Here is a 62511-nt window from a genome sequence, read left to right on the forward strand (position 1 = left end):
ACATCTCGGAGACGTCTATTTGATGTCTGCGTTTACATCTGCAAGATGTCTTATTTAAATTGTTTTCTCATCTGCAATACGTCTGTGAGACGTCTCCTAAAATATGTCATATAGACATATTGAAGATGTCTGCAAGACGTTTTTGATTTAGAATGTATGTAAAGCAGCTCTTTTCCTTTATAAGATGTTTTTACACACCAGATGTATTCCAGATCTCCAGATCTTTACCAGACATCTCACAGACGTACCTGTGCTATCTGGGTAAAACCCAGTCAATGTTGCTGTTAGTTAGTTGTTAACTAACCACATAGTGTATTATCTTATAGCTGTATAATATTCCCATATGCACATTACTTTGAAACCCTGACTGATAAACTTGCTGATTATAACATGAAACATGTATTTGCTGATAAGTTGTTTTGATTTAAAATGTGTTGTGAGAAGCACTAAAAAATTAACCTGATCTAAATGAATGTAATGAATCAAATTAAATTACATATAAATACATACTGTTAATACACAGGGGTTAAATTGGGATTAGTTATGTGGGGGGGGGCTCTGTGGGGAGGGGTACTTCGAGGGGTAACATGTTTAATACTGATGACAGCAAAGCCACTGGTGTGTTTCAATGACATTCTGGACCTCTGATAGGATTTGATAAGTTTCAGCTTTAAAAGAGCATTTCACCCGTAGAAACATTAATCTTTATTGAAAGTGTTATATTTGTAGTCGAAATGTAACATACATTTAGAATTTGGTGCCTATTTTACAGAGAAAAGGGGTGTTTGTAGTCTCATTCCCTCAACAAAGACATTGCACTTCCTTCTTTCAATGATGCAAAATGATGATTTTTACATCATTGAAAGAAGGATGTGCAACACTGAAATCTGTATTTCTCCAGTCTCAGCGGCAACTGAGGAAATGATGCATGACCATTCAAAAACATGACTGGAGTTCTAACTATACAAAGCTTAATGCAAATGGGTGAAGTGTCCCTTTAAAGCTGTCACAGAGGTTGACCCCAAATATTTTAAAAATAGTGTCTGATTTTAGTTACAGAAACATCTTCTGATGCACAACCTTGGACACATCATCAGTGTTGTTTCCTGGACTCACAGGGTGTTTCGGGTCTTGCAACAGACACCCTCCTCCAGGCGACCCGACCGAGGCTGATCAAACCCCGGTCTGTGTCCAAGGGGCATGCTACCGCCCCCACCGTTCTCCCCTCTTCAACCAGAGCCATCTGGATGCTTTCTCTGCTGCCTCGACATTATTACTTATGGCTCTTCTTCGGTTGGCGCCTGTTATGCCCAGTGTACCATATGCCTTATTCAGGGTGTGGCTGGCAAATCCCCTACTGCCTACTTCCACTGGCATACACCTGGTCCTCCACCCATTCGTCCGACACTGCTCCATCAGCTCCTGATATTTTTCCCTCTTTCTCTCCTGAGCCTCCTCCATCCTCTCCTCCCAGGGGACTGTTAGCTCTAGCAAGATTAGTTGTCTGGTGGCCTCAGAGACCAAGATGATGTCAGGTCTCAGTGTGGACTGAGTGATGTGTGCTGGGATCCTCAGTTGCCTCTCTAGGTCAACTGTCATTGCCCAGTCTCGGGCTGTTGAGAGCAACCCAGCAGAGCAGCTCTTAGATGTTCCCTTTGGCCTTTCTCCTTCCTTGATGAAGTGGATAGCCTTGGCTGTGGCTTGACGGTATCGGCTGTCTTTGATCCCTTTGCTGATTGCCTCAGCAATGGTTTTAAGGACCTGATCGTGTCTCCATCGATACCGGCCTTCGCCTAGTGCCTTGGAGCAGCTGCTCAAGATGTGTTCTAGTGTCCCTGGCTTGGAACACAGCGTGCATGCAGGTGTCTCTACTCTGCCCCATGTGTACAAGTTAGATGGGCTGGGAAGAACGTCGTAAACCCCTTGGATCAAGAACCTGATTCTCTGGGGATTCCACGTCCAGATGTCCTTCCAAGTGACATTCCGCTCCATCGCCTGCTCCCACTTCATCCAGGCACCTTGCTGCCGCATGGCCACTGCTTTGCTGGTTCTCTCCTCCTCCACTGAAGCACGCACCTCCTCCTGCACCAGCCTCTGCCTCTCCCTCCCGCTGGCCAAGTCGTACCGGGTTGCTGTTAGGCTTCCAAGTCCGGCTCTGCCTTGCACTACTGTCCCAAGGATGGCCTTGTGCTTCAGCCGAGTTTCAGCTTGTTGGACTGCCTCTGCTGCCCTCCACTTTCTCCCTGTCCTGACGACAATCCCTGCTCCGGACACTTTCGCATCTCTGGATCCAGAGTACTGCAGATGTTCCCGTGCCCGTGTCACAATGAACTCCTCCCTCACTGAGCTTAAAGGCAGTCTGAGCTTGTTGGTGTTCCCATACAGAGCGATGTTGCTTAGGCTGCGTGGCAGTCCCAGCCATCTGCGTAGATAGCTGCTCACCTTTCGCTCTAAACCTTCAACCACAGTCATGGGGACCTCATAGATGAGCAGGGGCCAGAGGAGTCTTGGGAGGATTCCATGCTGATAAACCCAAGCCTTGAATCTTCCAGGGAGCCCTGATCTGTCCACGGCTTTCAACCAGTCCTCCATGGAAGTGCTGGTTTCCCTGATGGAGTCTCTATCGTTGAGGCTGCAGTTAAAGGCCTTCCCGAGGCTCTTCACTGGTTTCTCAGTGACTGACGGGATTTGATGTTCTCCCAACCTGAAGCGGAACTTATCAGTGACTCTCCCCTTCTTTAGCACCAAGGACCTGGATTTTGCTGGTTTGAAGCTCATGCGTGCCCATACCATGAGCCTCTCCAACCCTCTGAGAATCCATCTTGCTCCTGGCACCGCTGTTGTTGTCACTGTGAGGTCGTCCATGAAGGCTCTAATGGGAGGTTGCCTTACTCCGGACTTGCTGAGGGGACCTCTGCACTCTGTCTCGGCTGCCTTGACCATCATGTTCATTGCCAGCGCAAAGAGAGTCACTGAGATGGTACAACCAGTGATTATCCCTACCTCAAGCTGGTGCCAATTTGATGTTAACTGGCCAGAGGAGACCCTCAAGCTGAACTTGCTGTAATAGTCCAGGATGAGGCCTTTAACCTTCTGAGGGACGTGGTGTTTCTCCAGTGCGACCTCCACCAGCTTGTGGGGTATTGAGCCATATGCATTGGTGAGATCTAGCCACAGCACAGCCAGGTCCCCCTTGCCTTCTCTTGCTTCCCTGATGAGCTGGGTTACCACCCCTGTGTGTTCCAGGCAACCTGGGACTCCCGGAATACCTCCTTTCTGCACAGACGTGTCGATGTATTTATTGCTCAACAGGAAGTTGGAGAGTCTCTTGGCCACAATGCTGAAGAATATTTTACTCTCCACGCTGAGCAAGGAGATGACACGATACTGGTCGATATTCTCAGACTTCTCCTCTTTTGGAACCTTCAGGGCCTTCCAGAGTCTGTGTAGAAGCTTTGGGCAGTTCTTGTATACCTTGTAAGGCACTCCGCTTGGGCCTGGTGCTGAGCTTGACCTTGCTCTCCTCACCACTTCCTCCACTTCACTCTGGCAGGGCTCCTTCAGGTTGAACTCTACTGTGGGCTCTGGTGGTGTCAGCAGTGCATCGCATGGCCCTAATGGTCGTTCTCTGTTCGGGTCCGAGTAGGTGGCCTTGAGGTGGTTGTTGATCGCGTCCTTGGAGCAGGTGAGTTGGCCAGTCCTCTTTTGGCCAAGAAGCTGCTTGGTCAACTTGAAAGGGTTGGCCAAAAATGCTGCCCTCTTCTTTGCTCTCTCTTTCCGCCTCCTCCTGTGGTACTCTGCCCTACAAAGGGTCAAAAGTTGTTTCCTCAGGATTCCTCTCAGATCTGCTAGGCCAGCTCTCTCTACTTCCCCTGCTGCCTTGTACTGCCTCTTTAGTAGCTTAAGTTCTTCCCTGAGACATTTGATTTTCCTCACTCTGTGGCTTGGAGTGTATGCCGATGGAGTGGGTTTGGGTATCACAGATCCAAATCGCTCAGCTGCAATGTTCACTATGAGAGTGGTCATCGTTAGCAATCGATGGTCCACATCCCCCTTAGCTGTCACTTCCAGGATCTGGTTCACGTCTTCATCGAACTGGTGCCACTCAGCTCTCTTTGAGGATTGGGGCCACTGGATCCTTGGTTGAGCCAAAGGGGCACAGCCAGTTCTTGTTGCTGCCACTTGCCGGCTTTGGGGGCTCTGTGGGCTGTCAGGAGGTGCTGTCACTTGAGGGCAGCTTTGGGTGACAGGCGAACGGCTGGCAGCAGGTCTTGGCGATACTAGGAGGCTCCGGGCACTGTGGGTTGCCTCCGGGCCTGGCTCCTCCTGCGTCTTACCAGAAGTTGTGACTTCTGTGCGATGTGTCGTCGTCGCTGCTGCTTTCAGACATCCCATCCTGCCTTGATGGATTCGTAAGCCCCTCTCGTTCTTGCAGCTCTTGCCGCAGATGCACTGTACTGTCGTTGTCGTTATTTCGTTGTCCTGTGTCGTCGTTCTTAGGTCCGTCCTATTGGGGTGCTCATCCTCCCCCCCTCTCGGGCACCCCTGGGGGTATCTTTTCTTTGAAGGTTTTGTAGCTTGCTTTGGGTTCTTCCTCTCGGAAGAAGTGGTTTGGGCTGCCAACCCTCTCCACCCCGGGTTGCCGTCTTTCCGGCTGTCATCTGTCTCTCCAGCTGTCACCACACTCTTCATGGTTGTCACCCAGTCTGTTCCTGGTTGTCACTGGTGCTCCCAGAAATTCTCAGTTACAGAAACATCTTCTGATGCACAACCTTGGACACATCATCAGTGTTGTTTCCTGGACTCACAGGGTGTTTCGGGTCTTGCAACAGACACCCTCCTCCAGGCGACCCGACCGAGGCTGATCAAACCCCGGTCTGTGTCCAAGGGGCATGCTACCGCCCCCACCGTTCTCCCCTCTTCAACCAGAGCCATCTGGATGCTTTCTCTGCTGCCTCGACATTATTACTTATGGCTCTTCTTCGGTTGGCGCCTGTTATGCCCAGTGTACCATATGCCTTATTCAGGGTGTGGCTGGCAAATCCCCTACTGCCTACTTCCACTGGCATACACCTGGTCCTCCACCCATTCGTCCGACACTGCTCCATCAGCTCCTGATATTTTTCCCTTTTTCTCTCCTGAGCCTCCTCCATCCTCTCCTCCCAGGGGACTGTTAGCTCTAGCAAGATTAGTTGTCTGGTGGCCTCAGAGACCAAGATGATGTCAGGTCTCAGTGTGGACTGAGTGATGTGTGCTGGGATCCTCAGTTGCCTCTCTAGGTCAACTGTCATTGCCCAGTCTCGGGCTGTTGAGAGCAACCCAGCAGAGCAGCTCTTAGATGTTCCCTTTGGCCTTTCTCCTTCCTTGATGAAGTGGATAGCCTTGGCTGTGGCTTGACGGTATCGGCTGTCTTTGATCCCTTTGCTGATTGCCTCAGCAATGGTTTTAAGGACCTGATCGTGTCTCCATCGATACCGGCCTTCGCCTAGTGCCTTGGAGCAGCTGCTCAAGATGTGTTCTAGTGTCCCTGGCTTGGAACACAGCGTGCATGCAGGTGTCTCTACTCTGCCCCATGTGTACATTTTAAATATTGCAAATCTATGAGTTTGACACCCTATATCCATTTGTTGCACATGTCATTATGCACAACTGATCAAACTTTAAAGGAAGTTAAAAGAATCAATCTCCTTGAATAATTCTAGGCATAAGATGCCCAAAAAGACTCAAGATAAGGTACAACACACAGTACTGTATCAGCAACATGTCTTAGAAATTAGCCATAGAGATTCCCTATGCTGGTCAGCAGCTACAATCATATAGTTAGGTTTGATTTGTGTAATCAAAATACATTATTTTATTATCTATACAAGGAGTTATATCCAGTGTTATCCAGTTAACATACTGTAATTAAACGAGTGACATATACTTTAATCCTTTACAAATTTCAAGTCTTCTATTAAGTTTTCTCGACGTGGGCACCATTCTTACCTCTCTCTCTCTCTCTCTCTCTCTCTCTCTCTCTCTCGTCAAATTATCCTGCACGAGAGCGCGTTCTTGAAGTTCAAAGGAAAAAGCGCGTGTTTTCGCGGCAATTGCGTCACCCAATTCGCGTCATTTGAATCGCCCCATGCTAGGACGCGTGTCTTTACATTGACTTAATCTGCTCGCGCAAATCCTTTATCTTGTTCCCTTGCTTCACGTTTTTTTCCCTTTATTCTGCTCCAGACGGATAGCTTTGTCTTTGTTTTAAATCAATGGTGGGCATATAATATGCGCATCGTTACCAAATCACTCTTCTGCGTCATGCACGCGGCCGTTTCTAAATTTGAAGGCTGCAACCTCCAGATCATGTCGCATATGCGCGCTGCATACGTCATCAAGCCTGATTTATTTAAGTTAAATAAGCATTTCATTTGCAAGTCATAAGCATAATATAACAATTAACCATTAACTAAGAATAATAGTCAACATTATAATTGTTAATATTCTAAAATACGTTTTTATGACGCATATGCAGCCTACAAATGTGACCTCTGAAGGCTGCAGCCTTCGGATTGAGAAACTGCCTGCATGTTGTCCGAGTACATATCAGTGATTTAAGAAATCATTAAGTATTTTTAAAAACCCGCACAAATTCGGAAGTTTGCAAATTATTTAAATTATAGCGTCTTGTTTTCATTAAACATAATAATAATTTTTCTTTGATATAATGGTTTTAAATAATTCTGAGATCAAGGGGGCCCTCTAGTGGTGCGGGGCCCTATGCAAATTGCGTACTTTGCGTATAGGAAAGACCGGCACTGTTCGGGAGAGTCCAGGGAAAGTTCTGGCCGAGATCGGCAAAACCTGGCTGGGGTGGCGCTGGCTGCGCCCACGGCTGGGGTGGCGCTGGCTGCGCCCACGGCTGGGGTTGCGCTGGCTGCGCCCACGGCTGGGGTTGCGCTGGCTGCGCCCACGGCTGGGGTTGCGCTGGCTGCGCCCACGGCTGGGGTTGCGCTGGCTGCGCCCACGGCTGGGGTTGCGCCGACGTCTGAGTACACGCCTCTGGGCGCTCTGGCGGTTTGGTCGACGGCTCTGGGCGTTCTGGCGGCTGGGTCGACGGCTCTGGGCGCTCTGGCGGTCGCGTCGACTTCTCTGGGCGCTCTGGCGGTCGCGTCGACTTCTCTGGGCGCTCTGGCGGTCGCGTCGACTTCTCTGGGCGCTCTGGCGGTCGCGTCGACTTCTCTGGGCGCTCTGGCGGTCGCGTCGGCGGCTCTGTGCGCTCTGGCGGTCGCGTCGGCGGCTCTGTGCGCTCTGGCGGTCGCGTCGGCGGCTCTGTGCGCTCTGGCGGTCGCGTCGGCAGCTCTGGCGGCTGCGGCGACGGCTCTGGGCGTTCTGGTGGCTGAACAATCTCCCCCTTCCTCCTGTTCTTCCTTCGGGGTCGCGGAGCAGATAGAGGGTGTGGTGGAACTCTTAAGTCGGAGGAGGACCCCCCAGATGAAGACTCCCAGGAGACCCTCCTCTCACGCTTCCCTCGAAGGGACAGAGGCGGGGAGCAGCTCTCTGGAGCCGGAGGAGAGAGTTCAGGGTCGCCGAACCCCCACATCCCAACGGTCCTTCCCTCTCGGATGGACGAGAGTCGATGGGGTTCGGCGGTTCGGGTCGGGTTCCGCCTGGTGTTGACCTTGGGTCCGCATACGAGCGGGTCAAAAAACTCATAACCCGACTCGTATGCGGGGCGGCAACCCTTTCCCCGTCTCGCCAGGCGAGTACCGGTGAACATGTCCGCTGGGTTCTTTTATGGCACGTTCGTTCTGTCAGGAATTTGAGAGGACACAAGACACGAACCCAAATGCGGACGTAAACAACAAAGGGATTTATTTTAACTGGGGAAAAAACAGGAAAACAAAACCCACGAGGGGGCAAAACAAGACAAGGGGGAAAACAACACTAAACTAACACTAAACTTTAACCAAACTAACAATAAACTTTCAACACAATGAACAGATCAAGACTAAGATATATACAAAACTTACTGGAACCGACAGGGCATGAGACAAGCATGGAACAAGACGAACGTGCACTGGACAACAAACACAAGGACTCTTAAATAGGGAGAAAGTAAATTACATACACCTGAAAATAATCACGAGTAAGGGATCGGGGAAAAAGTGACGAGACCCGGGAAATGCGTGGTCGGAATAAACCAATACTACAACCACACATTTCCCACATAGAACATATGTACTGTCAGAACCCTGCCATGCTAAACTAGATCTACATACCAACAGGATCCGGCAGGATTCTGACATATCCCACATGACTCCACTAGGGGCCATCACTTTCATAAAAGCTTACATTGCAGTCTATGTAATACGACTAAATATTTGTAAAAAAAAAAAATTGTTTAATTAGGCAAATATTTTTACATTTAAAGAATTAAACATTTACATAATTAGACATCATTACATTGATGGTTGTTAGATTTTTAATTATGTTTTCCAAAGGGACATCAGCTGCGAACTATTAAATGCTACAGGATTAAGAAACTATTTAAAATATATATTTTGGGTGATGGAGTTGGTGATACTGGCAGCTCTACAGCGAATCCTACTATTTCATTTGTGCATTTCATATCCGTTAAATCTTAGTCTACCGGCTAGTATTTTAGCTGCATAAATAAATCGGGAAAAATTACAAAAAAAACTAATTATGATTATTAATGTTAATTCGACTTTGCATCAAAGTTTTTTAATGTTTTATAACTTTGAGGCAACTGCATGCCATATTCTTTATAAACATTCAAAATAAATTGCGCACTTGATTACTGCTTGTATAGTCTCCTAAGGTCAACAAAATGTCCACATTAAAACTAATCAAAGCTAAAATCTACAGCAATCATACTATATATTTATAAAGGCTATTATATAATATTTTATATGTTATATTTAGACAGACAGGCTCCAGAAATGCGTCCATTAAGCTTTATCCGCATTGTAACCACGCTGCTTGCGCATCCAGTGTCCAAGCACAATAAACGCGTGAACTAATGAACAACAGCAATTTGTACTTTATATTTTAAGTGTAATGCACAGCCAAGTACTTGCATGACCCACCTTATTCCCCTGTGCAACGCACTTATTGGGAACCCCTAAAATAAATGATCCTTTCAGGCATAGCGGATGAAATAAAATATTTGATATAAAATATAGGTTTGATATAAAATATAGAAGGTTGAATTTAGTTGTTTGCAATTTGAAATATTTTTTACCAGATATTCCTAATAAATTTAACTTGAAATATTTCTAAAATGTTTCTTTAATAAATAACACCTCTATCTCACATCGCAGCGAAACCTATTACATGAAGTGATTAATTGATTGTCGAGCGATCGATATCAACCTATTCAGCACCTCCACCATGTACAGCACCCGCTAAGGTCGAACTTAAGAAGGTTTACCTTAAGCAACATCCTAAGGTATAGTTCGGAGAACACACGTAGGAAAGGTATACCTGTAGTTAAGGTTTACCTTAAGAGTCTTCGTAGTGCGCTAAGAGACAACGTTATTGGAGAACGCAGCCCTGAAAAATCAAACAATACCTGTGTGACTTACACTGCAAAAATGACTTTCTTATTTAGTATTCTTAAATTAAGATGCTTTTTCTTGATGAGCAAAATGACCTAAGAAAATAAGTCTAGTTTTTAGACAAAATAATATACAATTTAAGTGAATTTGTGCTTAAAACAAGCAAAAATATCGGCCAATGGGGTGAGAAAAAAATCTAAAAATAAGATTTTTTTTTTCTTAAACACTTTATTTAAGCAAAATTTTCTATATTTTTGCTTGTTTTAAGCACAAATTCACTCAAATTGTATATTTTTGTCTAAAAACTAGACTTATTTTCTTACGTCATTTTGCTCATCAAGAAAATACATCTTGATTTAAGAATTTTTAGATATTTCTACTAAAAACAAGACAAAAATACTAAGAAAGTCAGATTTTCAAGAAAAAAATTCTTAGTTAAATATCTAAAAATTCTTAAATTAAGATGTTTTTTTTTGATGTGCAAAAATCTATTTTTTAGACAAAAAATATCAAATTTAAGTGATTTTGTTCATAAAACAAGCAAAAAAAATCTGCCAATGGGGTAAGCAATTTTTTCTTGAATTTTTCTTGAATTTAGTGTTTAAGAAAAATTTTCAAGATTTTTTTGCTTACCCCATTGGCAGATTTTTTTGTTGCTTGTTTTATGCACAAAATCACTTACATTTGGCATTTTCTTAGGTCATTTTGCTCATCAAGAAAACGCATCTTAATTTAAGAATTTTTTGACATTTTTACTGAAAACAAGGCAAAAATATAAAGAGCATTTTTTCTTGAAAATAATTTTTGCAGTGTACGACTGGTTTTGTGGTCTAGGGTCACATATGTTGCGTTGTGTGCTTATAGTGTGTTTTCTTTTACATAATGTAATGAATTTCATTGTAATCATTGCCTTAACACGCTGCTGTTTTCTGATGCTTTGGTACTGAGCTGGTTTTGCAGGGACTGTTATATGTGCAGTCGACATTGTTAGGGTTTTATGCTGAGTATTTTTGTGCAACATTTTTGATGCGCCATTATTCAATATTTTTCCCGTCCTGCTGTAATCTTTTTTCATCTGATTTTTTGTCCCCACCACTTTTCAACACAAACTGACGCCCCTGAGAGTTGCAGTCAGGACTATTTTGGAGCGAGGCATGATATCATTGCGCCTGTTATACCCAGGGCCGGCCTGTCCAACATATTAAGACATAAAACATTACAAAATAAGAACAGAGTGGGCTAATTTGCATAATGTTAATGACGCAATGGCAAAGGCTTGCGAAGGTGTGTCTAATTGCGCATCCTTGGAAATGAAACACTTTGTATTATGGTTAATGTAGTATCGTATAACAACGCAATGTTTATGTTACATCTTTCAATAAAGATAAAAACAAGACTTATTTAGTGAGGTTGCGGTGGTAGGCTTTGGCAAACTATGACATTTAAACGATACCTTTTAGGAGCTGAAGAGAAAAAGAGAAAAGCAGAGAAAGAAAAGCAATCACAAGGTAAAGGTATTTTCTGCTTTACATTGTTAATAATGCCTATGCTAATTTCAAAACATTAGAAAAATGTCCATCAACCTTTCTAAATTAACCCACATGAAAAAGACTATTATACTATATAATTTACTGCAGTAAGCTGTATAGAAAAAATCTTAGATACTAAAAATATACTATAGTAGGGTTCAAAAACAGTATACAGAATACTGTATCGCCCAATAATAATTATTCTGTTTTAATATCCATGAAATTTATATTGATACATACAGTACTGTAGTTCTGTTGCACTACAGTGGTTGCACTTACAACATTGCTTAATATGTTGCACTTTATAAAACTTCTACACTTAAATATACATTTTCATTTTTGTCTGTTTTAATTTCACTTGCCAAATTGCATTGCTATGAAATTTTTTACACCAGTGGGGGCCCATTTTCAAGGTCTCGCCTAGGGCCCCATAACCCCAAGGGCCGGCCCTAAAAGATATTGAAACTCGTCTGTCATTTTTGGGCGCGATGCTAATGGTCTAATCAGATTCAGTGAATTATGCTAAGCTATGCTAAAAGTGGTACCACCAGACCCCAGAGATCGGCTGAATGGAAAACTCCCAAAAAAATCCAAAACAGTAAGACAAACCAACGGTATAATTTGGTCCCCAGTGCTTCTATCAACCTAGAAAATGTAAAAAGATAAAACCAGTAACTTAGTTTTGGTAAACCAAGCATGTGAAAAAATAGGTCATTAAAATTTGGCTCCCCTTGTGATGTCAGAAGGGGATAATACCGCCCTTTATTCTGCACTATCCAACCACGACATTAAGTGCAGAGAACATGCGGAGAACAAGATTTGCTTTTTTAAAGGACACACCCAAAAATGGCACATTTTTGCTCACACATACAAAGTAGCAATACTAACATGCTATAATAAATTATCTATATGATATTTTGAGCTGAAACTTCACATACGTACTCTGGAAATACCAAAGATTTATTTGACATCTTAAACAAGTCTTGTGAAATGTCACCTTTAATAGTGTTTTATAATGGTAGGCCTCAAGCCTGGGCCTCCAGATTTCTTAAAGGGATAGTTCACCCAAAACATTTAATTCTGTCATAATTTACTCACTCTCATGTTGTTCTAAACATGTATGATTTTTTATAAGCCCACAGCTGTTGTAACCATGGACTTACATGATAGGAAAACAAATGTTTTGGTATAAGTATTGTGATAAATGATGAAGAAGATATTTTGTGTATGAAGAACACAGTTGACAGTACCCATTGAAGAAACAGCATGTGTTATGTGATCTTTCAAATAGTTGTAGCCTTCTAGATGCTGTGCTTCTGTTACTTTCATGTTTTAATGTATTTATATTTTTGTAACAATTTACAAAAACAAAAGTGTTTTTGTCATTTTATTACTTTTTAATGAGCCTACAATACTTGCCTTTATTTGATATATTAATATTAATTATGTTTCCATTTTTAGTTTAAGCTTTGTTTTTTTCTAGTTATTAATTCAGTGCTTCAACTTATTTCAGTCACTTTGTTTTTACAGGCATTGGCCTAATGACATCCGATTTATCTTCGCAGTTCGCTTTTGTGTCTTCTTTCCCATGATGATATTAGTGACAGTTACTTTATTTGCTTGTGTGAGCTGCATTTAAGGAACAAACATTTGAAAATTCATAGGCTGAAATATGAAACAGTAAACGCCACCTGTGCCGCTGAATCCCAATGTGTTTGATGTTTTTTATTTACGCGCTGAAGCCATTCAGATTCTGTAAGACATAATAGAATTAATTCATGATTATTAGGCTTATTAAGATTATATTAGTCAACGTAATAGTGAAAGTCGAATGTGTAATACATGCAATAATATATAGGTAATAAATGAGTAAATAAAAAATGAAAAGGAGCAGGGAATCAGTCACAATAAGGTCAAAGGTACAGTGTCGAGCCCCTCCAAGGGATTAAAATTCCCCCATAAATGTAACAGAACTTAAATATCCTTACAATCTCATTTAATTTATCTGTCTTTCCAATACAGCTATCAGGTTTAGGTAAAGTCGTTAACACATTAGTCTTTATTTAGTTATGCTTAATTTAATGTGCCCAGTGTCCAAATATGTGTATAATTTCTTGAATCCACAAAAACCATGCAAGGAAGCTCACCAGTGTTGCCAACCCTCATGATTCTCATTCCACCCCCTTGCCACGCCACCCCCTAAGGATAGGCTAGTGCTGAGATGACATTTGGGGTGCCAAAGCTTTTTCAGATCCGCCAGGCATTACATGGCTATTGCCATGAATGAACTATAAAGAAGAGAAAAATGTAATATCTGCTGCAAGTGGCGATCCGGTTTCAGCACCACCTTTGCACTTTGGTCTGTCTATTATGAGGGAATGGGGAGGGAGAGTGTGCGGCCGCCACTGCATACTATTTATGTTTATTCATAAATTATGCTTCCAAAAATGAATTAAATATCACAATTTAACCAAGGCCTAGTCTTGGCTTAAGATAATCCCTGTCCGGGAAACCGCCGCTATATGTAGAGACAGAGTGCAGTTATTCTAATTTGAAAACCACGCCCACCGGGGGGAAACAATCCAACCGTCTCCATAGACCATTTACGCAAAAACCGGAAATACGTAAACAACGCGTAAACGCAATTCCGGTATAAGCTTTGTTGTTGGTGGAGAAATGGCAGCTAGAGTGTTTCCGACTTTCCTAACTTGTCTACCGAAGTTCACCAGCGCCGATGTGGTGAAGAGTGTGGGTATACACTCGTCCACTAAAGGGAACAAACTGGATAAGGGATATAAATTCTTCCGCGCGGAGTTTATCCACAATTATCAAGGTAAGCTTTAGCTACAAAACCGGCTATAACTCCGTTTACGTTAATTGTAAATCTAGGGGTTGTGAATTTGTAATATAAGATTTAACACATCGCAGTGAATATGTCGTGTGTAAGTTATGTTTAAGTGAGATGACATGAGGTTAACATAACAACCAGTAATTTGGTGTAGCTGCTGTACTAGGTAAATGTTACTAGCAGTCTGCTGAAAAGTTGTGTATTTCTACATGAGATAACATGCAATGTTTCCTTGCTACATGCGGTTTAAGTAACAAATATACTACAGGGACAGGTAGTAGTGAGAGGTAGATGCTTCAGGTCAATGAGAGAGAGTGAGGAGCCTCACAAACTGAGGTTTTAATATAGACAGAATGCCGGTTGGCAAAAGTTTCCCGTTCTTGCGTGTTCACTCTTCTTGCTGCGGAACTTTTTTTCACTTACTGTTACTATTATATACTATTATAAACTATTATAAAGGTAGGGCTGTTTCTGGTTGGAAGACGAACAGCCTTGAACACTACAGAAACGGCGACTCGTTGACTCTGCTATTTTTCGTATCTGCCGCTACGATAACAGGAAGTTGCCATACACTTTGTTGACGTATTTCCAGTCGAAAAATGCGGAAGTGCGTAAAAGGTCTATCGACTTTGTATAGCGAGCGGCCGCCTCCTTGTCATTTCTGGCTTATAACAAAAAACAGAATAAAAGCTGCTGTGTGACAAGATGTACAGCTAACAAGCAAAAGAAAAACAGAAATAAGTTTTTATAAGCTGTTTTTATAAGCTTGTATACGTTTTTATAAGTGTTTTCTCTTTCCCGTACAGCAGGAGGCGCTGTAGCACTTTAGCCGCCGACAAACCCACTAAAGAAAGAAAGAAAGAAAAAGTTCGCGTGTGATGTGTTTGTATCCTCAGTGTTTTTCTCTCTTAGGTGTTTTATTGAGTGCAAACAGAGTTTTGTCTCTGTTTATTTTAGTGTAGAGATGTTGATGATGACAGATGAGATGTGCTGTAAATCAGTAGGAACTGATCTGTCCATGCTGGATATTGATGATTACATCACAGAAATCTCTCAGCTGAAGAAAGAGGTGGCGTTACTGGAGGCAAAACTGAGTTCAAGAGGAGATTTAAGACTGAAACGAGAGGTTTGTACAGCTTAAACATCCTTTACCTGAATCACTGTCTGTTTGACGAAATGAAATCATTATAATCTGGCTGTGTGTTGTGTTGTCAGGATGTGGATTGTTGTGAATCTTCATGGTATGTGACTGATGTTGTGAGTCTGGATCCAGTGTGGATGAGCAGAGATCAGAGCCGCACACCACAGCCACTGCTGGACTCTAAACTCTCTGAAGAGAAATCCAGACACACACAGAACTCAGATCTCAGTCTGACTTTACTCTGTTATACTGAGTCAAAGCCCACAGACACTCAGGACACTACAGTGTGTGACAGTAAACAGAGCTTACAGGAGGATCAAACCTCTACAGAGTCTCTGGATTCTGTCTGTAACGCTGGAGAACAGCAGCAGATCCTGAAGATGTGTTCAGTTAAACTCATCGACTGCAGGGACATCATGATGAAGATTGAAACTGAACCTACAGAAATCAAAACTGAACCCACAGAAGAGGAAGATCACACTGAGGAAGATCACACTGAGGAAGATCACACTGAGGAAGATCACACTGAGGAAGATCACACTGAGGAAGATGATGATTTTATTCTGTCAGGTATGTGTCTCCTCAATTAAGAAATCATTAGTTGGATAAATCCTATTAATAATTTTAAACTGCATTTCTTTCATCTTTGGCGGGACAAGGAATTTTAAGTAACATCTACTTTTTCTTATTTTCTCCTTACCAAAATCTTTGAGAATAAAATCTCTTTTGAGCAAGCTTGTTTGGCAGTTTCTTATAAACTTGTTGCAAAGTTGTCTTAAGGCAGTGGTTTTCAAACTGGGGGCCGTGAGATGGTGCCAGGGGGGCCCCAGTTTTATTACATTTTATGAAATGTATTAATATATCATGAATTCTGTTTAATTAAACCTAAAAAAAATAAGGCTACTAACCAAAAGCACTACTTTTTTCTATAATTTAATGGTTTTTTTATTAAAATGTTGAGTTTTAGAACAGTTTTTTGTCACAAATTTTCTTTGGGGGGCCGCAAAGGAATGCACTGTACACAAGGGGGCCACACGCTGAAAAAGTTTGGGAACCACTGTCTTAAGGTAGGAATGATTTTTGAGTGTATTATATCCTGCTTAACCATAGTGGTACTGGTAGAGCTTTCTGATTAATTTGACCATTTGATTAAGTACTCCTTTGGTGACTGTAAGAAATTGATCCATTTACATCGGTATTCATATGTTTTGGCATTTTTTTTCAATGAAATGAGAAATTATTAACTGGAGGGACTGTTATGTTTCCAAATTTTGGTTTATTGGATGTCCAATGACCCAGTTGTAATAACAGGGCTGACAGCTGTCTTCTGTCTCTGTGTCAATATAGAAAAAGAAACAGAATCTCAATTCATTCTTCTTTGTGTAAATAAGAGCGAAAAGATCATTTAATTGTTTCATGTTTCTTTCAGATGTGAAGAGTGAAGAAATAACGTCCTCAACATCAAAAGAGCGACTGACAGCACAAACTCTGCACAAACAGACATTCAGCTCTGTGACGGAGGAGAACTAGCCCTCCCCGCTGGGTAATCATTACTGGCAACCACACACACACACACATACACACATCGCATTCACTTACCTCTCATAATCCATCCCGTTTCCCCGGCTGTCGAAGCTGTGAGTGCACGCACACTCTGATGGCACATGGACATGTTTTCACACCACTCTTCCCCTCTGTTAGCATCCAAAACTTGGACCCTTCATACACATACATTGTCTTTGCACCCACGCTGTTTTGTTTGTTTGTTTTGGTTAGCTGCCTTCGGACTGACACGCTGTGCCGGTGTCGTGAGCAATCCAGTCCCCCCGAGCAATTCTGCCCCCCTAGGACCCCAATTGGTACCTAGCAGTAATGCCTGGTCAAAAACTTGTCATCGCGATATCTTGATGCTAATGGCTAATCGAAGCTGCGTTAGTGGTGTAGCAAGCTAGGTACTTTTTACAAAATAGAAGCATACAAAATATTTTTAAAATAAAAGCTTACAAAAATAATATAATTAATGAACTAATATTCATGTTGCAAACACGTGAGCAGCACGTAATGACACACGTAATCGCCTAAAAACCCAATTAATTGCCTTACACAACAAAAACACATTTCAATTTTATGTTATTGATTACTAAGTTATCTGAACGTGAAACATGTTTTTTTAAACCTCAGGATTAAAAAAAATGACATTACGTTATTACGGTGAGTGCAACTGGTGTTTGTGTTAAGCTATTTTACCCGATAGCTGTATGCTAAGCTGGTACGTCACGTTAAGCTAATTAAAAAAAATCTAAGAACGAGATTTGGTAGATCTCACCACCTAGAGCATCAGTTATATACTACTATATTAAACGGATAATTTAAAATAGACCAATTGTAATTTTAACAACATTCTAACGATATAAATCCTCACGAAATTTTGAAGGAATTGTAATAAGGCGCTACAAAGGCTACCCATGAGGAGTTTTTTCAGCCAATGGAATTACGCGGGGTCCTAGGGGGGCAGAATTGCTCGGGGGGACTGGATTGCTCATGACAGCGGCAAACCTGAGCGATCGAGCGGCGCGCGCTTATGACGTCATCAAAGTGCGCCGCGCCGGCGCAGTACACCCGAAGGTTGGCGAGTCCATTTATTTTTGTTAAAGGGGTATTGTTATTTTGTGTATGTTAATGTTAAGTGTTTATTGCGTTTGATTTATGTATTAATATGTGTATTTATCTTTTAAAAGATAAATGTTATTTTTATGTTTAAATGAATATGTGTATTTAAAATCCTTGAAGATGAAGGAGGGTTTTAATTAATTTATACTTACCTGTGAATTAAGCTCCCGATTTAGGGGAGGAGTCTGGCCTATAAAGAGAGAGGCCAGACTCATCCAAAGCACTTGTTTACCAAGTCGACCAAAGTGAGTGGAAGTGGAGAAAAGTTGTTTGATATATTGTTGATATTTGCTTGTGTATACGTTTTCATCATTATTTTGCCTTTTTGTTTATTTATTTGGTATTTTGTTTTTTTTGTCTGCACTTGTAAATATAAATATATCACTTTTGGTTATCTTCTCATACACTGTAAATAAACTTCACCTTGTACTCTTACGGTTTGGGCCATCGTTATTGTGGTATTTTGGGACATACCCACGTCTCAAAGCGAACTGGTGGTGTTCGCTTTATCACAGTTGGTGGCAGCGGTGGGATGGCTCCCCGTAAGCATAAAGGCCGAGCACGGTCTAAGGTGAAGGCAGTGGAGGAGGATGTGACCTGGAACGCTGCGGAGTCAGTGGAGGACGAGGGGTCGCCTACTGAACGTTCCGGTACATCACCAAAGCGCAACTTACCACAACCTAAGCCCGTCTCACCAGGGTCTAAGGCTAATGATGGGATGGTGACTCTGATGCGCCAGTTCTTGGAGGCACAAGAGCGGAGGGAAGAGCGGCACATGCTGGAGCTTCGAGGTCTGCGGGAGACCATAATGCAGTCTGCACTTCCTGCTCAGTCATCGATGGACATGGGAAGTCTGCGTATGAATCTACCAACCCCGGCAGCACGGAGAGTTACGGGTCATTATGATGCAGATCCTGACGTAGGCTCTCCGAGATTCCCTGCTCCCAATCAGCCGTTACAACGGGCAGAGCCGAAGATACCTGTCTTTCAACAAGGGGAGGACATCGAGAGCTATCTTCGACGTTTCGAGCGTCTTGCTAAGACATGGAGGTGGCCTCAGGAGGAGTGGAGTTGTCGTCTGGTACCGCTGCTGACAGGGCAGGCGTTGGAGGCGTATCTGGCCATGGACGAGGACCAGGCGGAGCAGTACTCTGAGCTGAGGGAGGCACTTCTTGCAAAGTTTGACGTCTCGGCTGAGACATATCGTCAACGGTTCCGGGCGGCTACAGTTCCTGCTGGTGAGTCGCCCACAGAGTCATATAACCGGCTGAAGAATCTCTTCAATCGTTGGGTGCGGCCGAAGGATCACACAAAGGAGGAGATCGGCGAGATCGTCATCCTCGAGCAGCTGCTCAGGGTTCTGCCCTATGATGCACGCACGTGGGTGAAGGAGCACGAGCCAAGATCAGGCCTGGAGGCGGCGAAGCTGGCACAAAGGTACCTCAATGCTCACCGTGGTGGTCCTCGCACTCAAAACCCCAAAGGTACTGTACGCACTTTCACACAGAGTAATACTGATGCTGTGGCTCAGAGAAGTGGTGTGGAGCATACGAGCACCCAGGGACAACACCCATCATTGGGGAAGGGGTTGATTTGTTTCTATTGCCAGCAGTCAGGTCACAAAGCATCTGTGTGCCCTGCACGAAAGGCAAAATTGACTGGTTATTGTTACGTTCCAAGGGAAGAGGACAATGTACGAGACTCTGTTGGGAACCTGAGAAATTGTTGTGATGTGACTATTAATGGACAAACCTTACAGGCACTTGTGGACACTGGGAGTTCTATATCCCTTATTAAACCATGTTATGTTCATAATGTTGATTATCTGATGACAACATCTGTTCAATGTGTTCATGGGGATATTAAGCAGTATCCTCAAGCTGAAGTTACTGTGGGTATTTGTGATCAAATGTTTCTATTGACTGTTGCAATAGTTGACAATTTACCTGCTGACATGATTCTTGGTAGAGATATACCTGTCATATATGATCTGTTACCAACCAAGAATGTGAATGTTTATGAGGATGCCATTGCTAACCTGTCATGTCCTGTGTTGACTAGAGCCCAAGCTAAGGCAGGTCTCCAACCACTGCCAGACTTTGATGATAGTCTGCTGCAGGGTGGAACCAAGGGCCCCAGGAAGTCACGCCAACAACGGCGGTTTGAAAAGTACCTGGGTACACCAGTCGCTGAATCTTCAGTGGAAGGTCTCAGTGTTGATGGCTGGGAGATCCCAGAGAATATTGTTGCTTTGCAAAGGGGTGATGTAACATTAAAGCCATTGTTTGAAAAAGTTGAATGTGGGAAAAATGATAATGTGTGCAATGAGAGATATGTGGTGTTGAATGATGTGTTATATTTACAAACTAATGATGTTACACGTTTGATTGTCCCCACATGTTGTCGCCCTATGGTATTACATCTTGCACACACAGTCCCCTGGTCCGGTCACCTCGGCCAACAGAAAACACATGCACGCATCTGTTCACGTTTTCACTGGCCCACATTATACACTGATGTACAAACATACTGCAATACATGTGCCATCTGTCAGAAGACCAGTATTGTATCCCAGCGGGGTCGAGCACCCCTGCAACCTCTCCCTGTGATCTCTGGTCCTTTCAGGCGAATAGCGATGGACATCGTAGGCCCCTTGGAGAAGAGCAGCAGTGGAAATCAGTACATCTTGGTGGTCAGCGATTACGCTACAAGGTACCCAGAAGCATTCCCTCTTCGGTCTATTACCACACCGAAGGTCATCCAGGCTCTGGTACAGTTGTTTTCCAGGGTTGGTATTCCAGAGGAGATTCTCACCGACCAAGGGACGAACTTCACATCGAAGCTGATGGGTCAACTGAATCGCCAGCTAGGCATCAAAGCAATCAGAACAACCCCATATCATCCACAAACCGACAGACTGGTCGAAAGATTCAACCAGACTCTGAAGAACATGCTGAAGAAGTTTGTTAACGACACAGGTAAAGACTGGGACAAGTGGCTACCGTTTGTTCTGTTTGCTTACAGAGAGGTTCCCCAAGCGTCAACAGGATTCTCGCCCTTTGAACTCCTATACGGCTGGCAGGAGCAAGGACCCTTAGACCTTCTGAGGAAAGGATGGGAAGGCACTACAAGTGGAGCTGAGGAGAAAGGGAAGGAGAACCTACAAGAGGCACAGAAGAAGCAGAAATTATGGTACGACAAATATGCACGGAAGCGCAAGTTCCTACCTGGACAGAAGGTTCTACTCCTGTTGCCGACATCGGCCAATAAGTTGTTGACCAAGTGGCAAGGACCATACAGTGTGATCCGGAAAATGGGACCGGTGACCTATGAGATACACCATCCAGATAAGGGTAAGACCAAGCAGACATATCACGTCAACCTGCTAAAAGAGTGGAGAGAGCCAGCCGGTAAGGAAGCAGCAGAAACATCATTGATGGTACAAGAGGTGGACTGTGTGGAGGAAGAACCTGCGGAGTCGATAGCCAAGAGAGGAGCGTCTGTGGTGGATCTGAGTCACCTAGAGGACCTCCAGCGTAAAGACCTGCAGTACCTCCTAGATCAGTTCCCTGCTCTCTTCCGCCAGAGGCCTGGGGCGGACTGAGTTGGCTCAACATTACATCCATCTGAGCAACCCAACACCATCAAGACAACGGCCTTACCGGGTACCTGAACGGCTTGTGGACCCACTGAAGAAGGAGGTGGAGCTGATGATGGAGCTTGGTGTGATTGAGCCCTCGACCAGTGAATGGTGCAGTCCAGTGGTCATCGTCCCGAAGAAGGATGGAACACTGAGAATCTGTATAGACTTTAGGAGGCTGAATGCACAGTCTCAATTTGATGCTTACCCGATGCCTCGGATTGATGATCTGCTGGAGAGGATCGGGAAGGCGAAATACATTACAACCTTGGATCTCTGCAAGGGATACTGGCAGGTACCCCTAGACCCAGCATCACGACCGTACACAGCTTTTAGGACACCACTTGGGCTGCACCAATTCACGGTTTTACCATTTGGCCTTCATGGGGCACCAGCGACCTTTCAGAGGCTGATGGACCGAGTGCTACAAGGCTGTGAAGGTTGGTCTGCTGCTTATTTGGATGATGTGGTCATCTACAGCAACTCCTGGGGTGAGCATCTGCAACATTTAAAGAGCACCCTACAGAAGATCCAGAATGCAGGATTGACCCTAAATGTGGACAAGTGTGAGTGGGCAAGGCAGGAAGCAAGATACTTGGGATACCACCTGGGAAATGGACAGCTGCGTCCTCAGGTGGACAAAGTGGAAGCCATAAGGAGGAGCCCCAGACCCACGACGAAGAAGGAGGTGAGGTCTTTCTTGGGACTGATCGGCTGGTACCGAAGATTTGTATCAGACTTCGCCACTCTAGCAGTGCCACTCACAAACCTGCTTGCAAAAGGGATCAAGAATCCAATACCTTGGACGGAGGACTGCGAAAATGCCTTCGTCAAGTTGAAGGAGAGAATATGTGCTGATCCTGTGCTGCAAAGTCCAGACTTTACCCAGCGATTCCTCGTACAGGTGGATGCCTCGGCGACAGGCCTGGGAGCAGTTCTGTTACAGGGAGCAACAGGAGAAGAAAGGCCTGTCACCTACCTCAGCCGGAAACTGCTGCCACGAGAGACACGTTACTCTGCAGTGGAGAAGGAATGCCTCGCCATCAAGTGGGCCCTAGAAAGTCTCCGATATTACCTCTTGGGACGGGAGTTTGACTTGGAGACAGACCACAGGGCATTAACGTGGATACACTCCATGAAGGACCGAAACTCCAGGGTCACAAGATGGTACCTCAGCCTACAGCCCTATAATTTCAAGGTGCGGCATCGTCCTGGAAAGCAGAACGTGGTCGCCGACTACCTGTCTCGGTTCCCGGCCAGTGCGCGGCTTAGAGAGGGGGGGGATAATGTGACGGAGGAGAACTAGCCCTCCCAGCTGGGTAATCATTACTGGCAACCACACACACACACATACACACATCGCATTCACTTACCTCTCATAATCCATCCCGTTTCCCCGGCTGTCGAAGCTGTGAGTGCACGCACACTCTGATGGCACATGGACATGTTTTCACACCACTCTTCCCCTCTGTTAGCATCCAAAACTTGGACCCTTCATACACATACATTGTCTTTGCACCCACGCTGTTTTGTTTGTTTGTTTTGGTTAGCTGCCTTCGGACTGACACGCTGTGCCGGCAAACCTGAGCGATCGAGCGGCGCTCGCTTATTGTTGCATCAAAGTGCGCCGCGCCGGCGCAGTACACCCGAAGGTTGGCGAGTCCATTTATTTTTGTTAAAGGGGTATTGTTATTTTGTGTATGTTAATGTTAAGTGTTTATTGCGTTTGATTTATGTATTAATATGTGTATTTATCTTTTAAAAGATAAATGTTATTTTTATGTTTAAATGAATATGTGTATTCTAAAATCCTTGAAGATGAAGGAGGGTTTTAATTAATTTATACTTACCTGTGAATTAAGCTCCCGATTTAGGGGAGGAGTCTGGCCTATAAAGAGAGAGGCCAGACTCATCCAAAGCACTTGTTTACCAAGTCGACCAAAGTGAGTGGAAGTGGAGAAAAGTTGTTTGATATATTGTTGATATTTGCTTGTGTATACGTTTTCATCATTATTTTGCCTTTTTGTTTATTTATTTGGTATTTTGTTTTTTTTGTCTGCACTTGTAAATATAAATATATCACTTTTGGTTATCTTCTCATACACTGTAAATAAACTTCACCTTGTACGAAAGTACTCTTACGGTTTGGGCCATTGTTATTGTGGTATTTTGGGACATACCCACGTCTCAAAGCGAACTGGTGGTGTTCGCTTTATCACAAGCTCACAGAGACTTTTAGAGAGACATGAGAGAAAACACAGAGAACATGAACTCTTCACCAGATCTGAGATCAGTTTAACTACCTTACAAGAGAAGAAACTTAAATCAGAAGAGCACAGAGAGAAGAAGATGATGAAGAAGCAGCAGTTTCACTGTGAGCAGTGTGGGAAGGGTTTTGTCTCTTCCTCAAATTTAAAAGTTCACATGAGGTCACACAGTGGTGAAAAGCCTTTCTACTGCACTGAATGTGGAAAATACTTCAGCACCAAACAAAGTCTTGATTTTCATAAGAGAATTCACACAGGAGAAAAACCATACGAATGTCCTCACTGTGAGAAGAGATTTAGACAAAAACATTGTTTAAAAACGCACATGATTTTACACACCAATAAGAGACCGCATCACTTTAGGGATTCAGGTTCATTAAAATCACAGCAGAATATTTACTCTAAAGAGAAACTCTATCAATGTTCACACTGTGATAAACGTTTCTGCAATAAACATCAGCTGATAATCCATGAGAGAATTCACACTGTAGAGAAACCTCATCACTGTCATGTTTGTGGGAAGAGTTTCAGTCAACAATCAAACTTAGAAAACCACCAGAGAATTCATACAGGTGAAAAACCTTTTAAATGCTCTCAGTGTGACAAGACGTTTGCTTATTCAGCTTCCTTAAAAGCCCATCAGAGACTTCATACTGGAGAAAAACCTCATCACTGTAATGTTTGTGGGAAGAGTTTTAGTCAATTGTCAAACTTTCAAAAGCATCAGAGACTTCATACAGGAGAGAAACCTTACAAATGCTCTCAGTGTGACAAGACGTTTGCTCGGTCAGGTCAGTTAAAAGACCATCAGAGAGTTCATACAGGTGAAAAACCTTACAAATGCTCTCAGTGTGACAAGTCGTTCACTTTATCTGGTAACTTAAAAGCCCATCAGAGACTTCATACAGGAGAGAAACCTTACATCTGCTCTGTCTGTGGAGAGAGATTCACTCATTTTGGAAGTCTTCAGCATCATCAGAAGAAACATCCTAAAGAACAAACTTCACTGAAATCATCATAGCGCCTTAAAACTGTTTACACACTAACCATGTAATGGTAAAAATAAAACTTGTTCAAATGTCTTCAGTGTGTGTATCGGTTCTTTTTGAACATTTCCATCTCATTTTAACAAAACCATGATAATATTGATAACCGTGATAACTTTGGTCACTATAATCATGATATGAATTTATATAATCATAATATAATCATAAAAGATGAATAAACGAAGGGGATGAGTACCTGGCATTTGAATTTCCAGCGTGATTTCTCTCCAGGCTGCTTAATTTTTTATCCTATCATAGTGGGCATGACACAAACACTCTTTATCTTTCCACATAGATATTGTAGAGTTAAGTGTCTCTAACTTAACAAATAAACAGAGAGATACAGGTCCAACATGTGCTCTCTAATGCTGCGTTTACACCAACCGCGGTAGAGGGGTGAAGCGCGAGTGATTTCAATGTTAACTCAATGTGAAGACGCGTTGCCGCGCGTCAAGAGGTCCCGCGGTGCGAAAGAGGCGTGCGGCGCGGAAGGCGCCAATTGAGCGTTGTGCGCGGTACGCGCGAATGGTGCTTTTTGTGCATTTTGCGGTTCACGCGAATTTGCGGCTGACGCCCAAGTTGAATATTTTAGCTTTGGCGGAATTTCGCGCTGCGTTAACCAATCAGGAACCTGCTTGCTGCTGTGGTGACAGCCCCGCCCAGAGTCACTCATTTAACCAATGCTTGATATTGTCCGTAAGCAGTCACCCGGAGCTACACCACACAAGTTCTAATTTCTATAGAGGAGACCGGCAAAAAAAAAAACCTCGCTTGGAAGAGTGTCAGTGAGGACATTGGGCAACCTGGTAATTGTAATACATATTTCCCTTTTGAGTCATATGACGTTTATCGACCCGCGTCGTTTATTTTCCCCCAATAGTAAGGTTACCAAATACAAACTGGTAACTCTCTTGATAAATGCACAATCAACATCAGTCATCTTGCAAACAGACAACCGCATAGCACTTGCCCCTCCCACAAGAAGCGGAGTTTGCCTCTGACGCGCGTCAAATGCTTGCTTTTTCCGCACGTCTACTCTGCTCTACACGCGCGAATGCATCCAAATTGTTCCAGCGATTTTGACGCCCGAAACGCGGTTGGTGTAAACTCAGCATTAGCATGACTATTCTGCCAGGTTTTCCACTTCTCCCACCTAACCACAAGGGGGCAACGTCACATCATGTGTCCTATAAAATCTACACAAAAAAACACTACATCCTCCTTTCTAAGATCAGTTGTACTGATACATATAACTCCAGATTAACTAACCCCTCTGTACAGTAAGAGACTATATCCAAGGCTAAGTGTTTACCAATTCAAACTTCTGCACTATACCTAAGGCAATATAACCCGTTGTCTTTTTCTCAAATATTAATGTAGAACTGTACATCCAATGGTATATTAAGAACAATAAGCTAATGAACATTAACTGAACTCTTAACTAAGAAGGTGGGGTAGACTGCCCGATCCTTCTACTGAGTGTGGGGGTTCATTCTGCCTCGTAGAAATCACTCAGTCTCTCCAGGAGTACCTGCAATTTAACCACAAAATCCTTCAAGTACCCCGGAGGTTGTCTCTCTCTTGCAGGGTAACGTGCCAGAGGCTCAGAACTGCATGGTTCAACTGGGCCCTGCTCTGCATTATCGGATCTCACTGGCTGACCCGTAGATTGCTCTGGCTCTAGTAGGATGGTCTGCGCTGCTGGCGCCACTGGCATAGCACTGACTTCCTGACAGTGAGTACATGACTACTGTAAGATGGCGCCGCCCATGGCTGCCGTAGCCTCTCTGTATGTTGTGGCTTGTGTGTTTTGTTTGTTTTGCACTACCCCTGTGTTTTTCCTGCGTGTCTATACAACGGAGGAACTTATGCATCACAGGGGTTTAACCCCGCCGGATTTATACCCTGATCTACTCACCCGTTCCACGGACATTCTGGATATTCTTGTAAGAGGTACCGAATTCTTCGCCGGTGCTATACGGTGGGTCAGAAGGCAGCGGGGAAGGAGAGCTGGTTCTCTGGTGTGCGAGGATGCCTCTTCCGGGTATATTCCTCGAAAACGTGAATTCTCTTTGCAATAAAATGGATGAACTCCAGTGTCTCGTAGCAAAGAGCAAGGAATTTCACTCAACGGCTGTTTTCGCGTTCGTGGAGACTCATCTGTCGCCAGCTACACCCGACGAGGTTGTGAAGCTGGAAGGCTTCTCTTCGTTCTGGGCGGACAGAGACATTGCGGCAGTAAATAAGTTGCGTGGTGGTGGACTATTGTTTTTTGTAAACAATCGTTGGTGTTCCGATGTAACAGTGATTAGCCAACACTGTTCCATTGAATTGGAATCCCTCTGTATCCTTTGTTTGTTTGTTTTTATTATTTATATAGCACACATAATACAACAGAAGTTGCCCAAGGTGCTTCACAAACGACAAGCTAAAACACTTAAAAAACATACATACAAACAATGCAGTTTAAAAACACATAAACAAACAAGAGACAACATAAAAACAAGAGACAACAACAGATTTTCACACTTTCACACAATGGCCAAGTCGCTTCCGACTGGCCCCCATGCTACCTCTAATAAATGTGTCTTCAACAGAGACTTAAACACAGCCAGCGACTTTACTGACCTAATCATGTAGGGGAGTTCATTCCACAATATGGGACCGACTCGAGAAAACGCTCTGTCACCTTTTCGTTTTGAATTTGTTCTTACAGTCACCAAGAGATTCAAATTCTCTGATCTCAGTGACCTGGGCGGGATGTACACAGACAATAATGTCACAGGTAGGGGTGGACCCAGACGTTAATAAGGTCACGCCCCTTTCTCCACCTCGAGGAGGTTCCCAAAGCCACCCCAATGACCAGACACACAAAGTAAGCATAATATTAAAATGCATTTTATTTAATTTACTTAAAATAATAAATAGGGGAGGGAAAAAAGGGAAACTTAAAATAACGGCCTCTTCAGGCTCTCGTCATTTCCACAGGCTGGATTTCCGCAGTTCCTTTTCGTGTCGCTCATTTTCTCTCTCTCTTTCTTCACAGACAGCAGCTGGGACACAATACACAGTTAGTTCAACTTGGCTTTCTCACCTCTTTGCTGCATACAGCCTACGGTAAGTATGAGGTTTGCTCTGTTCGTTTTCTCTGGCGTTCACTTTCTCTCTTCCTCTCTCCACAGACAGCGGCTGGGACACAAGACACAGTTAGTTCAACTTGGCTCTCTCACCTCTTCGCTGCATACAGCCTACGGTAAGTGTGAGGTTTGTTCTGTTCGTTTTCTCTGGCATTCACTTTCTCTCTTTCTCTCTCCACAGACAGCAGCTGGGACACAAGACACAGTTAGTTCGACTTGGCTCTCTCACCTCTTCTCTGCATACAGCCTACGGTAAGTATGAGGTTTGTTCTGTTCGTTTTCTCTGGCGTTCACTTTCTCTCTTTCTCTCTCTCCACAGACAGCAGCTGGGTGCGGTGCCCTCCTGTTCAAAAATGGATAACAGACCTGGGGGTTATTTAGTTGAAACCAGGTAAGCTGGGCGGACTTACGGTACTGGATTTCTCTCAATGGGTCAGATGGGACATGTAGTTTCCCAGGCAACGTCGGGGGCGAACCCTCTCGACGGGCGCGTTAGCCACAGAGGGGTGTACACGTCGCACCGTCCACCAAGGCAGAGCGCTGCCCTCTCACGTCACCATAAGGCGATCTTCCACCGGACAGGGGCGCCCCTTTGTAGGGACCTCGGGACGGGCGGGATTCCCTACACCACGTCCTCTGCACAGTAAGTATTTCGTAGGTCAAAATATCCACAATGACATTCTCTAGTCGTACTCACATATCCACTGGTTTCCCAGCTCTTCACCGCCGCTCTTCAGCAACCCCCAGATGTCTCAACAGGACTCGTTTCAGGGCACCACTCCGTCACTCGTAGCTAGAAGCACACTCACAACGTACAGTATAATAATGTTCCACCAGGGCCGATAGCCTCTTCGTTCTCCCAGACAAAAGGTATGAAGGTGGGTGTTTGTCTGACAAGACACACACCGCAATACACAGCAGAATACACAGCACCACGCTAAAGTGAAAGTTTCCACAGCACAAAGACTCACCCACCACAATCGTGTGCACACAAAGGACGCCCGTCTTCGCCCACTTTGCCCGAGTCCGATTGGCGATGGATCTCGCTGCCTCAGTGGTGGTCTCGTCACTGTGGCTGGCTTCAAACCAAAATCTCCTCGGCTCACCCACCCCGCTTCCTTAGGGGTAGGGCCGCTCTCCTTTTCCCGGAGGTATTTGCTAGAAGACAGGTTAGTAAATACACAGTGTCTGTACAACAATACGGTTACTCACTCGACACTTTAAAGTGTTTGTCTCTCTCCTTTTTCTCTAATCCCCTCGACCAGCAACGTCGAGGCTGCAACAGTATGTCTCTTCCAAATGCTTCCACAATTTCTTCACAGTTAGTACTCACACAACTCCGTTTCTTCTCCTCTTAATGTATCTTCATTTGCGTAGTTTGCCTTCGTCTTTCAGCCCTTAAGGCTTACACTTACTTCCAATGTAGAACTTCAACTTGAGAGAGAGAGTCCGACCGCCACCAGTAGCGCGTCGAGTGAACCCACACAAATGACAACAGTCACAACGCACAACAGTTACAATCGACACATCAGCACTTTTTGGGGTGCTCCCTTAAAAGATCCACAGCTGCCTTTCTTTCGACCCCTGTGGCTCCGTCTTCTATCCGCGCGCTTCCTAGCGCAGCCCGGATCAACAGAGCCTTCGGCTCTTCAAAAGGCGCGTGTCTTTGCTCTGCCTTTGGCAAAAGGAGCTTTACCCGTGTCGATCGCTCTCGTGTCAAGCGCGCCTCCTTTGTGTTCCTGCAGAGCTATTTATTTGTTTCCCTCTCACACAGCCTCCAATCACACTTCGCTTCATAATATCTTTCACCTGTGGCTCGTAAAGCCCTGGTTGCGTTGCCCTGGAAACCAGGAAGTGAGCGAGTGCGTCGTCCAATATGGCCTGGGTGGAAACCATCTTCGAGCGGAACCGAGTTTCGCCAATTTCGGTTCCGCTCTATAAATGTCACCCTGTGACAATAACTCAGATAAATATGTTGGCAAATTGTGTAGTGCTTTAAAAACCAGAACAATGATCTTGTAGTGTACTCTATACTGGACTGGCAACCAGTTTAAGGATCACAATAAAGGTGTAACATGATCCATTTTTTTGGCTGACTTGATCAATCTGGCTGCAGCATTTTGTATATTTTGCAAGCGTGTCAGAGCTTTTTTATCAATTCCAACATACAGTGAATTGCAATAATCCATTTTAGAGAAAATTACAGCAGAAATAGCTCTCTCAAAATCTGCCGGAGATAGAAATGGTTTGGTTTTTGCTAAAAGCTTTAAGTGAAAAAAACTTGATTTAATCACAGAGTTGATTTGTTTGTCCATTTTTAGCTCAGAGTCCAAGATAAATCCAAGGGTTTTAACCTTATCAAAGATCGCAGCTGCCAGGGGGGTTTCTTTTAGTCGTTTAGAGACTAACTGAGAGTTGGAACCGAAAACTATAACCTCCGTTTTCTCCTCATTTAGCTTTAAGAAATTAGCTGCCAGCCAGTCTTTCACCTCCTGAATACAAGATAATGGGCTCTATTTTAACGATCTGAAACGCAAGTGCGAAGCGCAACGCGCAAGTGAGTTTGTGGGCGGATCTTGGGCGCTGTTTCTATTTTCCCGGCGTGAGAAATAACTCTTGCGCCGGGCGCAAACCAATAAGAGGTTGGTCTGAAGTAGGTTCATTATTCATAGGTGTGGTTTGGGCGTAACGTCAAATAAACCAATCAGAACGCTATCCAACATTCCCTTTAAACGCAAGGGCGCAAGTTCCATGGCGGGTTGCTATTATTATGACGGATTTACCAGGGGTACGCCAGGAGCGGTTTACAGCTGAGGAGACCCACGTCAAAGACAGAGAAGTTGTTTTGTATGGGGATAGGAGAAACCCGACCAAATCAGCGTAGGTTAAACAGGCGTGAGAGGAAATATCCACAATTGTCTCATCAGCTGGCATCCCCATCGTTGCGCCAGCATAAATCGGGCACGCCGTGTAACGGGAGGTGGATCTGCCTCTACACAGACGCCGGCAGAGGACATCGCTGCGTCCACCCTCACCGCTGAAAGGGTTTGGGGGCTTTGAAATCGGACCCAAGAAACGCAAGCAAGGTCCAACCCCAAAGTACTCTTACAAATCAAGTTCATATACATTAAGGTTTCTTATGAAAACATTTTAATTATTATTTACATAAAATAAACGTAATACAGCCACACAACAAACTTATGAAAATATTTTAATCGTTATTTGCATGAGAATAAATAAAAACTATCACCACAATGCTCACCACTATGATTCCCCTTATCTCGTGTATTAATATTTTTAAGTGTAACAATTTATGATTTGCAAAAATAACTGTTGCATCTGTGTAGATTAGATAAGCAAAGTGTATGCGCGTTGTGCACGCTATACATTATGGTCAAGCATGCGCCCTTAAAATAGCATAATGAACAATGCGCAACGCGCCACTGACTTTAAACTTTTTTTTTCTGGTCAGTGGCGCAATTGTTTTTTGAAACTGCAAAATAGCATCAGGGATGGTTTGCGCCGCAACACGCCTCTTTTTTTGCGCTGAACCGCCCAGGGAGCGCAAGTTCATTCCCTAGTTTGCCGACGTGCTTCTGTGGAGGGAAAAACCCGCTGTGCGCCGGCGCAAAATACGAATGATACATGCGTCACTGACAAAGTCAATTGCGCTGGGTGCAAGATAGGGCCCAATAAGTTGCCGAATGCATTAAAATCTGACCGTTTTACCGAAACATACATCTGAACATCATCTGCGTAACAATGAAAAGACATGTTGTGTTTCCTAAAAATAGAACCAAGAGGTAGCATGTATAAGGCGAATAAAATAGGAGCTAAAATAGAACCCTGGGGGACCCCACACAATAACAGGGACCTCCTGGACATGCAGTCTTTTACACACACAGATACAGATCTATCAGCAAGATATGATTTAAACCACCTAAGGACATTCCCCTTCATGCCAACCCAGGATTCCAAACGCTGCAGTAAAATATTGTGGTCCACCATGTCAAATGCAGCACTGAGATCAAGAATCATCAATACAGCATTTTCCCCTTTATCCAGAGATAAGAAAATGTCATTAAGCACCTTCACCAGTGCTGTCTCAGTGCTATGCTTTGACTTAAAGCCAGATTGAAACACCTCAGTTATAGAATTTGACCGTAGGTGGTCTTGAAGTTGATTAAAAACAGCTCTTTCTAACACCTTTGCCAAAAATGGCAGATTTGAGATTGGCCTAAAGTGGTTTGGGTCGTCCATAGAGAGGTTTGGCCGTTTTAACAAAGGAGTCACAATCGCATGTTTAAAATCAACTGGACAAATGCCCTGGCTAAGGCATTTGTTAATTAAGTTCATAATATTAAAAACCACAGTATCCGCGATCTGCTTAAAAAGCCGTGGTGACATAATGTCATCTTTTGAAGAGGAAGGTTTTAAATGTGTAATTATATCTGCTAAATCAAACCGAGTCAAAGGATAAAAGTCACTCCAGTCCCTGGGGGAAGTCGATGGTGATGGCAAAAAAACATCAGCTCCCATCTGTGGTATATGGACACAGAGGTTTGCAATTTTCCCTTGGAAAAATCTTTGAAACTCTTCACAGGTGATAGTTAAGGAGTCTGGATGCATATTTTGAATCGGATTTATAGCCGCATTGATTGTGTCAAATAACACTTTGGGATTGTTAACATTCTTTAAAATAGTCTCAGAATAAAATTTGTGCTTGGCTTCCCTTGAGGCCATTTGAAATGTAACCAAAGATTCTCTAAACAGGTCAAAATGTACTTGAATTTTAGATTTTCTCCATCTCCTCTCTGCCTGCCTAGACAGCCGTCTAAGCTTGCGAATGTCATCATTTACCCATGGCGGAGAAATATGCCTAACATGTTTAACTGTTAGAGAAGCAATAACATAAACAATTTCAGAGCAGACTGTTTTAAATTGCAATAGATGTTCTTCAATTCTTAGAGAGCAAAGTGCAGTTTCAGAGCATATGGTTGCATACTTTCTATCATAAAGCTCTGCAAACTCGCCACTCGTCGCTGGTGTTATTTTTCTAGTCCGCTTTTTTGTCCGAGGCCTCATTAAGGTCTTAGTAAGACACAGATTAAAAGCCACTGATTTGTGATCTGAAAAAGGGACTTCATCGACATTTAGGTCCTGAATGGGCAAATTATGAGATAAAACCAGATCTAACATATGGCCCAATCGATGAGTAGGCCCATTTACCCATTGTATTAAGTCATACGAGTCCATCACATTCACAAACTCCTTTGAGATTGCATCCTTAGCACAGCAGAGATGTATATTCAAGTCTCCAAGGATTAAAAAGCAATCAAACTGCGTTGTCAGTCTACCTACAAGATCCGAGAATTCCGAGATAAAGTCTTTGTTTGCCTTGGGTGGGCGATATACCAATGCAATAGTGATTGGATTTGTTGACATGATTTGAAATACTTGTAGCTCAAAACTGTTGTAGGGTGCAAACATTATTTGTCGACATTTAAAAACGTTCTTAAAAATAGTCATAATGCCACCTCCACGCCCGGTTTCTCGCGGCGTGTTAAAGTACAAACAGTCTTGCGGCAAAAGTTCTGACATTGGTGAAATATCTACCTTCAGCCATGTCTCAGCCAAGAAAAAGAAGTCCAGCTTGTTTTCTGCCATAAAATCGTTCAGGATAAACGTTTTGCTTCCAACCGCCTGTACATTTAGTAACGCCATGTTCAATTGCGTTTCGCCGCCGGTCATCCGCTGTTCACAGGTTAATGGTCGAAGATTTTTCTGGTTAACCCCTCTCGCGTAGACCCGAACCATCGCAGCGCGGCCTGGAGTGGCCACTGTGTCAGGTATAGCCGGTACAAGCCAACTACCCAGCGCTTCCCACGACCACCACAAAATTTTCCGCCCCTTCATTTCAATCGTAGTTTGTCTTGACGATCTAATGAAGTTCTGGGCTCCAAGACTACGCTTTAGTCTGGTAATAATACCGCCACGCTTTCCACGCTTCCTGAAGCGTCTACATCGTTTGATGACGAAGGGAAGTCGCCGCAGGCAGCACGGAATATCCTCTAGCAGTGGTGGTGGAGGAAAATGCGAGTCTTTGTGATCTTTTTTAAAGAGGGTCTCAACCGTAGCTTGGATGGATAACAGCTGAGAACGGTCATAAACCAGCAGAGAAGAGGTATGTTGAAAAAAACCCGTTATTAGTAGTAGCATAAGTGTAAAAACATAGACAGACAACGCAACAGGTAGACGGCATGCCACATACAACGGCGCCATCTTGCCTATGAGTAATGAGTAGTGATCCATTTGTCATCCATTCTATCCCCCCTGTGAGTTTAGCTCATTTATACTCGTGTGTGTTTACATTCCACCATCTGCTGACGTCACCGCAGCGGTAGACACACTGGCTGAACAAATAATGAGTATGGAAGGCCAGCACCCAGACATCTTTGATATTGTTGTGGGCGACTTCTATGGGGCAAATCTTAGCTGGGCGCTTCCTAGATACAGGCAACAAGTCACATGCACTACTAAGGGAGTGAATACTCTCGACCACTGCTATTGCACAATCAGGCAGGCTTATCATTTGGTCCAGCGTGTGGCGCTGGGCAACAGTGATCATGACCTCATCCATCTTATACCTAGTTACAGGCAGAAATTAAAACGCTTTAAACCTGTAGTGAGTCAGTTCAGAGTGTGGTCCAGTGAAGAACGCGAGCAACTCCGTGCTTGCCTTGAGGGATCGGGCTGTTACCAGGCCTTTGAGTGGGCAGGCCTAGAAGCTGACAACAACCTGGATGAGTACACTGATACCGTGACATCATTCATTGGCTTCTGTGGGGAAGTTTGTGTCCCTCTCCACTCCAGAAAGATCTATAACAATGACAAGCCTTGGTTCTCCCCTTAGCTTAAATGGCTGAGGAAGGAAAAGGAGGTGGCCAGACATAGTGGAAATGACAATCTGTTTAAACGGGCTAAGTACAGATTTGCCAAAGCAGTACGAGAGGCGAAACAACGCTATACAGACAGGCTGCAGCTGTCGGATGGCAACCCCTCCTCCGTCTGGAATGGCCTGAAGAAAATTAGCAACTACAGACCCAAGTCCCCACCGATGCCCTGCAGCCTCCCCCTCGCCAACAAACTCAACGAGTTTTACTGCAGGTTCGAGACAGTGCCATCTTCATCACTTTCTCTAGTCCCCCCTGGGCCACAACCATGGCTTCACCCTCCTGTTTCTCCATCTCTGTCCCCTCCCTCTTCGTTCACCACCTCCCCCATCCCCCCTCCTCACCAGCCCATCAGTGCTTTCTTTGTCACTGAGAGGCAGGTGATACGACTGCTCAGGAGCCAGGACACTCGGAAAGCACCCGGCCCTGACTCTGTCTCACCGTCTACCCTGAAGTACTGTGCTGAACAACTCGCACCGGTGTTTACCCACATCTTTAACATCTCATTGGAGCTGTGTCATGTCCCAGCGTGCTTCAAGGCGGCGACCATCATCCTTATACCCAAGAAGGTCAAGGTTTTGGGCCTAAACGATTACAGACCTGTCGCTCTTACCTTCCTGCCAATAAAGGTGATGGAGCGCCTCGTTCTGGCCCATTTGAAGTCCATCACAGATCCTGCACTGGATCCCCTGCAGTTTGCCTACAGAGCCAATAGATCTATGGAGGACGCAGTGAATATGGCTCTGCATTATGTCTTAGAACACCTTGACACTGCAACTATGCCAGGATTCTGTTTGTGGACTTCAGCTCGGCCTTCAATACAATCCTTCCCTCTATCCTGGAGCACCAGCTGTCCCTGCTGCAGGTACCAGTCTCCACTTGCAAATGGATAACTGACTTTCTCACCAACAGGTCCCAGCGGGTGAAGCTGGGGTCGTGTATCTCCAGCTTTAGGTCTACCAGGTTCCCCACAAGGCTGCGTTCTTTCCCCTGCCCTGTTTACACTTTATACAAACAGCTGCACCTCTCTCCACCACTCGGTCAAGCTCCTGAAGTTTGCAGATGATACCACCCTGGTGGGCCTCATATCTAGGGGGGATGAATCTGCTTACAGGAGGAGGAAAGAGCGGTTGCAGAGCTAGTGTCGCAGGTATAACCTAGAGCTTAATGCTCTGAAAACAGTGGAGATGGTGGTGGATTTTAGGAAGAATGCAGATCCACCCCTTCCCATCATGCTGGGGGACACCACAGTGACCATTGTGTAGTCTTGCCGTTTCCTTGGGCTGACCATCTCCCGCGATCTCAATGGAGTCAGAGCATCATGTCCCTCATGAAAAAGGCCCACAAGCGGTTGTATTTTCTGCGACAGCTGAAAAAATTCAGGCTGCCCAGGCCAATAGTAATCCGGTTTTATTCTGCCATCATTGAATCCATTATCACACAAGCCATAATTACATGGTTTCCTGCTGCAGCAGCCAAGGACAAGACCAAGCTGCAGCGGGTGATCTGCTCGGCAGAGAGAGTGATCAACATCTCTCTACTTTCTCTGGAGTCCCTTCACAACATCAGGGCTGTGAGAAGGGCAAGAAAAATTATGGCTGACCCATCTCATCCAGGCTGTCCCATGTTTCAGCTGCTCCCTTCAGGTAGAAGGCTTCGGCTCCCGAGAACTGCTAAATCCCGGCATTGCCTGAGCTTCTTTCCCACAGTCGCCAGGCTGCTTAATGACAGTTCAATTTATTTTCAGGACTGAATGCACTTTTTACACTTTATTGTTTCTATTACTCCTACTTTTATTATTCAGTATTAGTTAAAGTATCATTATTACATTTAGCACCTTTCATATGATTGTGTATTATGTGTCTTATCTTTGTTTTGTCTTAATGTTTCGTTTGCCACATTACATCCATGCATGACTGGCTGTAAAAAATTCCAAGTGTGTTTCAGACTATATGGCAATAAACTGAACTTTGAACTTGAACTTTGAGATGAGGTGGTTTTGGCACAGGTTCCCTCTGGGAGTGTCAATGATGTATAACCTTGGTGCTTCCGTCTGTCTTATTACTGTCCCCTTCTCCTTTGTGTTCTTTACCCAAACATGATCGCCTGGTGTCAGTCTTGTGAGATGTTGAGCCCTGTGTCTTTTGTTGAAGTCCCAGCTCAATCTCAGTCTCTTTTTCTGTTTCTCCTTTTTAAGTTTGGTTAAGTCAGTCCAGCCTGGGTAAAGAGATGACAGAGTGACTGGAACTGTTGTTCTGAGCTGCCGGCACATTGATAGCTGTGCTGGACTGTACAAGTTGGCGAGTGGCGTGGCTCTGTAAGCCATGAGTGCCAAATATGGGTCTTTATCTTTCTGGAGGAGACCTTTAACCGTCCGCACAGCTCGCTCAGCCTCATCATTGCTCTGAGCGTATCTGGGGCTAGAAGTTGTGTGTGTGAACCCTCACTGTATTGCAAATTGAGTGAAGCATTCAGACGAGAACTGGGGTCCATTATCTGTCATGACCTCGGACGGTGTGCCGTGCCTGGCGAAGATAGACTTGCAATGTTCCAGTACTGCTAATGAGGTTGTAGATTTGAGTTTAGCTACCTCAATGAAATGGGAAAAGTAGTCTACCACCAATGGATACTGTTGGAGAAAATGTATTTCTTATGACATTTTTGAATATATTATGTTACCAGGCACGTGCAGAGGGGGGGGGGCGGGTGCCCAAGCACCTGCCCCTTTACCCCTGGATGACCAAAGTGCCCTTTTTGTCAAGGCATTTTTTTTGTAATTAAATGCCCTTTTGTGAAGGCCTGCCCAATCTAACTATTAGTAAAATTAATAAAAAATAATTTAGCCGCAAAATAAAATTAGTCACATGATGACGTATTGACCTTTTATTGGACAATCTCTTTAGGGAAAGCTCACAGCGCTAGCAGCGCCCTCACGTGCACGACACGGTGCGCACTCGCAGTCCAGGGAGGATCCCCCTCGAGCCGGCATTGAACCGAAGCGGTATGCTTGTTATATTATTATTATTTTACAAGAACAACGTGAGGAGAGCATGCACAGCTTTATTGCTGTGTGTGTGTATTAACATCTCTAGAACGTTAGATGCAAACAGGGCTCTCAAGTCTCACGCATTTAGCGCAGGGACGTTCTCTGCCGGAAGTTCATACAGGTAGCTGTCTCGAGTTTTTAGGTGTGCTCAACTTCACGCAGCAATGCAAGAACCGAAACGCACATGACATCAAAGTACCGCAAGAAATATTCGGGAAATCATACGGAGGAGTTTGATTTCAAATCGCTCTCGCGCTGTTCTAATGTCATCCACTTGTCACGCGGAGTTTGTTGGAATAGCAAGATCCGATGAATACGGTAAAAACACTTAATTTTTGTATCACATTGAATTTACGATTCCTGGACTCGCCTTTGATAAAAGACAATGTGAGCTGATATTGGGTAATATAGCCATACTCGTGCTAAATTATTAACTCAGTCAAAAACTCTCCAGCTTTGCAACCAGTTTTAGTTTACCTGAAAATAAAGAAAGTACTAGAGGCTTCATGAAATGAATGAAAGGAGAGATGAATGTTATTATTTTATTGCCCTGTCATCAAGGCATCAAAGTGTGCAAAAACACAACACAAACACGATTCAAAACTAAAATATGTAGGCTACTCTCTTTGTATACAAATTTCGAACAGGATTAGAATGGAATAGAATTATATTTTAAATATGATAACAAAAACACAAGCCTGTAAACGTAATAATATCTTAATGTCACAATGCAATATATAATATCATATAATTTCAAAACTGCATATACTGTGTTGACACACACAAACACTAAATGAAATGCACTGTAAGTCGTTTTGGATAAATGGTAAATGGACTGCATTTATATAGCGCTTTTAACAGACCAAAGCGCTTTACAATTAGCCTCACATTCACCCATTCACTCACACATTCATACACCGACGGCGGTGTCAGCCATGCAAGGCGCCAGCCAGCTCGTCGGGAGCAGCTGGGGTTAGGTGTCTTGCTCAAGGACACCTCGACACTTGGTCCAGTGGAGCCGGGGATTGAACCACCAACCTTCCGGTTTGTAGACAACCTACATGAACCACTAGGCCACTGCCGCCGGATAAAAGCTGCTGCCAAATGCATAAATATATAGATATAAAACTCAGTCTATATAGATTTTTCTGTCTCACTCTATTTGCAAGGAAAATAAAGAAAAACGTTAGACTTATCATCTTTCTATTCTGTATTACTTTATTATTTGTTTCAGTTGTGTGCTTGCGTGTCGGCGAGCAAAGTGCCCTTTTTATTCTTTGAGCACCTGCCCCTCCAATGGTCTCTGCACGGCCCTGTATGTTACCATTTATGAATGTATAATCCTTTGCTTAGAATCATATTTAGCTACTCAGAAAAACTGCCAAGGTGAAATAGTAGGTAGAATGTTACCTTGTTATCATACGACCTTTGATTACTGCATATTCAAGCTACATCATCAAGTTACTATCTTGTTTTTGGTAGAATGTAGATAATCCTATTCTTCTAGACTTAGAAAAATGTGTGATGTTGTTACCATTGTGAAGGTCTGTTAGGTTCGACCTTTGGAATGAACCAACCCTGTGATTAGAACCTAAATAAATACAGTCCGCAGAGAGACATCTCAATCTGGGTTCTCCCTGCAGAATATTTACTACCCTATTCGTGGTCTGAGTGTGTCTTATTTTTGTTAAGGTTCATAAGTATTTTAAACCTGACATTTTGGTCCTTCGAGCCGGATTCCAACACATCCAGTGATCAACAGCGGAGGAGACATGCCAAAGCCCGTCGACGGCCGAGTTCTAGGAATTCGAAGAAAGTCCTGGGTGGTGAAAATTCCTCGCCAGGCCGGCATTTAAGTCTCCTCAGCTGGTGATCTCGGGATTGACGGAATCCGAAGCTAAGAAGACAACTCAGATGGAGTGAATCGGGTGAGTTTCTGATTGGTAATTTAAATTGATATTTACCATAAGAAAAGGGGACAGCTGAATTGGTTTGAGTCCAATATGGGTAACTAAGACCCTACAGTGTCGGCCAAGAACAGAATTGTGGGTTCGAGTCCCCAATATCTGTTGGACAGTTGAATTGAGAGGGTTCGAGTCCCCCAATAACTGTCAGTCAGCCGAATGGAGGGTTCGAGTCCCCCAGTAGCTGTAGGGGATCCTGGGGATCGCCCTAAATAATTACTATATTTGTGTAAAACCAAATATTTATTCGGTGTATGTTTTGTGTTTTATGCGTTTTTTGTGTTTGATGTGCTGAAGCAATTGTATTATATTGTATTATATATATACTGTAAATTTACCCGCTGTACTGAAACAGTGACAGGGAGAGAAACCCTGAAGGTTCAAAACAACCAATAAGTTAAACGCTGAAGTAAGCACACTGTGTAAACAAACAGAATGTGGTCTTTAGAATTCCCCGGGGAAAGAAAAGTTGAAAGAAATTGTTGAATTTTTGTTGTTTAATTTTTCTTTTTAAAGATGAGAAATTGTAGTAGTGCTTGTGCTAAGAAGGATTTAGAAGGAGAAATAATGGCTATAATGAAACTACTCTAGGAGCAAGGCCAACCCCTCCCGTAGTTCCCATAGCAGCTTCTAATGTCCCTGTAGCAGCCCCTGATATCACTGCCCAAACCGGTCCTCTCCCATATCATGGTCTATATGACCCTGCCAGAGAAGCACGTATTTTGAAGTGATTTTGAGCCATTGACTTTGTCATGTCTCAACAGCAGGGATGGTTATGGTTAAGTTAATAGAAGAGCATTTCATTGCCTACGGATTCTATATTTACTTAAGAAATGTTTGTAAGGCATGTACCATTTACATAAAACATATCCAGCTACATTGCTTGGTTTGTCTGAAGCAATTCCAAACAGCCATGACTTTGACTGTGTAGATATTATACAAACATTAAGTGTTGATGAATACTTAGACAATCTGCCACTTAAAAATTCCAATTTGATTGTTACAATGATGCTTATCTTTTGTGGACAAAAAGGGAAACGAAAGGCAAAAATCACAAAAAACATGTGATATGACTGGTAACAAAAAACCTAACACTTATATTTATTTTTTGTTATGCCTGGGGAGCTGTGCATAATTCTCGAGCAGGTTGGCAGCAGAGAGGTTTCCTGAGATGTCCCGGGAACAGGTTGCGGTAAAAGCCCACCTGAAGGGAGATTCTAGTGAGATTGAACGGAAAACCCTTGCTGACCAGGCAGCTACGGTTGCCAGCCGCATGAACGGCAGAGAAACTCTTACTGCTCAAATGCGTCATCTATGGTGACAAACTACTCACAGCTCACAGACATAGCTGTTTTCAATTCAATGCTCCAGAAAGGAGAAATGAGAATGGATTGAAAATAGATAACAATATTTGGAAATTTAACACTGATTCATAAATCCAAAAGCCTTTTCCTTATTTGGTCACACAGATACACAGTGTCGGACGCTTAGGCGTTTTTCAAATGTGTTCACATTTTAATGCAAATTGGTGGGCGAGGGGTTTTTAGGAAACATGCGAAAGAAATTGTTTGCGAATACGTAACTTGTCAAAATCACAATTTGGCACCCCATATTCTATCAATTCTAAGCAGAACACCTCAGGGCTGTTTAGTGAATGGCAGTGTGACTTCATAACTTACACCTAAATACAAGGGTTATCAAGATGTTTTAACTAATAGATTTTCTCATTTGGTGTAAAGTTTTTCCCCACAAAGAAAGGCTTTGCTGCCTTTATGGCTAATATGACAACATAATATTGTGCCAGGGCAAATGTTTAGCTTCTGATGTTTTGGTCACCTAATGGTTTCTATAGTTTCTATGGAAGTCAATACTAGTTATTACCTAGTAATACTTAGAACAAGATATTTCCTAACAAATCTGTTTAAACAAAGTTGTTTTTTGGCCATGGAGCTCTCTTGTTTTCTTTTCTTTTGTTTTTATGTTTTTGCAGAGATATATGACGACGGCCTTCAAGAAATTCACTGAAAATTTCAGGCCAATGGTCATTATTAATTATTACACTGAAGGGTATGAGCAAAATTAACACAAAACACAATGGCCCTCGTTTATCATAAGTGCGTACACCAAAATTCCAGCGTACACCTGGCGTACACCCAAAACCACGGTGACTTTGAGATTTATCAATATGGACGTTGGCGTACGGCACGCTCAAATCCTACGGCTGCTCAGGAGGTGGTGTACGCACATTTTGAGTTAGTGCAGAAATGCGCAAACACTTCCTAACACCACAAAACGCACTGACAAACTAAAATATATGATATATTATGACCCACTGTAAAAAAAAACATAATAATTACAAACTTCAGTGTTTATTTTTATGCAACATGGACTTCAATGTTTAATTTGAGAGACTTTACCAAAGCATTTGATTTGATTTGATTTGCGGTGCGGTAATATTACCATCAAAGCGCCTTTCTAAAAAGTCAGCTCGCTCAGCACCGCTCGTTGAACCCAGAACGCCCTTTGATAATTTGCTAGTTCGAGAATCTGTAAAAACGTCTAGCAATAAGTTGTGGAATTCAAGCCTCATACATAAATGTAAAGTAAAAATCAAAGTTAAGATTGGACAGGAAGAAAACATTAAAAGGAAGTGCGGAGAGACTGTAAAAGTTAGCAAATATTCATCCTGGAATCTGAAGCGGCACATTGCAAGAAAGCACAAGGATGTGCTACGAAAACATGGTAATAATGCATCAAAAGGTAAGCTAGTTACATACCATTAGATGATAAATTAATAGCTACACATGAATAGGTAAAGTAAAATGTTTGTGTTGAATGGAGCCATAAATCCGAACATGATGACATGCGGACAAAATCATGGCCACGAACTATCTTTTATGCTACATTATGGACACTTCTTTTTCTTATTTAGTCTAAAGTATGGCCATAAATATAAAATTCGTTCCCAATATTCAACAGTTTGTTCCTTGGGATTAATTATTATAATATTTCGTCATTACTATTACAATTATTATTACTTCAAATTATGAATTAGCCTAGTAAAACATGTGGATGTCTTGGAAACAAATTGTTAATTTGAATTATATCCGGAGCTCCGTATGAAACTGGATCTTAGCTAACAAACAACTGTATGTAAATACAGAAAAACACTATAAAAGTTACTACATCATTTTAAAATATTATTTTAAAAAAACTTAACCGAACCATTAAGCAGACATATAATTTAGATGTAGGCAACAGTAAATAATAATAATAATAATAATAATAATAAATAATTATTATTCTAAATATCAATTAAGCGTCATTAATAATAAAAAAATAATACAAATATTACAAAATGTCATGCAATTATTAATGTGTCTTTAATCCCGCTCTTTAAACTCCCAAATAAAACAATTTTGTTTCTTTCCACTTCCCCGGTTTGTCTTCTTTGCCGTCTTCCATGTGTCAATGTCGTAAAATGAGGGCGTGGGGGAGGTGGAGACTTTAATTTATATGGGCGTGTTATTCTTATGACGATCGTTTTCAGCCGCGGCATTTATGAAGGGCAGATATTGCGTACACCTGAATATCAACGGTACGCACAGTTTCATAAATCAGGCGGTGAGAGGAGTGTAAGCATAATCTTACGCCAACATATACGCCCGTTTCTACGCAAGTATGATAAATGAGCGCCAATGTTATTTGCTGTGTTGATTTCTATTCTGATTCACAATTCAGATCCATTATTCCATCCATGATTAGAACATCACAGTATTTTTTTCGGCAGTAACTTTAGCTCATACATACGATAAGATGCCTAATATTTCCAATTGTTGGGTATGTCAATCTTTTCTTCAAACATCTACATCTGATACACACCAGGACTTCTGAACGGCAGTATAAGGGCGACGCCACGGATAAAGACTATGTTACAACTGAGGATATGATACAATGGTTGTTTGGAGGATCTTGATGGGAAAAACTGTTGAAAATATTTGTTCCAATATTATCTGCTCTTTTTCTGATATGTATGTGTTTGACTTGTGTGATACAATGTGTGTCCAAAATGACAAAGAAAATGATTCAATCTGTACTTACTGATGCATATTTTATGTGTTATATTGCAGACGGAGAAGACTATAAATTTGTTGTTCGGAAAACTACTAAAGCCTATGATGATACTATGTAGAAAATTTCATTTGTCAAAAATAAAGGTTTAACCCTAAAGTGCCTAAGAAGGTAACAGGTTGCAACCGAAGTAAAAGACATTATAAATGATAAACAGGTGGGAATGTTGGAGAAAATGTATTTCTTATGACATTTTTGAATATATTATGTTACCATTTATGAATGTATAATCCTTTGCTTAGAATCATATTTACTAGCTACTCAGAAAAACTGCCAAGGTGAAATAGTGGGTAGAATGTTCCCTTGTTATCATACGACCTTTGATTACTGCATATTCAAGCTACATCATCAAGTTACTATCTTGTTTTTGGTAGAATGTAGACAATCCTATTCTTCTAGACTTAGAAAAATGTGTGATGTTGTTACCATTGTGAAGGTCTGTTAGGTTCGACCTTTGGAAGGCAAGGCAAGGCAAGGCAAGGCAAGGGCAAGGCAAGGCAAGGCAAGGCAAGGCAAGGCAAGGCAAGTTTATTTGTATACCACATTTCATACACAGAGGTCATTCAAAGTGCTTTACACAGAAATGAGAAAACAATATATAAAAAAGAAAAAGAAAATGTAAAAATAAGATTTACACGATAAGATCACAATAAAGACAAAGATACATGAGAATTTAAAATAACAATTAAAGAAAATAAATGTGATTTTAATAAAACAGTTTAAAATGTTAAAAAGAATAAAACAGGAGTAAAAGTGACTTGAGTTAAAGGTGCAGTCAGTGCTCATTCAGTAAATGCAGAGTTAAACAGATGTGTTTTTAATCTAGATTTAAAAGTGTTTACTGTTGAAGCACATCTGGGGCCTCATTTATAAAATGCTGCGTAAAAACCATCCTACATTTGACCTTACGATCATTTAACAAAAGTGCGTACGTGTGATTCATAAACCGAACGTACGCGCAGAAAACGCGCGTACCCCTTTCAAATCTATAAATCGCAAATGAACTTGAACTTGTGCGCGCAGCCGAGCAGTTTCAGATCTCCGCCTTTAAACGATGCGTAATTAATGTCAAACATATAAAAGAGCGCTTATCAATGTTTAAACCCAATTTCAAACAGCAAGAATGGCTTATATTTCCAAAAACCTGCAGCAATCAGACAAGAAAAAGTGCGTACGTCTGCTCAGACCCTGACGTGGCGCTAAGCACTTTTCCACGTCAAAGACAGTTTTTATAAATATGGACTTTGCCGTGGATTTTTGCCTACGCACACTTTACGATCAAATCTGTGCGTACGCACGCTTTATAAATGAGGCCCCTGTTCTCTTCTGGAAGTTGATTCCAGCTAGAGGTGGCATAAAAGCTAAATGCTGACGCACCTTGTTTTGAGTTAACCCTTGGTATTTCTAACTGACCTGATCCTAATGATCTGAGTAATCTGTTAGGTTTATATTCAGTTAGCATATCTGTCATGTATTTGGGTCCTAAGCCATGTAGTGATTTATAAACGAGTAACAATACTTTAAAATCTATTCTAAATGTGACAGGAAGCCAGTGTAAGGATCTGAGGACTGGAGTGATGTGCTCAGATTTTTTGGTTCTGGTCAGAATTCTGGCAGCAGCGTACTGTATGAGCTGCAGCTGTCTAATGGTCTTTTTGGGGATCCCAGTAAGGAGTCCATTGCAGTAATCCACCCTGCTGGTGATGAAAGCATGAACAAGTTTCTCTAAGTCCTGTCTTGAGACAAAACATCTAATTCTGGCAATATTTCTGAGATGGTAGTAAGCTGATTTGCTTATCTCTTTCACGTGACTACTGAAATTAAGGTCAGACTCTAAAATTACACCAAGATTTCTGACTTTATTTTGTGTCTTTAGACCCCTAGAGTCAAGGTATGTGTTAACTTTGAGAGTTTCATCTTTATTTCCAAATACAATGACTTCGGTTTTGTCTTTGTTTAACTGGAGGAAGTTTTGACACATCCAATAGTTAATTTCATCAATGCATTTACATAGAGAGTCAATGGGGCTGTAGTCATTGGGTGACAGGGCTAAGTATATCTGGGTGTCATCTGCATAGCTGTGGTAAGCAATTTGGTTCTTTTTCATTATTTAACCAAGTGGGAGCATATACAAATTAAACAGAAGCGGTGCAAGAATTGAACCCTGTGGGACTCCACATGTCATGAATGTCCACTCAGATTTATGGTTACCTATGTTCACATAGTAACCTCTTCCTTGTAGGTATGTTTTAAAACATTTGAGAACCATCCCAGAGAGCCCTACCCAGTTTTCCAGTCTATGTAAGAGTATGATGTGATCTACTGTGTCAAAGGCAGCACTAAGATCTAGTAGCACCAGCACTGATATTTTACCTGAATCAGAGTTTAAGCGAATATCATTTATTATCTTTATGAGCACTGTCTCTGTGCTGTGATGCTGACGGAAACCAGATTGAAAGTTGTCCAGATAGCCATTTGAGTTTAAGAATTTGTTCAGCTGATTGATGCTAAGTATGGTTTTGTCTAGGTTACTCTTTTTTAGGACAGGCTTAACAACTGCTGTTTTTAATGACTCTGGAAAAGTGCCTGTGATCAGAGAGGTGTTTACTATTTTTAAGAGGTCAGTTTCTAAGCAGTTAAGCACCTTTTTGAGAAAAGATGTGGGGAGAGTGTCAAGGCTGCAAGTTGATGCTTTAAGATGTTGTACTGTTTCTTCCAAGGTTTTTATATCAATTATGTCAAATTCTGAGAGAATGGCTAATTTCTGAGGTTGTTGCAATGATATCTGACTGACCACAGTACAATTTGAGGTCGTATTGATTGCCATTCTGATATTACTGATCTTCTCAGAGAAAAACTTAGCAAACTCATTGCATTTGTTGTCAGAGAGCATTTCACTAGGAACTTGATTTGGGGGGTTTGTTAGTCTCTCTACAGTAGCAAAAAGAGTGCGAGTGTGGTTTATGTTGTTATTTATAATATTGGAGAAGAAGGTCTGTCTAGCTGTGCCTAGTTCTACATTGAAAGCACGAAGACTGTCCTACGGTGGCCGACAGGGGTCGCTGCACTGCAACGAAAGAAAACACATGCATATAGATAAAACACCAGCAAATAGAGAAAACATCTTCATCAGTTTGACAACACATACGCTGCAAATATCGCAACACATCCAAATACAGAAATGCGTTGCAAATTCTTACAACACGAACAAAAACAGAAACGCGTTCCAAATCTCACAACACAACAATAGCAGAAACGCGTTCCAAATCTCACAACACAACAATAGCAGAAACGCGTTCCAAATCTCACAACACAACGGAAGTGTTTCAGGGGGGTCACAAAAAGTGATGCACCGGTCTGAGAAGTGTTTTCGGTTTACATTCCATTCGTCCGTGGAACTTTTGTGAGTTTACATCGATCAAATGTAAGTTTTTCTTGTTTATTTTAATATCCTAAATGCATATTAGCCTTTCCATTATTATTAGCCTATAGACTCAAATAATTTGACGAAATACATAATAAACTGTGAAACGTTGTGCTAGCTGGCTTAGTTACACAAATATCACTAGATAGTGTTCTAGGAGGACAATAAATACCACATTCTTCATTAAAACAAGTAAAAATAACGTGTGTGTGTACACGCGTGTTTCTATGGGAGGTTTTTGTGCTAATAATAGCTTATTGAACGTCTAACCAAATGTCTTGTGTGTGTGTGTGTGTTATTTTCAGGCAGCAAACATACTGTTTATAACTATATACAATAGTGTTAATTCAAGTTGTTTTTCATATTTAATTTACACATTTATCAGTTTTATATAATCTCTTTTATTATGTCTCAAACTTGTTTAATTTATATTGTGTGCTATGTGATTTTACGAATAGTTAACATAATTATTCTGTATTTTTTCTTTTTATTATTCTAGGAAAGCTAAAGGACCTGTTATTACATTGAGAGCATCCCGACCAGATGCATAGTGTGATATGGTAGCATGATAGAAATGAACTGCCAGAGCCTGTAGAGAGGGATAAAGTCTACTGTGAGGAACACCACTGCCTTCCTGCAGGTCTACCAGTACAGAAAGGAGCCGGTTCCATTGTTAAAATGCCCACTTAAACCAAACTGTTTCCACCTACATCCTCTGGCAATACATACAGAAGTGTAAGCTACAGGACGTAAAGATTGAGGAACAGTTTTATCCAGCAGCCATCAGTGTTCAATATGTCAAAAACATTAATTGACCCCAATATCAATGTCATTATTTTAATCTCTACACAAACATTACTTCAATACTGCAGGTTTTGATACACATAATCATAGCCTAGTGGTTAGAGGGTTGGACTTGTAACCCGAAAGTTGCCAGTTCGACTTTCCGTCTCTGCCGGCAGGTTGCAACTGTGATGTCCTTGAACAAGGCACCTTAAACCCAATTGCTCCCCGGGCACTGAAGGAATAGCTTCCCACTGCTCCATGTGTGTTCACCACTTACTGGGATGGGTTAAATGCAGAGGTCACATTTTGAGTATGCGCTGCATACTTGGCAAGCATGTCACACTTACACTGCACAGACAACATATATTGTCTTTATATCTATCTATATATGTATATGTACACACTTTATTATTTTAATGACAATCACAGTTTAATGTAATGTGGCAATAAAAAGGAAGAATGTCATTGTACAGGTATCTATACATATGAAAATAAAGGCTTTAAACTTCAAATGCATTTTCATTTGCATATTCAAGAGAGAATATTTAAAATATTTTTTTTAATTCCTTTAAAAACACTCTTTTATTTTAGGGAAGAAAAGGAAACAGCAATATTTATAATCTTAAAATGTAAGTAATTTGATAAAAATAGAAAATAACAACCTACCAAGGATGATAGAAAAGAAACAGTTGTGTTACTGTATTTACATATAGCCATGGTATTTGTAGTAAACAAATAGGCAATCAATCAGCTTTACTGCAAGTTTATTAACAGCATTGTCCTTTACGAAAAGTTCTAAGCAGGAACTAAAAAGAAGTATCAACATTGTAAGATGTTATAGTAACTGTATTATTCATTCAAATAAAAGTCATACAGTACATGTCAAAGTGATAAGATTGATGTTCTGGTTGTAGTTAACTTCACTACATTTAAGGTTTAGCTGGTTGAGGTGGCTAAATATGGACCAGATTCCAGTAAGAAAATCAGGAGAGGAATCTTTGAACAAGATGTTTAATGTCAATCCAATTTTATGCATCTTCATATGCCGCTAATATGACATGAAATACAATGCAGTGGTCTATAAAGAATCAAGAGAAATAATTACAAATAATCACCATTCTCAGATGAACATTAACATTGTAATTCTTCTGTATAACCAGATTATGACCTGTCAGAAGTTGAGCTACAAAACATAAGCTGTTCCTAATGAAAAATACAAATTATGGCCCTGATGCTTAACTTTAACTTAAAATTGTGTTACAATTAGAAAATGTGTTTTTTGTTATATGTTATGTTGTTTTAAGCTAGTAAACAAATGTTTTTTTAATACAATTTAATTTATATTTAGTTTGCAGTAGAAATCTTGCTCTGGAATAGATACAATGATAGACCAGTCTGACCCAAGCTCAAATTTAAAGCTACCTAACAAAACTCTGGTTAATTTTGGTGCGTTAGTTTGTAAAATGTGTAAAGGAAGGCAGTGGTGTTCCTCTCAGCAAGGCCGCGTTATCCTAATGGGCAACATGGGCTGCAGCCCAGGGCCCCGAACACTAGGGGGCCTCCGAGAAAATTTTATTTTGAGTTTTTAAAAACATTTTGATTGACGTAATTATGCGTAAGTGCTACCTAGAGCAGAGGCCCCCAACGGGTCGGAAGAATGTTCTGAAAAAAATTGTATAATAGCTACGTAATAGCTTATGGGATATTTTGTCCTTTAAGAGCCGACAAATAACATCGATCATTTCCACTCTTGTACAAGGCCGCGGTCTCTCTGGGACCTTCAGCCCACCAGGAAAAATTATAAATGGAGTACTAGATTAAAACCTTGGATACTGTACATAATCTATGCAGACAGCATCCAAGACATAATCTATTAAAGACTTCTCCCTGTATTAATTTCGTGTAAGAAGGCTGTGTCTTTATTTCTTGTTTGTGTATGGATCGACTTTAGTTTAACTGTTGGATGGATGCATGAATAGCCATCTTCTGTGGTAAGTCCTTACATTAAAAAAATGTATATGCAAAAGCGAAGTTGTAAGATAAGGCAACATGCATGTTTATTCTGTTTCATGTTTATTTCGTTTCGTTTTGTATAGCCCTTTTTATTTTTTTATTTCTGCACCCGTTGCAGCTGCGAGCAGCAGAGCAACCTGCCTTCGCTTTTTAAAAATAGTGTGTGTTGATAATAAACGTTTAAACTAACATTGTGATATGCTGAAAATATTTATTTAAATAGTTGTTATTATAGGCAAGTGTTGATTTGAGAGGCTCAATTCATCATACATGTCGTCAACTTGCTGTCGGCCGCTAACCACTGGTTATCATAAAAACTTTAACAAACAAAAACTGCTCTAAAATGTAAATAAAAAAGAAATATAACTATTTTACAATTTAAAACAAAACTGAACTGCTTTAATTGCTGCAAGAGTACAGCTGTACAAGCTGTGTAAGCAGTTATTTTTTGCTATTTCTGCGGATTTCTTTTGCAAAATCTATGCGGAATTTTGCAGAATGATTTAAAATGTTTTAAAACGATCCGAGAGAATGTGTGCTGTGAATATTACAAAAAATAAAATATTTTATAACATTATACATTTTATTAAAGGATTACCCTGAATTAAACTAGACCAACATGAACCAACAGATAATGGATAATGTGCTTTCACGACCATAGAGTTTTATATAATATACATATATTACTGTCTACAGTGTAACAGTAAAAAGAAAAGGCTTCTCATAATGAATGTAGCGTATATAGCAAGATAATTTCATCAGTTTAACAACACAATGTATATATATTTATCTTGTAAACGGATTTGAAATAATAAATAATTGTCGCGTCACGTCGCAAGAGAGACGATAGAGATCTCATTTACTTCTCCGCAGTAAGTTTTATTTCAAATTCAAGTTTTAAATATTAAATAGACTATTAAAAAGTTTGTGCTGCTCTCATAAAAACCTCACTGCAGACATCACAGACTTCTACTCACAAACATATGCGATGCAGTAACTATATCTGCGGAAACAGATTCCTAATGGGGAGAATTAAAAAGTTCGGACTCGGGCTGAGAATTCTGGGCTCTACTACTTTTGCGTCAACTTGATTTTAATAATTTAAATGAGGAATTATATTTAAAGAAGAACAGACAGAAGCACTTTTAGTTGTGAGTTGCATTTAATAAATTTTATTTTCTGGGCTGTTTCTTATTGTAAAATTATTACTTGATAATATTGTTTAATTTATTTAAATAATTTCAGCCAACTTTTGCGTCAACTTGATTTTAATGATTTAATTGAAGAATTCTCTTTAAAGAAGAGCAGAAAGAAGCACTTTTTGTTGTAAGTTTTATTAAATAAATGTTATTTTCTGGGCTATTTCTGATTGTAAAATTATTTGATAATATTGTTTAATTTATTTAAATAATTTTAGCCATTTAATGTTGCACATACGCTGTAAAAAACACTGGATTTACTAAAACATATAGACAATGCATTGTTTTTGCATCCCCTTTTTTTAGTAAGTTTTACTAAAAAAATTTTCGCATTGGGGCACTTAGTAAATCCAGCCTTTATTTTTTTCAGTGTATATTGGGGGTGGGGGTGGGGGGCTCAAACCAGCGTTAGCCCAGGGCCTCACAAAGGCTTAACCCGGCACTGCCTCTCAGTAGACTTTATCCCTCTCTACAGGCTCTGGCAGTTCATTTCTATCATGCTACCATATCACACTATGCATCTGGTCGGGATGCTCTCAATGTAATAACAGGTCCTTTAGCTTTCCTAGAATAATAAAAAGAAAAAATACAGAATAATTATGTTAACTATTCGTAAAATCACATAGCACACAATATAAATTAAACAAGTTTGAGACATAATAAAAGAGATTATATAAAACTGATAAATGTGTAAATAAAATATGAAAAACAACTTGAATTAACACTATTGTATATAGTTATAAACAGTATGTTTGCTGCCTGAAAATAACACACACACACAAGACATTTGGTTAGACGTTCAATAAGCTATTATTAGCACAAAAACCTCCCATAGAAACACGCGTGTACACACACACACGTTATTTTTACTTGTTTTAATGAAGAATGTGGTATTTATTGTCCTCCTAGAACACTATCTAGTGATATTTGTGTAACTAAGCCAGCTAGCACAACGTTTCACAGTTTATAATGTATTTCGTCAAATTATTTGAGTCTATAGGCTAATAATAATGGAAAGGCTAATATGCATTTAGGATATTAAAGTAAACAAGAAAAACTTACATTTGATCGATGTAAACTCACAAAAGCTCCACGGACGAATGGAATGTAAACCGAAAACACTTCTCAGACCGGTGCATCACTTTTTGTGACCCCCCTGAAACACTTCCGTTGTGTTGTGAGATTTGGAACGCGTTTCTGCTATTGTTCTGTTGTGAGATTTGGAACGCGTTTCTGTTTTTGTTCGTGTTGTAAGAATTTGCAACGCATTTCTGTATTTGGATGTGTTGCGATATTTGCAGCGTATGTGTTGTCAAACTGATGAAGATGTTTTCTCTATTTGCTGGTGTTTTATCTATTTGCATGTGTTTTCTTTCGTTGCAGTGCAGCGACCCCTGTCGGCCACCGTACTGTCCTTATAGATGCTATAATGTACTTCAAGTTTTGTTTTCCGCCACATACGTTCAGCTTTTCTGCATGTTCTTTTCATGTGCTGTACTGCTGTTGTGTTTCTCCAGGGTGCTTTACGTCTGCCAGTGATCACCCTGACCTTAACTGGAGCTATACCATCAATAGCATCTTTAAGGTTTATGTTAAAGTTTTCAAGGAGAACATCAACAGAGTCTGCGGATATGTTTGGCAACATTGACATAGCATTCATAAATACCTCACTGGTGTTCTCATTTATGAACCTTTTTTTGATATAGACAGATCTAGCATCAGTGGCAGGACAGATCAATAAATCAAAGTAAACACAGAAATGGTCAGATAGCGCTTCATCCTTGATTACAGTGGATGAAATGTTTAGACCCTTGCTAATGAGCAGATCAAGAGTGTGTCCCCGATTGTGTGTAGGACCTTGCACGTGCTGGGTCAGATCAACAGTGTTTAAAACATTTAACAGTATAATCGCAGTATTGTTTTCTGACATGTCTATATGAATATTGAAATCTCCAGCAATAACAAAATAATCAAATTCAGAGGAAATTGTTGATAAAAGTTCTGTGAATTCATCAACAAATGCTGAGGTGTATTTGGGAGGTCTATAAATAATTGTAAACAGAATGCGTGGTGTACCTTTTAGAGCAATACACAAATATTCAAAAGACTGGTAATCACCAAGTAACACTTGCTTGCATTGAAAGGCATCTTTGAATAAAGCAGCTATTCCTCCACCCCTTCTAACAGCTCTACAGACATTTATAAAGGTAAAGTTGGGTGGGGCTGATTCATTGAGGACTGTAGCACTGCAGCTGTCATCTAACCAAGTTTCATTTAGAAACATAAAGTCCAGGTTGTTAGTGGTGATAAGATCATTAACTAAAAAGGATTTGTTCTTTAGTGAACGGATGTTCAGAAGTGCTAACTTAACAGTAACTGGTTTTGGAACTGTATCAATCTCAGAATGACGTATAATAGGCAGTAGATTAGATAGAATTGCTGTGCGGCTGGAGACGGCCTTCATCTTTCTATCACATGTCAGGACAGAGATAGGGAAAGCTAAAGGGACATCGGGCGCCCGCTTGTTCTTAAAATATTTATGATTGTTACTGCTGACGTAGCGGGAACCCAACACACATCAGTTACCAGTGCTGTTCGCAGATGAGGGCTGGTGTGATCCCTGACGTTGAGGCAGAGGTCGGAGTGCTCTCTGAGATGGAGGGGGAGGGCGGGCTGGGCCCGAAGGCTTTGGTGGTTGAGGAGCCCGCCGTTTCTTGGTTGATATTTGGGGACTCGCAGCAATAGAGTGGGAGAGCTTTTTACCAGCAGATACCAGTGTAAGGGGGTCCAAATATGACCCCATCCATCCGTTTGGCCCAACGACGGAATCCAAACGGCATGGCCGGTTTAAAGCGCATTCTGTCTTTTCCGGTGCTTCCGGTTTTAACATTACGCAACTTTATAATCTGATTCCAAAGATATAAAACGTATTGTAATATGAATCAAATTGATGTAATTTTGGAATTTGGATAAACATTTGACCATTCTATTTACTTATGTTAACATTGGACTCATTCATTCGATTACCAATATCATATCAGCCCACACCGGCCGTTGTGCGGGTTCTGAAGCATAAACTCAACCACACCAGAGGTCCTGACTTATATAGCCCTCGAATAATCATTACAATTACCCTCAACTTAGTTAGGGTTAAATAATTAAACTGAACCGCACCAGAGGTCCTGACTTATATAGCCCTCGAATAATCATTACAATTACCCTCAACTTAGTTAGGGTTAAATAATTAGTCTATCCGTGTAACCAGAGAAAATGGTTGAAGCAACTGCCCCATGCTGGCGTGCCCTTAATTATCATTAGAAAATATTATGCAACCCAGCCAACTATATCCAACTTAATACAGAACTCAAAACTATAATTATAGTAGAGATACTGATCAGAGGTCCTGACTTATCATCTGATAGTCCACATATAGTAAAGCAATGGCTGAACCTCTAAGTTCATTGATATAGACAATTAGCATGAATTTATACCCCGGTCGTAGATTTATGGTGATAAAGGATCTCGTAATACTTTATAGTAACTTAGAAGAGTCAATGATACCGAGCAAATTAGAATGAATGCAAATGTAACAATTTATTAACCAGGTAGGTAGCACATAATTCAGAAGCCAATTTACATTCCAATTCAAATACGAAACAAACGAAAAACCATTGCATACCTGGTAAAGAGATGAAGATCTGGTTACAGATTCCTCAAAATAAAATAAAAAGAAACATGATGCTGTATCAAAGATACAGCATCATGGGGGTGCATTTCTAGATATCGAAAGTCCCGCCTGAATCTTCTGACATTTTCCTTAAATATCCAGAGAACAAAGCATTGTGATATGACATACTGATTGGTTCTTGTAAGCCCAGGGGTGTTGCCTAATATACATACAGTGGGTGATTGGTCAACATGTCTAAGGTGGGAGTTGTCTCCCAACATTAGGTTAAATTTACTTATTGTCACAGATTAACATTGAATCCTGTTGTCATATTAATAAACCCAAATGTACCACTTGCATTAAAACACTTCATATAACACCAAACAAGACCAGTTTCAGATACATGTGTTTGCAGAATGTAGCATTCCATATACAGTTTACTTTTAGAGAAAAGAATACAAATGTATGACACCCTAAAGGTGTGTCTTTGAAACCCAAATGTGTCTCAGTGGGAAGTCCACTGTGAATATTGGAGAGAGGCTTTTCTCATCGTGGAGAGAGGCTTTTCTCGCGCACTCACTTTGCCCCCATGCAGTGTCCTTTGGGGAGGTGCTATCTTATTTAGGAAATTGTCTTACACCAGTTTTTCCATTTTCTCTGAAAAGCCCAGAAGTGGTGATGTTGGAGAGAGGGAGAGAGAGTGTGACGACATCAGCTGTGATTCTGGTGTTCCTGAAGGCTGGGAGGGAGTGTTATCATTCCACTGGTCATTATCAACAGAAACGTCCTTGGGTGTTGATTCACAATCCAGCTGTAGCGAGGTCTGTGGGCAGGGCTCAGCCTGAGCTGTGTCTGTGAACAGTAGTTGTGACTGCAGAGTTTTATCCTTGTCATCTGAATGTCCATCCAGGTGCTGGTGTAAAATCCTGTGGTCATTTCCGCTGTTCAGTAGTGGACTGGCACACTCAGCTGATGGATGATGCATGGAGAAAAAGATATTGTCTTTAAGCAACCTAGCACCTAGTTTGTTTGGGTGGATCCCATCTGTGTTAAAAAGTTGCCTTTGACTCCAGAAGATATTGAAATTGTCAATGAAATTCATTCCTCTCATGGTGCAGGTTTTTTGCAGCCATGAATTTAAGCTTAGTAGACGAGAAAACATATTTGTTCCTCGGGCTGGAAGAGGTCCACTGATGAAAAATTGAACTTTCAGTCTTGTAAGTGTTTCAAAAAGTTCATTGAAATCCCCCTTAAGGAGCTCAGACTGCTCTTTTCGAATATCATTCTTTCCCACATGTATGACAATCCGACTGACAGACTTATGTTTCATCAGAATGTTGCAAAGTTCCTTGTTAACATCAGAAACCGTTGCCCGAGGAAAACAGTATGTACGGGTAGCCTTGCTTTCAAAGTTTCTGGTAATATTGTCACCCACTATCAACGTGTTTGGCTCGGCTGCTGTCTGAGCGGAGCGCCGCTGCCTATATGATGTTGAGCGTCTGTTAGCTCTGTAAGCTACTGGCTGACGTGATCTGTGTCCATTAACATTTGGGGATTCTTCACCCAAACTCATTAGTGCTTCAAATCTATTTTCAAGCCGTACAGGGGGTGGTAGAATACCAATATTGGCTACTCGAGTTGTACCCATATCTGGGGTAGATGATGCTAATGCAGCAATTTGTGACACTCGTGACAGTCTAATGTCTTGAGCACTTTTGGGTCTCGCACCCTGTTTATGCCATCGGTTTGGGTCCTCAATTTCTTTAGGTTTCTCTGAGCTTACTATGACCTGTTTAAAAGCATTAGGTTCACAGGACTCACCAGCTTTATGTTGAGAAGGACCACGATGAAGCTCCGCTGTATGTTCTGGCAGGGTCGGCAGCGCCACAAGTAACTTTGTTTCGAGAACTGCAATCTTTTGTAAAAGTCTGTGGCAATTTGAGCAGCAGGTGGATTTAGATCCAGAAGAAGGCATTCTTTCTTCTTTTCTTCTGTTTGAGTGTGGGCAGCTGTGTTGTCCTGTTTTAGGATTGTCAGCTGCCGGCAATAGCAGACTGGTAGACCGCTTTGACAAATTCCCCAAGTTGTTGAATGTTCCAAATATCAATATAGTTCCAGGAATTTGTAGTTTTAGTGTGAGTGCCCAATTGTTTAGTTTGAGCACTGTGCTGAACTGCTTGTAGTTGAATCAAAAGATAAAAGCGAAAAAGCAAAGGCGCAAAGCACAGAGCGCAAGTGAAAGCGTCCGAACAGTAGCGAAGCAGTTTGAAGGTCTGTTTCAGAAAAGAGAATGAACCAACCCTGTGATTAGAACCTAAATAAATACAGTCCACAGAGAAGCTCAGATCGAGAGACAGTTGAGTGTTTCCTGATAATACATCTCAATCTGGGTTCTCCCTGCAGAATATTTACTACCCCATTCGTGGTCTGAGTGTGTCTTATTTTTGTTAAGGTTCATAAGTATTTTAAACCTGACAGATACTGGTTATCGTTCCACTGAAACAAGTCAGCACCCACCTTTGTCCATGGTCTGTCAGGGAATTCTGTAGGCAGCAGTGGCTCTTTGGGGTTGATTCTTTCTTTTGCACATGTGTCGCAGCTCTCAACCACTTTCTGAAGCTGTGTAGACAGTCCTGGTCACCAGACAGATTGCTTGGCTCTTTCACAACATTTTGCTATGCCCTGGTGTCCTGCGTGCAGTTTCTGAAGGATGTCTGTCTGTAGTAGCTGGGGAATAACTAGTCTACATCCTTTCAGTAGTAAGCCGTTCTCCACTGATAGCTCTTCCGCAACCTGTTTGTACGGTAGGTAAGCTCTGTCTATTGTGGATCTGTCTGGCCAACCTCAGAGGAGCACAGCTCCCAGTCCAAATGATGAGGCATCAGCTGAGACGACCGTCTCCGCTTTTGGGTTGTAGAGGGCCAGACCAGGTGGCATGCTCAGATCCTCTTTGATGCTGTTGAATGCTTTTTTATCATGCCCCCACTGAAACATGTTTTGCTTCCTCAACAGGTCCCGGAGTGGTCTCTTTTCTGCCAGATGAGGTTAGTACTTCCCCAGGTGATTTACCATCCTGAGGAATCCTCTCAGTCACTGCCCTCACATTGTTAGGATCTGCTCTCACGCCGACTGCATCTATGATTTGTCCGAGAATTTTGACATGGTCTTTTGAGAACTCACATTTTCTTACCTCTCAGCATGATGCCTGCCTCCTGCAGCCTCCCCAGAAACGCAAGCAGTAGTGTGTCGTGCTGGGTCTGTATGTCTCCGTACACGAGCACGTCGTCCATTTGGCACAGGACACCATCGAGTCCCTCCAGTATCTGAGACATTCTCTTCTTGTAATGTTCCGGTGCTAAGGATATGCCGAAGCAGAGGGGTTAAAACAAAACCTCCCAAAGGGAGTGAGGAACGTTGTGAGGAGAGCGGACTCCTTGGTGAGGGGAATTTGCCAAAACCCTGAGTTTGCATCAATTTTTGAGAATAATTTGACGCCCTCTAGCTGTCCAAGGGTGTGTTCGACTGATGGGAGCATATGTCTCTCCCTTTTGACTGACTTGGTCAGATCCACGCAATGCGCACCTCATCTTTGCCTGGCTTTGGGACAGTGACCATACAGCGCACCAGTCTGTGGGTTGTTCAACCCTTGAGATCACCCCCATCTTTTCCATGCTTGTGAGTTCTTTTTTTACTTTAGACATGAGAGGCAACGGGATTCGTGGTGGGGTTGATATGGAGAATGGTTTGGCGTCTGCTTTAAGCTCTATCTTGTATTCACCCTCCATCTTGCCTAACCCTTTGAACAGTGTGGGGAACTGCTCCTTGACTCTTTCGACGGAAACCAGTGCCACCATGTCTTCTCTAGCCACTAGCCCTAATGCTTGGATAGCTGGACGTCCCAGTAGGCTAAACTTCAGGCCCGGGACTACATACACTTCCTGTTTGGGGATTTTACGGTCTGTTCTTATCGTGGCTGTGAATCTTTCCTTCACCATGATGGGTGTCAGACCTGGACCTAGGGTGGCCATTCGTGCCAGTTCCGCCGGACACGTCCCGAACATGTTTTCGGGTTCGTTCTCTGGAAGCCGCGTTGGTCGACCGCATACGTCAACAAGGTTTAATATTTCAGGTTTAATTTCAGAAAAGCAACCGTTACATTTCAAGGTAAGAATGAAACTACAATGATTGTATGTCATAAAAGAAATAAATCTTAATTTTCTAATGTATTTTAACTGAAATGTAAGAACCTCGATGACATATGCGGTCGAGTAACACGACATCCAGAGAACGAACCCGAAAACATGTTCGGGACGTGTCCGGCGGAACTGGCACGAATGGCCACCCTACCTGGACCCTGCAGCACTTTCTTTGCTCTCTCTAGCTCTGGAAACTGCCTTTTCTGAAATACGTCTTCCGATAGCACTGTTACGTCTGCCCCTGTATCAATTTTAAATACAGCTGTGTGCACATTCACTTTAAGTTTGATTAGCCACGGTTCACCATCTGAACTGACTGTGCCTAGGAAAGCTATATCCTCCTCATCTGACTTTGCTGTGTTAACTTCATTGAGAGCCCCTGACCTGCACACTTTTGCAAAGTGACCCTTTTTCTGACACCGGTTACATGCTACTTCTCTGGCAGGCAACACATTTTTGCTGTGTGCTGGCATTTTACCACACCAAATGCATTGTGTCTGGTTACCTGGCTGGGTCTGATAACTGCTTTTATAATTGGTTCCAGGCTGCATTTTCTGCTGTCTTCCTTTGCCTTTGTCAAACTTGTGTTTTGGTTAAATGTTATCCACGTCTGTGGCCTCTGCCTTAAAGTTACTCTTCAACAGATCCTGTTGTTTTTTTACGCTTTCACTCTGACGTGCGCATCACCGCTCTCTCCAGCGTTAGTTCAGTGTCCAGCTGCAGTTGCTCCGACAGCTTTTTATTGCGTAAGCCTACAACAAGTCTGTCACGGACCATATCATCATGTAGCTGTCCATAGCCGCAGTGCTCTGACAAGCAGTGGAGTTCAGTGATAAAACTGTCTCTCCTTGTTCCTGCTGTTTCTGGTTGAATTTGGCTCGCTCAAAGATAACATTTCTCCTCACTACGAAATGTCCCTCTAGCTTCTCTTTGACAGTGTTGTACATGCTTGCCGCCGCCTCTGTCATACGAAGTGAAGTCACGATATCTTCAGCCTCGTCCCCCATAGTATAAATTAAAGTGTTCACCTGGTTTTCATCCGGCTGTAGTTCTAGACCTGATGCAATCCGGAATCTCTCAAACTTTCCAATCCACTTGGGCCACTCACTTGGGTGGTGGTGGAATCTGGAATCGCTCCATTTTCTTTCCTCTTTGTCTGTCGCGAGCGTTAACTAGGGTTCACGTTAGTCTTTCAATCTAGCTTAACTTCAGACTTACTAACTAAAGTTAACGTGAGTTCTCTCCAGTTAAATCGGCAAAACGACATTTCTTGTTAACCCGATTTGAGAAACTGAAATCTTCTGACACCATGTAGAGTAAAGTGTCTCTAACTTAACAAATAAACACAGAGATAGAGGTCCAACGTATTCTGCCAGGTTTTCCACTTTCCCCCACCTAACCACAAGGGGGCAATGTCACATCATGTGTCCTATAAAATCCCTGAACACTACAGATATATACATATCTATACATATCTATGATCGTTCCATAACTCCACAAGTTTCTCCTCCTGCTGTACAGTCTTCCTAGCTCTTTTTGACATTTGTCTGTGTTGAATTGTTGTTGTCGCCGCACTAATTGCGTTATCGGGTTCTGTGCTTCAATAGACCAATTTCGTGTTTGCAAACAGAGATGACGTTTTTTGTGGGCGGAGCCAAACTGGTTGCAGAAAGTGACTGCTCCGCGGTAGGGTTGTGAAGTGTTTTAGCATTAAACCGTGATTTTTATGGATCCGGTGTTCTGTCAAAGTCTGATTCCCCTATGTTTCCCTTTAGTGCAATGTTTCTTATAGCGTTTTAATCACGTTACGTTTATTTTTTAGATAGATAAAAAGTTTAAATAGCTTGGCTACTGATATGCATGTATGTAATGTATATGTATTGTTCTTTTTTGCTAAATCAATTATTTTTACAGACTGAATCGCTAAAGTACATATAAAAGCAATACTATCATCTATTATATATAATAGCGTTTATTAAATATTTCATAATTTTCCTGTTTTCTATTATTTCTTCCTTATATTTATCTTACGTGTTTGTTCTAAAACTATTATAAAAGTATTATGTTTAAACATGCATTTAAAAGGCCTGTTTATATATTAATAACACTTTCCATCATGTGTGTGTGTGTGTGTGTGCTATATTTATATATTTATTAAGGATGTAAACATGATAAATTTAGTACAAACAGGAAGAAGACATAAGCTAAGATATAAGGAAACAAAATGAAATAATAGAAAACGAAAAAAAAAATTCATTTCAGTATAAAAAAACATTTATTCTGAATAAATTATAATTGTAACGTGATAAAAACGCTATAAGAAACACATGGAGGGAACAGACTTCGACAGAACACCGGACATCTTCTTTACTTATTTTCTATTCTAATTATTAAAGATTTCCAGATGATTTCCTCGCTCCATTCTGTCCGTTTAAGGGCTTATTGTAATCATAAACACCTACGTTTATCTTCAAATATGTCTTCGACGAAGGTATTCTATAAAAATGAAAGCCATCTTTTTTGGCATTCTAATTCTGACACTTAACAGCACAACAGGACATTTTCTAGTGAGTTATCTTGCTCTTTTCACTCGTGTCAGATTCATTTCCACTGTTTTTCTGCAACCGCATTGCGCGTGCAGATTGCAGTGACGTAACTGTGACGTCTACTCTAAATTGGTCTATTGGTTCTTGATCTGCCGGTTGTTGTAGGGAGATGTCACACAGCAGGGGCACGTTCAATCTCACACCGGTGCGCAACGTTTTGCTACGGTTTCCGGGTTGAACGACATGTTTCCTGGAAATGGTGTGCAACATTCCGTTGCAACAGGTTTTAGAAGCGTTTTCTCTTGTTTGGTGGGTGTGTCAGAAATGTCGGCCCAATCAGCGGCAAGATGTATAAAACCACGCGGTAGTAAAGAAACAGCTCGCTCAATGGGTTCAATTTGGAATGTTGTCTTTCATTCTGGACAGCAAGGTCAGTGACTGTAACATCGAGGGTATTTTACAGTGTTAAACACACATTTACAACGATTTCATCAGGCTTTAGAAACATTTAAAAAAGAACATAAAGAATGGCCTCTCAGCTACCGTAGTTGCAACTTTTGCGTCATCACAACAGGGTGTTCAATGCATCACCGTTTCTGTTTAATAAACGTTGTGCAACGTTTTGTCGGGGCTGAACGCAGCCCTGGATTGTCTCACAAAATTTCTTACACTGCCAGAATTTTGTTAGAGGATAATTTTAATTCGCAGTAGTCATTAATCGTCTGTCTGTGAACATGTCAAA

At 42.0% G+C, this 62511-nt stretch overlaps 2 protein-coding genes and 2 long non-coding RNA genes across 4 annotated transcripts; 2 read left to right on the top strand and 2 right to left on the bottom strand.

Moving 5' to 3' along the window:
* Positions 1–1203: 1203 nt before the first annotated feature.
* On the bottom strand, positions 1204–4680 carry LOC135750131 (uncharacterized). Its single transcript, XM_065268900.2, has one exon. The coding sequence runs from the start codon at positions 4393–4395 to the stop codon at positions 1204–1206; it is 3192 nt and encodes a 1063-aa protein (XP_065124972.2). The 5' UTR covers positions 4396–4680.
* Positions 4681–23620: 18940 nt separating this feature from the next.
* On the top strand, positions 23621–24810 carry LOC135750099 (uncharacterized). The gene has a single exon (XM_065268869.2). It carries the CDS (start codon positions 23744–23746, stop codon positions 24680–24682), a length of 939 nt encoding a protein of 312 aa, XP_065124941.1. The 5' UTR covers positions 23621–23743; the 3' UTR covers positions 24683–24810.
* Positions 24811–46991: 22181 nt separating this feature from the next.
* LOC135750184 (uncharacterized) lies at positions 46992–48660 on the top strand. The gene is made up of 2 exons (XR_010532613.2): positions 46992–47362; positions 47862–48660. It is a non-coding gene; the product is annotated as an uncharacterized lncRNA (long non-coding RNA).
* A 235-nt stretch (positions 48661–48895) lies between these two features.
* On the bottom strand, positions 48896–52767 carry LOC135750186 (uncharacterized). Its single transcript, XR_010532620.1, has 3 exons — positions 52423–52767; positions 51807–51925; positions 48896–49637 (listed from the first exon to the last, which is right to left on the bottom strand). It is a non-coding gene; the product is annotated as an uncharacterized lncRNA (long non-coding RNA).
* Positions 52768–62511: the final 9744 nt, after the last annotated feature.

The sequence above is a fragment of the Paramisgurnus dabryanus genome, chromosome 12, assembly GCF_030506205.2.
Source record: "Paramisgurnus dabryanus chromosome 12, PD_genome_1.1, whole genome shotgun sequence".
In the NCBI taxonomy this organism is placed as follows: domain Eukaryota; kingdom Metazoa; phylum Chordata; class Actinopteri; order Cypriniformes; family Cobitidae; genus Paramisgurnus; species Paramisgurnus dabryanus.

Bases quoted from the DNA above. Each gene is read 5' to 3' on its own strand.
- LOC135750131 (XM_065268900.2), bottom strand. From the start codon at position 4,395: ATGGGATGTCTGAAAGCAGCAGCGACGACGACACATCGCACAGAAGTC.
- LOC135750099 (XM_065268869.2), top strand. From the start codon at position 23,744: ATGATGAAGAAGCAGCAGTTTCACTGTGAGCAGTGTGGGAAGGGTTTT.